Consider the following 72,089-nt stretch of genomic DNA (forward strand, 5'->3'; position numbering starts at 1 on the left):
AAGAGAGACTGATAGGTATTCCGCCTGAAAAGATGTTGTTTTTCATCAGATTATTACCAATTCAGATTAATCAGAAGATCAATGTGTGGTATGTTTGTGTATGTATATGTATGTGTGTGTGTATGTGTGTGTGTATATATATATATGTGTATATATATATATATATATATACACATATATATATATATTCCTGCACTAAGTACATACAATCATGTATGCCATTATTTTGGAAATCTGACACTTTCCAAATTGAGAAATATGAAAATGTTTATTTCCTAAATCCATTCAGTCTCTAATATGAAGCTTCTCTCTTAGTCTTCACATGCTACAGTCTTAAATTTTTTAATATGACAGTGTATATTTTAAATAATGGTTTTTGTAATTGGCCAAAATTTGTCTTGGGCATTTGAAGAGTCTCCACACTGACCTGGATTAGAAAGAGCAGATGGCCATTTTCCAAAGTTTCTCTTGTAATTTTAAAATGTTTGGCTCTAGTTACCAAAGGGAAAAGTTTTTGTCTGGCTAGGCAGATAAGGTGGATATTAGAACTGTGTATTAAGGAAAGCAGTGCCCACCCCAGCCCTCTCATAGTTGCAGACATGCAGGTTTTGTGACCTGATTTGACTGAGATCTTAACCATCTGAGTTGATCAGACTCGGTGGATAAATGCTTAGATTTGTGCTTTCCTGTGCTTTCAGACAGGCCAAGTGAGAGGATAAAAATAGAACGTGAAGGGCCTCTCCCTTAGGATTTGCCTACGTACCCTCTTAGGTAGCTTATTTTTTCTGAGCTTTTTAAAAGAAATTTCCTGCTTTTGAAGTACTTTTTTTTTTTTTTTTTTTTTTCATTTAAAGAGCCATGTTAAAAGGCCAGTTGGAAATTCAGGCATTGTCCCTAGACATGTGATACCTTAGTGGGACTGGTGGTCCTCGGAGACTGGATTTTCAGCTTTGCAAAGGTAGAAACTCAATCCCATCATTAAACGCAGTCTTGATATGACTCAGGGGAACTGACTCATGCTAATGAAACTCATAAGAGACTCATGATAAGCCAGAAGGCTAGTTCATTAATTCATAATTAGAAATAGATCTGCCAAGAGGAAGGAAATACAGCTGGTCAGCACATTCTATCCTAGAAAGAAAACTTACATGCAAATGCAAAAAGGTAGCTTGGTGGATACAAAACCAGTGTAAAGAGAGCTGGGTAGCATTAGTGGACAGTTTGATCTGCTTCTGCTACCTTCATATTCCTTTTTCCTTACAGGCTTCTGCTTGGAAGGGGAACCTTGATTCTCCTTTCCACAGGGCAGCAGCCCTGGGAGCTGAAGAGATACTGGCCTGAACTTGCACTGTCCATCATCTTTAAGTCAGTTAGGTTACAATGTAAATGAATGACTCATTTCTTTACATTAATATGTTAGTTCATAGCATCTTGTAACTTCTAACTTGGTCTCTTTGTTGAAGACTAAGAGAAACTTCATTTCAGCCAGCAACAATATCTTTACAAACCATTTCTAAGGATGAGTTACCACGAGAGTGGTAGTTTCTCATTTTAGAGTGATTTTCAATCTTGGAGAGTGGCCTCCCAAACTTAGGTCCCCGTGTCCTATAAGATGTCTTTATACCTTATTCTGTGTCAATAGTCTGTATCAGTAATCAGCCCCATTTGAAGACAAGTGAAATATCACCGTATGTTCTCTGGGATACTTTAAGGTATTGCAAAGAAGTGCCCTCATTAATTTAGGTGCTATAGATATCTTCAGACCATTTGTGATATCCTTTCTACAGCATCCATGTGACATGATGAGAAAAGAAGAAAAGTGGCCAATGTGGACAGTTTAACTTTCTTTTCCTAAAGAGTTTGAACACCCACTCCATGTGTGTTCAAAGAACACTATTAGTGAAACCATATTGATAAGGATAGAGAGGAATGCTGGTCTCAATTCCTACTTACAAGGAGCTGAGTGATATAATAATGCATTATTTTTTTTCTTTTTGAGAAAAAGACACATAGCACTAAAACTGGCCAGAATATAATTTTCTCTTCTTGAGTGACTTAGAAGGAATCTTAGGGCCAGTGTCATGAATATCCATGATCACTTTGGGCAGTAGCTATCTAATAGACCTTAGACAGTATGCTATGTTTAAACATGTACTATAGAGATATCAAGTAAGGAGAGAGAGGGAAAGCTAGTTATATTAGTAGATAACACATTCACAGGTGATTTATAGATTAGAATGGATTGTAAAACACTAATAAATCCCAAGACATTTAGTTCTGTCTCAGAGAAATGACTTTATATTTAAAAAAAAGAGAAAATTCTCATTTTTATAATCTAGTGTACTTAGAAAAGAATGACATGATTAAGATACATTTGATCCTAATTTTGACCAGAATTTCCTTGGTTGTGATAAAGGTTTGGTTAAAATTTTTATTTAATATTTTAGGGAATAGTATTTTGGGAATAATTTGCCAGAGTTTTTTTCTTAAAAGTGTCAAAATTCTAGTGTTGAGGCATTATTTAGCTATTTAAGGATAATACGTTTTACCACAGACAGTTGTAGTATATGAATGTAGGTTTTTCTTTAAACTGTATAGCTGAGAATTCTAGATGTTATTTTTATTTCTTATAAACTCTTATATATTCAGGGTTAAAAGGTGAATCCTGCATAATACTATGAAAATATATATTATATAGGTTCATTTGTCAGTTGCAAACAAGTAGATACTTCCCACAAGTAAATTGCCATCCATGTACCCTGCTTTTGTGAGGGGAGGTAGTGAAAACAGGGAAAGACCAAGGTTGTACCTGAGGGAGCACACTCCTGCAGCCCCCACCATGCTCTATCAGGGGTTTATTCACATACCCACCCCCTTAGCTCAGGTAGCAAGTGCCAATGTGAGGCCCTCTTCAGTGGGAGAAGTTCCAGGTGTTTGGGGGAAAAGTCTTGTAGATAATAAAAGTATTCTATTGGACATGTATTTTTAAAAAGACTATATCAGGAGTCTGTAATTGGTTTTTTAGTCTTCTGATTCACTGTAGAGTCAGCAAAAAAGTGCATGAGGAATCTCAAGACATGGTTCTGTTCTATTTTCTATTCCTTGTCTCTTTTACTTTCTGCTCTCCAAACTCTTAAGAATACTTTTGTATAAATTTTTTTTTTGTATTCAGATGAAATATTAAAAAAAAAATGCTGGTTAGTGGGAAGTGCTTTGGTTTAAAAGGAATCAATAATAATAGCAAGTAAACTAACCTTCTGGTAGGAAGCGTGTATAATTCTGTCACTAACGTTTTATTTGATCTAAATTTAAATTGAGTCCTCACATCACCATACACATTTTATCCAGGTCAAAGAGATGGTGACTTCTAAATAGAATAGTGTGTCTGTCTTTATTTTTAGTCCTTGTCTATATAATTCTTCCCAGGTTACATGTGTCAGCCAAAGCTAATGCTAATTAAATATTTTAGAAATCCACTTAAAGAATTACCATACAAACCTTCAGGTTTGGGTTTAGCCTGTAGTAAAGATTGTTTTATAAATTTACATACAACATAGTTACTAACTTTGGGTACAGGGACACTATTTTTTTCCCCAGTTACAATTGCAGTTTGACAAATTTTTTCCTAAATCTCATTTTTTATATTGTTTCTGATTGTGCAGAAAGACTAAGAATTGTTACTGATTAAAAAATTCTTTTAGTGCTCTTCCTCAAGCAAAAGGAAAAGTTCTTGTAACAGAATGGATTGTACCAGAAAATGATACCTTGTTACAATGATGAGGTTGCAAGTTGAGGAAGAGAGAGGAAAGGAAGAAACAAATGAGCTAGAAAGAAAATGGGGAGCTGTGAGACTTGCTGCCGGATGACTGACTGTTTGGGGGTGTGGACACACTCAGAATTTTATACCAGGCTGATAGACATACATTAGAACCTAACATACCTTGCTCTGCTTACCCACTGCTGCTTAACAAACTGCCTCAATGTCCAGTGGCTTAAAACAGCTGATAGGTTCTGTTATTTTTTTTCTTTAATTTTATTTGTTTATTTTGAGAGAGAGAGAGAGAGAGAGAGAGAGCGCAGAGGAGGGGCAGAGAGAGGGAGAGAGAGAATCCTAAGTAGGCTCCATGCTGTCAGCACAGACCCAGATGTGGGGCTCCGACCCACAAACTGTGAGATCATGACCTGAGCTGAGATCAGGAGTCGGATGCTTAACCAACTGAGCCATCCCAGTGCCCATGATAGGTTCTATCTTGAGATCGTTCATGCATGAGCAGTCCTTGCAGCTGGGCTGGACATGTAAGATGGCTTCTTATTCATACATCAGTTCCTCAGTGCTTCTTTCCAGCAGAGAAGTCTTCATTTTGAGATACAGTGTATGTATCACAAGAATCACCCATTATAGGGGCACCTGGGTGGCTCAGTCGGTGAAGTGTCCAACTCCTTTTTTTTTTTTTTTAATTTTTTTTTTCAACGTTTATTTATTTTTGGGACAGAGAGAGACAGAGCATGAACGGGGAAGGGGCAGAGAGAGAGGGAGACACAGAATCGGAAACAGGCTCCAGGCTCTGAGCCATCAGCCCAGAGCCCGATGCGGGGCTCGAACTCACGGACCGGGAGATCGTGACCTGGCTGAAGTCGGACGCTTAACCGACTGCGCCACCCAGGCGCCCCTGCAACTCTTGATTTTGATCAGGTCATGATCTCACGGTTCATGAGTTCGAGCCCCCCGTCGGGCTCTGTGCTGTGTGGAGCCTGCTTGGGATTCTCTCTCTTTCCCTCTCTCTCTGCCCTTCCCCTGCTTGCACACACATGTGTGGGCTCTCTCTCTCAAAAATAAACATTTTTTAAAAAGAGTCATCCATTATAAATATATAATTCAATGATTTTAGGCAAATTTTTAGAGTTGTACAAAAATCACCAGCATCCAGTTTTAAAACATTTTGATCATTTCCAAAACTTCCCTTGAACCTGTTTTCTTAAGGTGGAAAGTAAGGTTAATATGTGGAAACTTTCCTTTTTTTCTGATATAGGTGTTTCAAACTGTAAATTTCCCTGTAAACATCTCTTTAGCTGCATCCCATAAATTTTGATATGTTTTGCTTTTATTTTCATTCAGTTCAAAATATTTTACAATTTCTTTGCAATTTTTTTTTTTTTTTTTGCCATGGGTTATTTAGAAGTCTGCTCTTTCGTTGCCAAATATTTCTGATTTTCCACATTTTCTTTTGTGAGGCTTTAATTTAATCCTGTTGTGATCAGAAACTTGACTTGTATTATTTCAGTTTTTTGAAATTTATTGAATCTTATTTTGTAGCCCAATTATTGTCTATATGAAAGACTGTTTTGTATGTATCTGAAAATAATGTGTATTCTACAATCATTGGGTGGAGTGTCCTAAAACCTATGCTTATTTGGTTGATAGTGTTCAGGTCACATTTACTGATATTCTGTGCAGTTATTCTAACATGTACTGAGAATGGTAATTGTTGAAGTAAGAAATGTCTCTTCTTTCTATCCAGTCAGTCTTTGTTTCAGAGCTGTTTGTTTTCAGGCTTTCTGATATTTATAATCCGTATCTGGGATTCTTACATTGTGATTTAGGCTTCAAGAGGCACAACACAGAAACTGAAGATCAGGTTTTGAACTGGTGTGGCGGAAGTTCTGTTTTATTCAGTTGGTCAGACCAGTCCCAGGCCACTCGGATACAAACAAGTGTGGAAATAGAGCCAATTTTTAATGAGGGAGATTCTTGCACAGAGAGACAAAAAAAAAAAAAATGATGGAGGCTATCTTGGGATACAGGCTTATTTAATTCATTTATCCTAGGTTTGAAGTGTTGATTTTTTGTTTTTGTTTTTTTTCATTTATGACAGCTAGAATTTTAGTATGTGTGGTGACAAAGAAAAATAGCCAGAGACAGTTAAAATCACCTAGGACCTTAGATTTGAATGCACATTAGTATTAAAACAGCGCTGGTCCAGGACACCTCACAGGTTGGAAAAGATCATCGACTCATTGTTAAGAGAATGGACATACCACAGTTTTTGCAGTGATATTTACACCGTCTGCAACTAAGAAGTCTCATTTAATAACCTCTCTGTACAAAGCATAGTTCACTCATTCATTTATTACAAGTTTTATTCGGATGATTTCCACCCTAGGCTGTATATTTTAGTTCAAACCAACTCCACACCATGAATATGTAGAGTGATCATTACTACACCTGCCTTAACTTAAGCACTGGCTACTTCACTGTTTTAAAAGAATAAAGCTCGTTGAGAAATAGTGCAGGTATTGAGAGAATTAATCATGACAGGTTTCATGCCCTTTGTGGCCTTGCATGTGTATATATGACTGTCTCATTCAAATGGTTTCATTTTGGAAAGGTAGAAAAATGTGTTTGAGAAAAGTTAAGAACTGCAGCGACAGGCTGTGAAGAAGAGGGCTTCTCAGAATGAATCTGTATGTTTGACCAAAAGGTTAGATTTAGAGTGAAGAAATGAGACCGCCCCTTACGTAAACTGTGATCAGTACTGTCTAAACAGCACTTAACAACACCCAGTTGCATTCGTTTCCTTCATCTTGGCTCTTGAAGTATCATTTTTTAGACCACTTTTAAGAGTGTTGCTTAAATTCTGCTATTTTTTTTTAATTTTTTAACGTTTATTTATTTTTGAGACAGAGAGAGACAGAGCATGAACGGGGGAGGGCCAGAGAGAGAGGGAGACACAGAATCTGAAACAGGCTCCAGGCTCTGAGCTGTTAGCACAGAGCCTGACGCGGGGCTCGAACTCACGGACCGCGAGATCATGACCTGAGCTGAAGTCGGATGCTTAACCGACTGAGCCACCCAGGCACCCCTAAATTCTGCTATTTTAACAAATGATAATATTTTTATAAAAATCAAAAGATGGACGTATACTTACTTTTTTTTTTTTTCAGGTAAAACCCATCAGCAACAAGAGCACAAGCCTGGCTGTGTGGATGGCGTTTGCCTGACCACATTACTGCCTCACCTGATAGTAGCATTCTTTAATGTTAGGCCCTATGTTTTTGATAATTGGAGGTAAATATGACAGTTATAAAAGCATAGAATGTTACAGGAAAACTATTTAAACACTTTGCTGTAATCCTTGATTGGGTAATTTAGCACCTACCAAAGTGTTTCTCAGTATACCAGGAAGACCCTATACAGAAAAGTGTGATTTTCTAAAAGATATTAAATAGATCTATGGAGTAAGTAAGCAGCAGAGGCAGAGAAGCTTTCGGGGAGGAGCTCAGAAAGTAGATGCGGGGCCACAGAACAGCTCTGAAAAACTGTGTCGTGCTCAAATGTGACCTCTTTTAAAAGGCGGCATTCAGGTCTTTCTTAAGGCTGATGATCTGTCCAGCAGGTAAAACTGTGAACCAGGTGGTGTCCCGTAATTTTCTACTGGGATCATCATTTGGAAAGAACTTTCCTGATACTTTCTGTTGTTGGTCTTACCATAGCAAGTCTATTGTCTTATACTGACAGTGTGTCCAAAATTCTGTACTGGAAAGTTCATTGTCATTCAGAGCAATCCTGTAGCAGTAAAGATCTCTGAGATGAACCAGATGACAAGAATTGCCCTATCCTGGAAGGAGGTTGGCATTTACTCTCGTACTCATCTAACACACCTGCTCAAACCCAGTAGCATCTGCTTTCGAATGCATATTGTAATGGCAGCATTAAAAGGTTAATTAGTTGTAGCTAGTCAAATCTTTGAATTTCTGAGCACTTTCTACAGAATCCTACTTTTTCAAAGTCTGAATACTTTTTTTTTTTTTAAAGGAAAATGCTCATTGGGTCTGCGTCTACCTTTATTTATGTCCACGTATTTTTTACTTGAGCCCAGTTAATTATCCAATTATATTTTAAACACAGAATAGCTCTGATTACATAACTGATAGTTATGTAATACCTGCAATCACTGATATAAATTGTAGTGAGTTGAGATTTTCAAGCAATCCTTTACTTCTCTCTTAGACTATAGAAGAAATATGTGTTTTTAGTGGTCATCATAAGGAGAAATTGTATAATTTTATTAGTTGTAGTTTGCATGTCAAAATAGTTTTTAATTTGTAGTGGTTTTTCTGTTTGTCATATAGATGTTCTTTATGGTTCTTTACAGACTAAAATTTATTTCCTGCTGGATAAAATGTTTACCTAGTATTAAAACCTACTCTTAACTGAATCTTCAGTGCAGATTGTTTTCTGTGTTTCTGTTGTCACACATAATACGCTTATTTTCTATTTTCTGATTTCTTGGAATTTCCCAAGTCCTCAGGGCTTTAAGGTTAATTTTAAAAAAGTAGACATAGTTTATTAGAGCAGTTTTAGGTCACAACAAAATTAAATGGCAAGTACAGAAAGTCCCGACATACTCCCTGATCCCATACAGACATGGCCTTCCCTTAGTAGCAACACCCCCCACCAGAGTGGTACATTTGTTACAGTTGATGAACTTATGTCAACACATCTTTTTTTTTTTTTAATGTTTTTCTTTATTTTTGAGACAGAGAGAGAGCATGAGCAGGGGAAGGGCAGAGAGAGAGGGAGACACAGAATCTGAAGTAGGCTCCAGGCTCTGAGCTGTCAGCACAGAGCCTGACACGGGGCTCAAATTCACAGACTGTGAGATCATGACCTGAGCTAAATAAAGTCAGATGCTTAACCGACTGAGCCACCCAGGCGCCCCTACATCAACACATCTTTATCACCTGAAGTCCATAGTTTATATTATGGTTCACACTTGGTGTTGTATATTACATGGGTTTTGACAAATGTATAATGACATGCATCTACCATTAGAGTGTCATGCAGTCATTCCACTTTCCTAAAACTTCCTTGTGTTCTGCCTATTCATCCCTCCCTCCCTCCTCCCCTCCTGCCAACTCCTGGCACCCATCCATCTGGTTACAATCTCTACAGTTTTGCCTTCTCCAGAATGTTATATAGTTGGAGTAATACATTATGTTGTCTTTTCAGATTGGCTTTTTTCGCTTAGTACTATACATGAAAGTTTCCTCCATGTCTTTTCATGACTTGATGGCTCATTTCTTTTTTGTGGTAAATAATATTCCAGTGTCTGGATGTACCACAGCTTATCCATTCCCCTACTTAAAGACTTCTTGGTTGCGTCAAGTTTTGGAAATCATGTACAAAGGTGCTATTAAAAAAAGACCTTTGTGCAGGTTTTTGTGTTGACATAAGTTTTCAACTTATTTGTGTAAATACCAAGGAGTGTGAGCACTGTATCTTATAAGAGTATATTTAATTTTGTAAGAAATGGCCAAAATGTTTTCCAAAGTAGTTGAGGCATTTTGCGTTGCATTTTGTAATGCATGAGACTCCTTGTCATTCCGCATCCTCACCAGCAGTTGATATTGTCAGTGTTCTGGATTTTTGCCTTTCAAATGGGTGTGCAGTGTTATCTCATTGTTTTATTTTGTAATTTTTATTTTTATTTATTTATTTATTTATTTATTTTTATTTTGTAATTTTTAAATGGCATATGATGTTGAACATCTTTTCATATGCTTATTTACATCTACATATCTTCTTTTGTGAGTTGTCTGGTCAGGTCTTTAAAATCATCATTTTTGGGGCACCTGGGTGGCTTAGTCAGTTGAGTGTCTGACTTTGGCTCAGGTCATGATCTCATGGATTGTGAACTCGAGCCCTGCATCAGGCTCTGTGCTGACAGCTCAGAGCCTGGAGCCTGCTTTGGATTCTGTGTCTTCCTCTCTCTCTGTCCCTCCCCCACACGTACTCTGTCTCTCTCTGCCTCTCAAAAATAAAGAAAACTAATAAAAAAAAATTTTAAATCACTATTTTTTAAACAGGTGGTTCATTTTCTTATTGCTGAGTTTTAAGAGTTCTTTGTATATTTTGGATAACAGTCCTTTATCATTCTTTTATAAATATTTTCTCCCACTCTGTGGTTTGTCTTCTCATTCCAGTGACTGACTTTTTTTTTAACCTTTGAAATTGCTCATACTTAATTCTGTCTTTTTGTTACTTGACTGCTTGCTTGAATTGATGAATTATGTCTTTCGCCTAGATTTGTATGTCCAGCTTCAGCTTGTTCATTTGTTTCTGTTGGTGGGGCAGAGAACTCAGAGTTCTTATCATGCTTATCTGCCAGACAGCTTTCCCAGCCTTGTTGTGGCACTATCTCTTGTCCCCATGTACGCAGCCCAGGAGCTGATTTATTCATGGGGGGAGAAACAGTCAAGATAGTATGTGACCTCTTTCCAGTACTTATGCACACAATTAGCCTTCATTAACCTGGCCCCAACCCTCAGCAATGGATGGACATGACAGTATTTGCCTTCTGTGCTCCTTTCAAGGTTGATAATTTTTAATGCATATCAAAGAGTATATGGAACAGATATATAAATTATGAAGAATGAAATCAAACATCTGGGAATCCATCTTCCAACTTAAGATTGATTACATTGGCGATAACGTTAACACTACCCACGTGTTCTGCCAGCTTCCCTCAGGTAACCATAAACCTAAATTTTGTTTTATTTTTTTCTTCTGAAAATACTTTTCGAACAGATGCATAGCCCTAAATGATATATTATTTAGGTGTGATTGTTCTGAGTGTTTTAAAACTTGTAATATACCCTTCGTCTTTGGCAACTTGCTTTATTTTCCTCACCTTGTTTCCTAAGATTCATCAAAGTCCCATGTGGGTATTGAATAAGGCTTTGGATGTCCTGTCATAAGTTACTCCTCATTCCTGCCCAAACTTTTCTTCTTTCCATATTACATCCCAGAATCTCCATGCTGTTTCCCATTGAAATTATATTATTTTTTGCTAAAATTAATTTATGTAGGTATTTTTAAATTGTAGAGACTTAAGATGTACCACTTGATGTTTTTATATATTTATACATTGTGAAAAGAACTACAACCAAGCAAAATAACATCACTTCTACATAGTTGCCTCTGTGTGTGTATGTTGAGAAGATTTAAGATCTATCTTCTTAGCCAATTTCAGTTATACAATTCAGTACTATGAACTGTAGTCACGATGCCATACACCATACATTAGTTTTCCAGAACCCATTCATCTTGCGTAACTGAAACTTTTTACCTTTTGACTAATATCTCCTCGTTCCAGCTGTTTCCCCCACCCCACCAACCACCATTCTTCTCCCTGAGTTCAACTAGTTTAGAATCCACATGTAAGTGAGATCATGAAGTGTTTACCTTTCTGTGTCTGGCTCAATTTCACTTGATGTCCTTCAAGTTCACCCATTTTGTGGCAAGTGGCAGGATTTCCTTCTTTTTAAAGGCTGAATAATATTCCATTATAAATATATATACACTAAATTTTCTTTTATCATTCATGGACATTTAGTTGTTTCCATATTTTGTTTTTTTTGAATAATGCCATAGTGAACATAAGAGTACATATATCTCTTTGAGATACGTATTTCATTTCCTTTGGATGTTTAACCAGAAACAGGATTCCTGGATCATGTGGTAGTTTTATTTTTAATTTTTTTGAGGAACCTCTGTACTGTGTCCCATAATGACTGCGTCAATTTACATTCCCACCAACTGTGTAAAAGTGTTCCCGTTCTCCATATCCTCGCCAACACTTGTTGTCTTCTGAGTTTTTGATAATAGCCATCCTAATCTGAAAGGATATTTACCTGATAATTTCTCAAAGTAGGACTCTTTCAAAGTGGGCTTTAATTCTAATGGTATCAAAATTCTGAGCTGAAGGATTATAAACTCCTATCCAGGAAGTAGACGTACCAAAAAACATGGAGAGATTGATTTGGGGAAGTGGCAGTTTTCCCAGCAGTCTTGAAATTGCAGCAAGAAAGCAGTTTTATATTTATCACTTAAGTTCAGTGTTTCATTACAATAAGGAAATTATTTCAAAAATGTCAACTTTTGACATGCTAATGTAGTTTGCTCACTGGCTAGCTGGGAACTAAACAGAAGTGAAAAGAATTTTTGTGACAGATTGAATGACACATAAATCACCTAGTTAGATGTACAATGCAGAAATATATACTCTGAATTAAAGTCAATTAAGTTTATTTCTATACCATTTTATATTAGACTGTCTTAGTTGAACTAAGAAATGCATTTTATATTATATATTCTCAGTTTTTCTAGAGGCATTGAAACTGTTGGATAATAGAGTTCCGTGAATATTAACTTGTTTGAATTGAATAATCTTTGGAATTTCAGCAACAAATGTTATTTGTTTTCGATTTCTGTTGCATTTATGATTGTTACCTTAAAATATTTCTCTTCTCTTCTCTTCAACACACTAACATTCAAAGTGAACATATGCCTTTGTAAGTAAACATAAATCCAGTTCTCCAAAAATGTCTCAGTTAAAGCTAAATATAAGCCTGCTTTTCCACCATCAGATGTTTGACATCTGCACTGATTTTACACTAACAAACTGAATATTTTTTGAAAAATTTCCACCTAAGAAGGTGCTATATTTGAGGATATTTAAAATTTCTAATGTTTAGCAAGAAAAACTCAGCTTAACATATGGCAGTTTTCTGATTTTGACATTCATTCTGTTTTTTCAGCAGTTTTTGAGATGCATTATTCTCGCTCTCAATATGAGTACTCTGGTCCACTTTGATAATTATATCACTTTTTATTTCAATCTCACTTCTATAATGGGTAGTACTTTTTCAGTAATCAGTTTTGACAACCCAAGAAATTAGCTAACTAATTAGTATATAAAACAAGTAAACAGTGGCGTCAGCACTCCTTTGGAATTTTCCAATTCCAAATTTACTACCTCTAATTTCCATCGGGGATTACTCTTAGCTATGAAGCATATTATCAAATAAAAAAAAAGAGGAGCAATATATTTATTCTGAAAGTTTCCTTCAATGCCCTTTGAATAAGATACGTTGCCTTCTATACTTTTTTTTTTTTTCCTCTTTACTGGACTTACCTACTCTTTCAGCTCAACTAGTAAATTCTACCATCTTTCATGGGCTACAGTTCAAGCCTTATTTCTTCTTTTTTTTTCCCCTGAATACTCGCAGTGCTTCTCAAACTTTAGAGTGAACATGTATTTTTAAATATAGGAAGTGTATGTTTTGGACATTTTAATATTTTCTGACATCTAAAATATGCTGTACAATTGGTTGGAATATTTAATTTGGTAGATTTTGTTATCCCCCCCAAAACTAGACATTGTATTATTTTATTTACTGAGAATCTTTAACTTCCTCTTTGAGTGGCCTTTTTCTCTTTTGGAACCCACTTCATAGGATGACATTTTACATGTCCCTCCACTTATGTGAGGGTGTCGTTTTTTTGTTTGCTTCTCTAATCTGGCTCAAATCAGGTTAGGCCCTTCATGTAAGTCAGTCCAATTTGGTCCTAAATTTCCTTTTCTAACAATAGGTGAAGCTGAGAGGAGAGAGAGGGAGAAGCTGACTGTCGGTGGCACTTGAGTTCTGTTTTCTTTGTTTATTGAAATATATTTGACACATATATACAGTATGTTAATTTAAGGTGTCCATTACGTTGATTTGATACACTTATATGTTGTTATAGGATTGTCATTATAGCTATAGTTAGGTGTTCTATCAGATGTTGTTTAAGGGTACAAACTTACAAATGGTAGTGAATAAATCTCAGAGATAGAATCCACAGTATAACAAATATAGACACTATTATATATATATGTGTGTGTGTATATATATATATATGTATATATATATATATATATATATATATATACATATATATATACACACCTAAGAGACTTTATCTTAATTATTCCAACTACAAAAAAGCAATGACAATTGTGCTGTTTTTTGTTTTCCCTAAATCTTCAGTGCACTTCCCCTCTGCAATTCCCATGGTTTGATGGTTCAGCATTCACTTTGATTATATAAGATAGCACAGTGCACCTCTGATAAATTCCTCCTTTTACATAGGAAATATGTAAAGAGTCCTATTAATATAAGCTATTATCAGATGATGTGTTTTATAACCAGTGTTGTTAAATTGGAGAAATCTGCATTTTTTTTTGGTTTTTACTCCTTTATTCATGGTCTGGGGAAGTCTTTGCAGCAGCATTGACTGGTCAACTGAATTTGGAAATCACCATTCTGTGTCAGAGCAGAATTTTTTTGCATGCTATTTAATCCTGTTTCATCCCTGTTAATCTAGTCTCCTCATCTGAGGTGTAACTTCTTTCGTTTAGGAACCATAAAAAAGTATTTGGTATCTCCAACATTATAAATTATTTATTTATGCCTCAGAGTTTAGGAAGTTTCCATTGATAAGTGGTATGAGTGATGAGAATGTGGAATGATTATAATTGATTAAATTATTTTTGAAAGCAAGAGTAGATTTCCTGTATCGAGTTCATTAATTTCCAACCTGTCCAATGGTGGTCAGTCGAGATCCTATTACAGCATGGCCACTGGCTGCTTAATTGGCAATAAAGTGAACCACAGTTACCAAACAACTCTCTTTAGTTAGATGCTCACTGTCTTGACAGTAATACTCTCAGATCTTGCCTTGGAATAGAATAAAATTAACTAATACTGATTTGGCTCTTATTGCTTAAAGCTATTTTGGCTTTCAAAATCTACTAGAGGTTGAACTTTTCCCTTTAGTGTTTTATATTTACCACATCAGAACTGGTACAATTAGAAAGTCTTCTGTCATTTAATCTTAGACTGTCTTTTGCAGCAGAAAAGTTATTTTCATTAGTCTTTTTCTTATTCCTGAGGAGCTGAAACTATATTTGAGATAGATGGAATCTTAATTCTTGGAATCCTCACCCAGCTGCTTAAAGCTGCCTGAGTGTCACAGAGGAGAGATGTGAATAGAGCACAAAGCCAGGGACGTTACTTGAAATCTCTGTGTGGCAAACCGATTTCTCTTTTCATTCTAAGTCTTAATCCTACCTGAAATACAGGATCAGGGCTCCATAGTTCTTTTCTTTATACTCAGACCCTAACCTCACACTTGATAATAACCATCAGAAGAGACAAATAGAAATGCAGCCAAGAAATAATGTACTGAGAGAAATGGAAATCAATTCATACCTAAGGTCTAGTGAGGAGCTGGTCTAATCTGTCACTCCTATCTTCTCATGAGCACAGAGTGCGGTAGTGCACGGAATAGGAGAGTTACCTCAAATATTCTTTTACCAAAGGTCAATATTTTTCACCCTCTCACTTCTTCGGGTTGTAGGATTCCATGAAAGGATGGATAAAACAGCCCCGGCCAAACCAAACACCACTGCTACCACCCACAGTGAGAAGCACAGCAACAACACACAGCATCTCTTCTGTGACTTTAACTTTTTTTCTTTAAGTGAAAGTCACTTCGAGTACTTCCGTGGTGCAGTAAGTATGTGCTTGATTTGGCTGTGAGCTCTACTGTCCCCTCCCTTCAGGGACAAAATGAGTGAGTAGATGTGATAGTGTCGGGGAATTAGAAGGAACAGGATTGTTCTTTAAAAGTTTTGGCTTTTTTGGGGCGCCTGGGTGGCGCAGTCGGTTAAGCGTCCGACTTCAGCCAGGTCACGATCTCGCGGTCCGTGAGTTCGAGCCCCGCGTCGGGCTCTGGGCTGATGGCTCGGAGCCTGGAGCCTGTTTCCGATTCTGTGGCTCCCTCTCTCTCTGCCCCTCCCCCGTTCATGCTCTGTCTCTCTCTGTCCCAAAAATAAATAAACGTTGAAAAAAAAAATTAAAAAGTTTTGGCTTTTCTGAGGACCAGTAGGCAGAACTACATGGAGATTTCCAAGATTGAAAAATATGGACCTTCTACAATGGGTACATTAGCAATTTTGCTTTTCTTCTAACAGACTTGTTCACTGTGATTAGCGTTACTGATTTTCCACCTGTAGGCAATCGTAAATGCTTCTACTGTGATGTTCTTAATCGACACGCTACACTTTAAAATGTAGTTCTTGGGGCGCCTGGGTGGCGCAGTCGGTTAAGCGTCCGGCTTCAGCCAGGTCACGATCTCGCGGTCCGTGAGTTCGAGCCCCGCGTCAGGCTCTGGGCTGATGGCTCAGAGCCTGGAGCCTGTTTCTGATTCTGTGTCTCCCTCTCTCTCTGCCCCTCCCCGTTCATGCTCTGTCTCTCTCTGTCCCAAAAATGAATAAACGTTGAAAAAAAAAATTATAAAATGTAGTTCTTTGTGGTGCTTGAGTGGCTCAGTCGTTTAAGCGTCCAACTCTTGATTTCAGCTCAGGTCATGATAGTTTGCGGGATCAAGGCCTATGTTGGGCTCTGTGCTGACAGTGCAGAGACTGCTTGGGATTCTCTCTCTCCTTCTCTCTCTCTTGCTTTGCCTCTCTCTCTCTCTCAAAATAAATCAATAAACTTTAAAAAGTGTAAGTTAAAAAAAGACTACTCAGCCATCCTGACAAAACAGATGTTAGAAATAAAAACAATAAACTGTCTTTACTTTTTTTATTTTTTATATTTAAATTTGTTTAAGTTTATTTATTTTTAGAGAGAGAGAGAGAGAGAGAGAGAGAGAGAGAGGGCAAGAGAGGGGCAGAGGGAGATGAAGAGAGAGAGAATCCCAGGGAGGCTCCACACTGTCAGTGCAGAACCCAACATGGGGCTCGAACTCACAAATTGTGAGAAACCCAAGAGTCGGATGCTTAACTGACTGAGCCACCCAGGTGCCCCCAAAACACACTCAGTTAACTATTTTATAAATAATGGTTTATGCACACTTGCACTCCTATTTTCCCTTGGAGGAGACTTCAGTATGTTAGCCAGGAAATCTTCCACCCTCCTCAGACCCCACCAAACACTATTACGTTGGTTGAGTTGGCAGTTTGCTACAGAGTTTGTCGACTTGCACAAATTAAGATGAGTTTATTTTCGGCATCTTCCTTTTATGCTTTTATACGTGTGGGGCTGATACAGGTGTGCTGTATTCTTTTAACACCATGGTTGTTTTGAACAGCGGGACTCACGTTTCTTCTTTCAGTTTCTTCGTCACTTGCGATGAAATGCAACATGAGCGCAGTGATAGTGTTACATGTACTCTGCCACTTGTCCCCAGCTACACTGTACCATGGCCTTAAACTTGTTTTGAAGCCAGAGAGAGTACTATTACTGATATTGAGTAAGAATTGCTTTTTTTCCCCCCCTCTATAATTCATATAATAATTGCATGTGGGAGCAGATATTTTTGTAAAACAAACTTTTAAGTAGAATCCTTATTTTGTTTAAAATTACCCATCTCTATCTCTCTCTCTCTCTTTTTTAAAGTGGGCTTCACACCCAGAACAGAGCCCAACTTGGGGCTTGAACTCATGACGCTGAGATCAAGACTTGAGCTGAGATCAAGAGTTCGCTGGTTAACTGACTGAGCCACCCAGGTGTTCCCCAAAATTATCAATCTCTTTAACCTGTTACCTATTCAGAGTTGTTCCACTGAGAAATGGGGACTTGAAAGTGTATGCCTATAGATTATTTTAACTAAGTTTACTTTCATTCTTTCAGGAAAAGCATTATAACGGATTTTTTTTCTACCAAAAATACCCTTGAAGGGTGCCTGACTGGCTCAATCAGAAGAGCATGAGACTCTTGATCTCAGGGTTGTAACTTGGAGCCCCGTGTTGGGTGTAGAGGTTACTAAAAATAAATAAACTTAAAAAAATTCTTGAAAGAACATTACATAATGGATGGTGCACAGGTACTATTTTTTTTTTTAAAGATTCTATATGCTGTACTTATTTTTAATTATAACTATTTCATTCTGTTTTTATAAAAGTTTTTTGGATGACATAATTATGTCTAATAGAGTACTCAATTATAAATATGTGATAAAAGAATTATTTGTCTAAATTTTGTTTATTTATTTATTTTTTGAATTTAAATCCAAGTTAGTTAACATATAGTGTAATAATGATTTCAGGAAAAGAATTTAGTGATTCATCACTTACATATAACACCCAGTGCTTGTCCCAACAAGTGCCCTCCTTTATGCCCATCACCCATTCAGCTCATCACCCTATCCAACACCCCACCAGCAACCCTCAGTTTGTTCTCTGTATTTAAGAGTCTCTTATGGTTTGTCTCCCTCTGTGTTTTTAATCTTATTTTTTTCCCCTTCCCTTATGTTCATCTGTTTTGTTTCTTAGATTCCAGATACGAATAAAATCATATATTTGTCTTTTTCTGACTGGCTTATTTTGCTTAGCATAATATACTCTAGTTCCATCCATTTAATTATTTTAATGTTTATTTATTTTTGAGAGAGAGAGAGAGAGAGCACAAGCAGGCAGTGGCAGAAAGAGAGGGAGACAGAGAATTCCAAGCAGGCTCCTCACTGTCAGCACAGAGCCCGATATGGGCTCGAACTCACAAACCATGAGATCATGACTGGAGCCAAGTCGATGCTTAACCAACTGAGCCACCCAGGTGCCCCAAGTGTTTTTAAAACTATGCTTATGTTGAAAACATTTAGCTGAAATTATTTATTATAGGCTAGTTTACTTTTATGATACTAGTAGGTCAGCCACTCACCAAGATTTTTCCTAGTAGACTCTATCTCTTTCTGTTTCTCTTTGTCTCTCTCTCTAGCTCAGGTAGATCTGTACTCTGTGTTATAAAATTTTTTTTTCAACGTTTATTTATTTTTTTTTTGGGACAGAGAGAGACAGAGCATGAACGGGGGAGGGGCAGAGAGAGAGGGAGACACAGAATCGGAAACAGGCTCCAGGCTCTGAGCCATCAGCCCAGAGCCCGACGCGGGGCTCGAACTCACGGGCCGGGAGATCGTGACCTGGCTGAAGTCGGACGCTTAACCGACTGCGCCACCCAGGCGCCCCTGTACTCTGTGTTATAAATAAAAAAATCTGAATGAAAAAAAGAACATCATCATGACTAAATCTCTATCTGATAACTTTCTGGTTATCCTAACCTTGTCCTATATCGATAGACAGAAAATAGTTTCTGAAGTGAAGTGGTCTGAGCTTGTTGCAAAATAGCTGGAAAATAGAAGATGAATTTGTTTTACAAACATGTAAACATCTTTTAGACTCCCCTATACAAGCTAGAATATTTTGTAGTCCTTAGTATTTATTTTTATGTTAATATACACGAATCACTGTTTTATGATATTTAATCCTGATAAAAATATATTGATATGGATTGAACAAATGACAAACATATATTAGAATATATGTTAAAAAAGAGTAGGTTTTGGGAGACAGTAGAACATCAATTAATCCTGTTGAGTTTAGTAAGGAAACTATAGTCTATACAACTAATGAGAGTATCTTTCCTTGACTTCCACAGCATCCCTCAGACAGCACTAAAGACTGATGATAGAATTGTTTCAGTTCTTACACCCTCCTTTCCTGCACCTTCCCCGTAAAAGGAGAGTTTAGTATGGAATTCTGATGTAGTGGCATATTTCCCCCACTACATCACATACTAAGCATTCATATTTTTAACTGCTTGGAAATTTTATAAACAAGGAGGAAGGGTGACTACTGTTTCAACATCTCCCACACATTTTAGCCAATATTAATAACCAAAGAAAATAGGATTTATATAAATGAATGGGAAAAAATAAACATTGTTGTACGTAGCACATAAAATGATGGCTTTCTTAGAAAATCTTAGAGTACTAATTAAAAGAACTGTCAGCACTATTAAAAGAGGTTAGAGTGGGAGAGAGCCAAAGCATAAGAGACTGTTAAAAACTGACAACAAACTGAGGGTTGATGGGGGGTGGGAGGGAGGAGAGGGTGGGTGATGGGTATTGAGGAGGGCACCTTTTGGGATGAGCACTGGGTGTTGTATGGAAACCAATTTGACAATAAATTTCATATATTAAAAAAAAAAAAGTACCTAGAGATTGACTACATATAAGACGAACAAAAAAATTCAGTGAATCCTTTAACGTAAGAAATAAGCCATTTAAAGATATAATGAGCACAATATCCTATTTACTCTAAAAACCTAATCAAATATCAAATATATCAGTAATTGAACACTTCAGTACTTCCCAATAACTTATAGAACAACTAGATAGAAGATCAGCAAGGATATTGAAGAACTCACAACATCATCAACCAATAGGATATTATCAACATTTATAGAATAGTCTACACAACCACAGCAGATTTCCAACAGAAAATATATCAAGATAAACCATAGCCAGCCTGGGCTGTAAAATAAACCTTAACAAATATAGAAAAAAATTGAAATTGTATAGTCTCTAGCCACAGTAGAATCAAACTAGAAATCAGCAGAGATAACAGGAAATTCTTAAAACACTGAGAAACTAAAGAGTACAATTTTGGGGCACCTGGGTGGCTCATTGATTGATCATCCAACTTTGGCTCAGATCATGATCTCACAGTTTGTGAGTTCAAGCCCCACGTTGGACTCCGTGCTAACAGCTCAGAGCCTGGAGCCTGCTTCGGATTCTGTGTCTCCCTCTCTCTCTCTCTACCCCTTCCCTGCTCATGCTCTGTCTCTCTCTGCCTCTCTCAAAAACAAACATTGAAAAAATTAAAAACATTTATTAAAAAAGAATACAATTTAAAATAATCCATGGATCAAAGAAGAAGCTCAGGGGAATCAAATATATTGAACTGAATGAAAATGAAAATACAATGTATCAAAAATTGTGGTAAGCAGCCAAGGTAAAGCTGAGAGGGAAACTTATAGCACTAACTGTTTATATTTGAAAGAAGGAAGTTTCAAATCAGTGGTCTAAGTTCTCACATCAAGAAATTAGCAAAAAAAGAGCAAATTTAAGCAAACAGAAGGTAGGAAATAATATAGACCAGGAATCAATGAAAATGAAAAAGCAAGCATAATAGAGACAATAAATAAAACAAAAGCTTGTTCTTTGAAAAGATTAATAAAACTGACTAACTTATGGTAAGACGGACAAAGAGAAAAACAAAAGACACAAGTGACTAATATCAGGAATGAAATGGGAAATGTCAAATAGATCTTGGAGACATCGAGAGGGTAATAAACACTGAAGCACTTTGCACACATATATTCAACAACTTAGATGAAATAAATCAATTTTTTGAAGAGCATGAACTATATAATAACTCATTTAATATGAAATAGATAACTTGAATAGTCATACAGCTATTCAAGAAATAAAATTTGTAATTTAAACCTCTCAAAAAATAAATCTCCAGACCTTGATAATTTCCCTACAGAATTCTACCAAACATTTAAAGTAAAATTAACACCTATCCTATCCAGTCTTTTCAGAAAAATAAAGAAGGAGTTCTTTTCAGTTCATTTTATGAAGCCAGTAGTATCCTGATACCAAGTCTAAATATAGCACCACAAAAATAAAATTACAGTTCAATATTCTCCAAAAATATAGATGTGAAACTTTTAACAAATAGAATTCAGAAGCACGTAAAGAGAATTAAGCACCATGACCAAGTGAATTTCATTTCACAGATACAAATATGATTCAATACGTGAAAATCAATCAGTGTAATCCATATTAACAGGCTAAAGCAGAAGCATCACGTGATCATATGAGTTGATACTTAAAAGCATTTGACAGTATTCATCACCCATTCAGACAAGAAGTCTCAGCAGAGTAAGAGAGGAGAACTTTCTTGATAAAAACATGAAGAAAGTTAAAACTAATATTTATACTTAATGGTGAAAGACTCAGTGCTTTCCCCTTAGACTGGGAACAAGGCAAGGACATGTGCTTTCAACACCTGCTGTTCCACATATTATTGGAAGTTCTAGCCATGACAGTAAAGCAAGAAAAGGCAATAAAAGGCATACAGGTGAAAAAAGGAACAAATACGACTTTTCCTATTTGTAGACGATGTGATTTTCAACATAGAAAATTCAGAGGATTTTATAAAAAAAAACTCTTAGAACTGATAAGTAAATTTGAGGTCACAGGATACAACATAAATACACAACAATCAATTGCATTTTTATATTCTAATGAGCATTTTTGTATTCTAATGAACATGTGGAAACTGAAATTATAAATCCAGTATCATTTATAATTGCCTCCAAAAATGAAATGAGTAGTAAACATGACTTACATACTGAAAACTATCAAATGCGATGATAAAAAAAAAATCAAAGAGGATCTAGGTAAATGAAGAGCTATGCTATGTTCATGGATCAGAGTACTCAGCATAGTAAAGATCTCAAGATCTCCCAAATTGATATACCAGTTTAACATAATTCCTACAAAAATCAATAATATTCATTGCAGATGTAGAAAAAGTTATTCTAAAATTTATATGGAAAGACAAAGAAACTAGGATAGCTAAAATAAGTTTGAAAGAGGTCAAAATTGGAGTTATCACTCTACCAGATCTATTATACAGAGGCAGTAATCAAAACTGTGTTGTATTGGTGGAGGGACAGACACATAGATCTTTGGAATAGAATGGAAAACCCAGACATAGCATTGCCTGCTAATTGTTGAGGAAGGTGTAACAGCAGTGAAATGGAAGAAGGCTAGCATTTTCAACAAGTGGAGTTGAAATAATTGGATGTCTGTAGGAAAAAAAAAAAAGAACCTTAATCTAAATCTCACACCTTTTTACCAAAGAACAGATCCTAAATATAAATGCAAAAACGAAAAGTGTAAGACTTTTAGAAGGTAGCATATGAAAACATCTGTGAACCTAAGGCATGGGGAAGAGTTTTTAAGCATTGCACCGAAAGCACAATCTGTTAAAAAAAAGGAAATTGTACTATATTAAAATTATGAACTTGAGCTCTGAGAGACTTTATTAAGAGGATGAGAAGAAAAACTACTCATTGGTATTAATATTTATACACCACGAAGTCTGACAAAGGACTCAAATCTACAATTAACTCAAAACTATAAAGACAGATGATACACTTAGAAAATGGGCAAAAACCATGATTCATTTCACGGAAGAGGATATACAGATGGCAAATGTGATGTTTGAACTCTAGCCAATAGGAAAAAGGCAAATTAAGACTATGGGATGTCACCATACACTTACTACAAATATTGAAATAGAAACAGTGACAAGGGGGCACCAGGGTGGCTCAGTTGGTTAAGCGGTTGACTCTTGGTCTCGGCTCAGGTCATGATCTCACAGTTCAGGAGTTTGAGTACCGAGTTGGGCTCTGCACTGGCAGCACAGAGCCTGCTTGGGATTCTGTCTGTCCTTCTGTCTGCTCCCCCCCCCCCCCCCCCAGCTCACTCTCTCTAAAAACAAAACAAACAAAACAGAGCAGAACAAAAAAAATCTGAGAAGGAAGTAGTGACAAGGACCAAATACCAGGGAGAATGTGGAGGAACTGGATCACTGATGCATTGCTAGCGGGAGTGTATAATGTTGCAGCCACTTGGGAAAACAGTTTGGAAGTTAAAAAAAAAAAAAACAAAACGTACGTGTACTTACCACACAAGCCAGCAATTGCACTACTAGTCATTTACGCCAAAGAAAAGGGAACTTATGTCTATATAAAGATGAACACAGATGTTCATAGCAGCTTTATTTGTAATAATCAGAAACTGGAGACAACCAAAAAGTCCTTCAGTAGGTGACTCACTAAATAGATTGCGGTACATCCGCCTCGTGGGTACTGCCCAGAAATAAAAAGCAATCAACTACTGATACATGTGACAACTTGGATGAATCCGAAGAGTATGATGTTGAGTGCAAAAAGCCAGGCCCAGCAATCACATAGTAGTTGATTTCATTGCATAGCTTTTTTGAAATGACGATATTATAAAGATGCCAAACAGATTAGCAATTGCCAGGGGCTGGCGATGGTAGAATGGAGCTGGGGGAATGGGATTAAAAAGGAGTAGGGTGACTGGGACCAGCTCTTGCTGGCCCGCAGCGAGATCCTATTTGTGAGGAGCCAGGCCTCCAGGGAGGAGCTGACTGAGCTGGCCCAGAAGGCCAACCTGGAGGAGGTTGAGCTGGGTGAGGACCAGGCCCAGATGGACCTGGAGCCCAACAAGGTGCGGCTGGGGCAGCAGAGGGTGCCGGCCGCTGTGTTCCGAAGTCTGAAGGAGGGTTGACCCCACCCCTGCCCCTCATCCATCCTCCCCAAATCTAGCCTATGTTTGTAAAAAAATAAAGAAAGAAAAGGGAAGTGGCACAAGAGAAATCTTCGTGGTGATGGAAGAGTTCTGTATCTTGGTAATAGTTGTGGTTACGTGCGTTTACATGAATATGAACATGTGGCAAAATGCCCTACTATGCAGGTTTTGACATTGTACCACAATTATGTAAGAGGGAACCACTGGGGGAAACTGAGTGAAAGGTACAGCAGATTTCTCTACACTATCTTTTCAACTTCTTGTGAACTTCTAATTTTTCAGCATTAAAAATGAAAAAAATATATATATAAAGGAATCAGTACCTTATTTATAATAGCACTTGTATTAGTCAAGGTTCGTCAGGAAAAACCAATAGGATATCTATGTCTATATTTCCACATAAAGAGATTTATAATAAGAAGTTGACTCATGCAGTTATGGAGGCCGACAAGTCCAGAATCTGCACAGGCAATGTTCCAGTGCTAGCATGAAGGCTGGAAACAGGAAGCAGGATAGAGGTGAAAAGGAAATAGAAGCAGGAAGAGGTGATGTCCTAGTTTAGAGGTCACTGGGCAGGAAGAATTCTGTTACTGAGGGGGAGGGTCAGCAAATTATTCAGACCTTTAACTGATTCGATGAGGTTTACTCATGATGTAGAGGGCAATCTGCTTTCTCAGCCTCCTGATTCAAATATTAACCTCATCCAAAAACACCCTCACAGAGTCGCTCAAAATAATATTTGATGGATACCTAGACACTCCATAGCCCCGTCAAGCTGACACACAAAATTGACCTTCACTGCAACCTAGTTAAATATTGAGAAACTAAAAGAACAAAGTTTAAGTATAAAGGGATGTACTTGGTTTAATCCCCAATTTAGAGTTTGTCTCCTTTTGACATAGTAAGTTAAACAGAATATAACCAAACATTTTTTTATTTTGGTTTTTGAAATTACCATTTTACTGGTAGTATTTACTTTTGGCCATTCTGAGTGTAGCAGAGCTTACTCCACTGAAGATAGAGGTTATTTTTACAGTTAAAATTCACTCTAATTTTGCTTAATATGGTACTTTGGTAAGCTATGTAAAGTCATTTGTTCTAAAAGACAAATATACATTTAAACTAGTTAAACTTGTTTCCTTGTATAACAAATGCAGTTCTTCTAAGGCAAGACCCCCAAGCACAAGAGTATTTTGTGTAATAGCAAAATCAACAGAAAACATGTATGTTCTTCCACATGCACAGTATTAAAGAACAGAAACTTGTGATTTTTAAAAAAAATCTAAGTACTTATTTATTCCTAGGTTAAAAATAAGACTCATTGTATTAGAAGACAGATAATATAATATTATTTACAGCCTTGTAAATGATCCTTAATACAAGTCCAACTCATCATATTATGGAGAAAACTGAGAGTTAGAGAAGTTTTAAGCTTCTTGTCCAAGGTCACATGACTGATACCTGGCAGAAGCTACACATGAAAAATTTCAGGTGACTGAGATTCTTCTCAGTCATAAACTTGGAATATCATATTAAGAAGTACACTCTCTTTTTCTGTGTACTGTTAAAAAATGTTTTCACTGTATCTTATAAATAGAAGTTAGATTCCAGGTTTTATGTAGTAGAATGTTTTGAGGAAGTGAATACAAAGAGGAGCTGTTTTTAACCGTGCTGCTCTCATTAAAGGAAAACAATTTTTATCTTAGCTCCTTTCACTGAAGTAAAAATTAAGTAGTATTTTATCACATTTTTCTTCTTTTCAAAAGAAAAACTGGCATGCAAAATTGAATGGTGTCCTCTGGTGTTGTGGAAGCAGAATTTCTTTTTTTTTTTTTTATTTACTTTAAATTTTTTGAATTTACATCCAAGTTAGTTAGCATACAGTGCAACAATGATTTCAGGAGTAGATTTCTTAATGCCCCTTACCCATTTATCCCATCCCCCCTCCCACAACCCCTCCAGTAACCCTCTGTTTGTTCTCCATATTTATGAGTCTCTTCTGTTTTGTCGCCTTCCCTGTTTTTATATTATTTTTGCTTCCCTTCCCTTGTGTTCATCTGTTCTGTGTCTTAAAGTCCTCATATGAGTGAAGTCATATTTGTCTTTCTCTGACTGACTAATTTTGCTTAGCATAATACCCTCTGGTTCCGTCCATGTAGTTGCAAATGGCAAGATTTCATTCTTTTTGATAGCCGAGTAATACTCCATTGTATATATATGTATATGTATACTGCATCTTCTTTATCCATTCATCCATTGATGGACATTTGGGTGCTTTCCATACTTTGGCTATTGTTGATAGTGCTGCTATAAACACTGTGGTGCGTGTGCCCCTTTGAAACAGCACACCTGTATCCCGTGGGTAAATGCCTAGTAGTGCAATTGCTGGGTCGTAGGGTAGTTCTATTTTTAATTTTTTTGAGGAACCTCCATACTGTTTTCCAGAGTGGCTGCACCAGTTTGCATTCCCACCAACAATGCAAAAGAGATCCTCTTTCTCTGTATCCTCGGCAACATCTGTTGTTGCCTGAGTTGTTAATGTTAGCCATTCTGACAGGTGTAAGGTGGTATCTCATTGTGGTTTTGATTTGTATTTCCCTGATGATGAGTGATGTTGAGCATTTTTTCATGTGTAGTGTGGCCATCTGGATGTCTTCTTTGGAGAAGTGTCTATTCATGTCTTTTGCCCATTTCTTCACTGGATTATTTGTTTTTTGGGTGTTGAGTTTGATAAGTTCTTTATAGATTTTGGATACTAATCCTTTATCTGATATGTCATTTGCAAATACTTTTCCCATTCCATCGGTTGCCTTTTAGTTCTGCTGATTGTTTCCTTCACCGTGCAGAAGTGTTTTATTTTGATGAGGTCCCAATAGTTCATTTTTGCTTTTGTTTCCCTTGCCTCTGGAGACGTGTTGAGTAAGAAGTTGCTGTGGTCAAGGCCAAATAGGTTTTTGCCTGGAAGCAAAATTTCATATCATATTAAGTGATTATTTTTTTCTGTAACTTTTCATTGCTAATTTTTACTTTTCATTACTACACTTTATTATTTAAAAAAAAAAATTTAATGTTTATTTATTTTTTTGAGAGACAGGGAGTAAATGAAGAGGGGCAGAGAGACAGGGAGACACAGAATCCGAAGCAGACTCCAGGCTCTGAGCTGTCAGCACAGAGCCCAACCCGGGGCTTGAACTCACAATCTGTGAGATCATGACTTTAGCTGAAGTCGGATGCTTAACTGACTGAGCCACTCAGGCGCCCCATCTTTATTATTATTTTTTAAGGTTGGGGTAGTACATCCATGTACTAGGGCTAAAGTTATAAAAGAAAGTTAAATAGACATTCTAAGCAATTATTTGAAAATCCAAATAAAAATGTGTTACTCTGTTACAAGTAGCTAATCAAGGCCGTCACACATTTCTTTTTGCTTTTACCCTGAATTGATTAGAAAATAATACCCCTTTTTCATTTCACTTGTATACTTACTGAGTTTCCAATTGATCAAAGACGTTACTGAACACAGTGGTTTACATTAATGTGATTTAAAAAGGTTTTATCCCTTTCTAACAGTAAGGAAGGCAGAGCTTTCTCAGTAGGGAGAACTCTGCATCCATTTGTTGAATTTCCAGGCTTTTTTTGGGCAGAAGTAGCATAATTGATGACAGATGAACAAAGAATCCTAGAGAACTGGATTCACTTGGTTTGGAAAACATACAAGTGTGCAGGTGGAAGAGAAAGGGCTAGATTTGTAGACCATTTGTATTTTTCTGATATCCTCTTGTATCTTTTTACCATTTTCATGGTCCTGGACTCGCTGTGTGCTTTCACACCAGTCCTTAGGGCTCTGTGGGGAGTTGCTCTCAGGCTGATGGAAATTATTTTGTTTGTTCATGTGGACATGAATGCCTAGGAATTGGCGTGCTCCGCTGCTTAGCCCTTAAACCAGTGATGACACAGTCTAGTAAATAGTCCCGCTTTCTCACCCCAGATTAGCACTGCCTGCAGAGCTCTCTGTGGGATTGAGCCAGAGAGATCCCTCATGGAACTTTGCCCCAGATTGCACCCTTTCTTGGCCTCTGTCCCTTCCCAGAGCAATTCCCACACCTCCATATTGAGAGTTTTAAAAAAAGTGTTGAAGAAATCTAACTTACATTTAGTAATTATCCAGAGGATATGATATTATAACTGCAGTGTCAAATGTGATTGTTATGAGTTTTTTTGAAAAGAGTACATGGAAAGCAATGTCATTGTTATCTACTAATAAAACCTAAAAGAAGACATGCACAAATTAAAGGGGTTAGTAATTAGAGGGTTTGGTGATTTTTCTGTATACAAAATCAATTGTATAAGTAATAAACTGTTAAAAAAATGAATTAAAACTGGAACATTTAAAATGTATCAAATAATTAGGTGGACACAAGGAAATTACAAAATTTTACTGAAACACACCATATTCGTGTGTTCAAAGTTTCAGTATGGGGGCACCTGGATGGCTCAGTTGATTGAACATCTGACTTTGGCTCAGGTCATGACCTCCTGGTTCGTGAGTTCGAGCCCCACATCGGGCTCACTGCTGTCAGCCTGTCAGCACAAAGCCCGCTTTGGATCCTCTGTCCCCATCTCTCTGCCCCTTCCTCGCTTGTGCTCTCCCCAAAATACGTAAATATTAAACAAAAAGTCTCAGTATGAAAAATGTGAAAATTTTTTCTATGCAGTTCTATGATTCGATATAATTCCAATGAAAATACTTTGTTTTGGCAAGACAGTGATGCAGAAAAAAACATAAGAAAGAATTATATACAGTTCTTTCATTAAATTAAAAATCCTTCTATTATGTAGGATAAGTATGTATATGTAAAAATAAAAATAGATATTTACTCAATTCATTTATACCCTAAATATTCACACAATGAAAATGAGCAAAACTGTGTTTTTGGGGAAGTAGAGGATTACTTATATTTGTGACTGCCTTATATTTGGATATATACTGGGAAAAATAAGTTTTGTTTTTTTTTTTAATTTTTTTTTAACATTTATTTATTTTTGAGACAGGGAGAGACAGAGCATGAACGGGGGAGGGTCAGAGAGAGAGGGAGACACAGAATCTGAAACAGGCTCCAGGCTCCGAGCTGTCAGCACAGAGCCTGACGCGGGGCTCAAACTCACGGACCGTGAGATCATGACCTGAGCCGAAGTCGGACGCTTAACTGACTGAGCCACCCAGGCGCCCCAAGTTTTGTTTTTTTAAAGAGCAGTATAGTTCAAACATACCTTTTCTGGCTTTGTATTTTGTGGTTGAACTGCTTTAATTGATACTTTAGCTAGAATATGGGTTGCACTTCCCACCTCCTGACTTGATTTTCTCTGTCCTTCCCAGAGCACTGTGTTCTCTCTCTGCCAAGCCCTCCTCCAGACTGTCAGACCTACTGGGTGATGAGGAGCCAGTGCCTGGCTCCTCTGTACTGGGTGGGGTCTCTCCCATGGGACTGTCACAAACCTTTTCCTTTTGCCAACCCTTTTTGCGCATCATCTATATTTAGCTTCTTTTCTAATACTTCACCGTTCCTCTTCCCTCTCTCCTTAAAGGCCTTTTTCCTCTGTTACTTTATTTTTGCCTTGGGGTTACATAATCAATCTTGTTCTTTGCCGTTTGCATCTAAACCTGGATATCAGAATTCTATGTTAGGTATAGCAGGCTGGGGGACTTGGCTTCCCTCCCGGCTTTCTGGTAGCTTATTGGAGGGAGAGGTTTTCCCTCAAGCAAATCTGAGATGTATAGATATTCCAACAAAGGACTAATTCAATCCTTTGTCACTTTAGTTTCTTTCAAAATTTTATTTTGGAATTGTTGCTTCTTAATGTTGCTTACGTAGCATATCTGTATGTTTCTTTTGCTTTCTTTTATTATTATTTCCTACTTTCTCTAATCCGTTTCGCTATTAACTCTGGTGCTATTCTCTCATTGTATTGTAAACTTCTTAAGATAAGGACCTTTTTTTTTCTTCTAACTTTTTCTCTTAATTTCTCTATCTTTGCTAAAAGCCCAAGTGGAGTATGCAGAGTATTGCAAGCACTATATGAAAGTTGACTGCTTTGAGAAAGTAAATACCATTAATTTCAAAATTATTTCAATGGGCAAGAAATTTCATTTCAACGGAGACATTCTAAGTCTCAAATACCACATTTTCATTTTTTCTTTGAACAATTACAGTAGAAATTCATGATATGTGTAATAATAATCACAGATATTATTATTGAGTTATTCTAATTTTCTAGGTGCACAAATGCACTGTCATGCTTTTCTCAAGATAATGAGGAAAGATTTATTCCACAAAAGACAGAACTGAAGCACAGAAGAGCTAAGTTGACCAAAGCTGGACAGAAAGGGGTAAAGTTGTGAATTGAATCCAGGCATATTTGATGTTATCTTAATCCCTTCTGTAAGTAACAAAAAGTTTGTGAAGGCTTGCTATAGCACAATGTGGGAAGTTGTTCATCTCTTCTATTTCTCTGCCTAGAAATCTTTCCTATGTGTGATTTCTCATTCCATGTAGCAAAGTCAGCATCTCCTCCTATAATAAATACCTGCCCAAATGATTTTTCCTTAATGTGTAAAGATCCAAGTATAGTGTTCAGCATAAAGTCTCATTAAATGACAATTCTTATTAATCCCTGGGACTAGTGATGGTTCATTTTTTTTTTAATGTTTATTTATTCTTGAGACAGAGACAGAGCATGAACAGGGGAGGGGCAGAGAGAGAGGGAGACACAGAATCTGAAGCAGGCTCCAGGCTCCAAGGTGTCAGCACAGAGCCCGACACGGGGCTTGATCCCACGAACCGTGAGATCATGACCTGAGCCGAAGTCGGGTGCTCAACTGACTGAGCCACCCAGGCGCCCCAGTGATTGTTCATTTTAAATGTTCCTCATTAGGGTGTAGATTCGGGAATGTAGTGGATGATATGGTGACTAAAAGATTAAATATAATGATTTTCTAAGTTTTTTAAAAAAAATATTATGATCAGTTATGTTAGCACAGATTTCATTTCCAAAATTCTACCCATGGTGGGAAAAAAAATCTTTCAGATTTTGTTTTTAGTTGCACTGTCATGAACTTTTTCACAGGCTATAGAAGTGTGAAGTCTTCTATCAAATCTAGGTTTTCCCTTCATCTGTATTTTCTTGACATGGTTTCTGTAAAGATAATTTTGCTTATTTTCTCAAAATAATATCATTATTTTTCAAAATAATAATTATTTCTCAAAATAGTGCATGTTTCTATCCTAATCTTGTTTCATTTGTCAGTGTTCTACTTCCTTATGTTGTATTTGCATTTTATCCATTTTCTTTGACTTCACTATGTGTTTAAATGGAAATATTTTAATATTAATGAAAATACTGATAAATTAGACTACAGCAAAGTCTAGAATTATATTCATCAAAAGGCACCGTATAGGAGATGAAAACAAGCAAAAACCTCGGAGAAGGTGTCTGCAACATATATAATTGACAACAATTAGCAACGGTTTTCTGAAGCCATTTTATAATTCAATATGTAGGATTTTTTATTGCTATATATTTGATAACCTTGATGACAAAATAAAATGTGTTGTAGTAATTACAGAAAATATATTTGTAACTAAGCAAGAGACACATATATTGAAAATATAGGATGAAAGTAATAACCGATGGTAAAGCTTTTACCAAAGAGAGAGTTTTAAATAAAACAAAGATAGACAAAACTGCCTCCAAAGATTTAACTGGGAGACATGGGCGGTAGGGTTGCTTGTTGCTATTGTTTTTGTCATTGTTGCTCCTGGCATGGCATCATTGTCAAAATACTTGATGAAAATTTGACCTTCTTTCCATTGTAAGTCATTAATAAGTCACTAAAATATGCCTTGGTGACAGTTTTTTCTAGGGATCATTATCTCAGAAACCAATGTGCTCCTTTCAGATGTGGTTTAAATCTTTTTTTTTTTTTTTTTTTTTTTTTTAAATTTCTGATTTGGAGCTATGTATGGAAAGAGCACAGCATTCATCTGAGACGAAACTCACTCTGGCCAGATTTTTTTTTTTTTCCAGAAATTCCTATTATCTGTATGTTGGATATTCTTTGCCTGCTTAATGTTTTATTTATTTATTTTCTTGAGTCATTTTAAACTCTTCACCTTTCATATTTTTTAAACTGTTTCTCTTTTTAATCTATTTTTCTTAAGGCATAATCTGTGATTTTTATTCTCTTCCATTCCTTGTAAAACTAAAGGCAGTTTAGTTTTCATTTCTAAAATAACTTTTTTTAAAAAAAAAGATAAATTAATAAGCTAACTTATTATTTGTGTATTTCTATTTCTAATGTATGTTGTTTTTTCATGGCTTGAGTTATTTTAGTAATAGATTATAGTTTATTTTAATATAAAATATTACTGATTTAATTTCTTCTATAAGATGTCTATCTGGCATTTGACAGGTGTCATTCTGCACCTTTTCCTACTTTTTCTTTGTGGGAGATTTGACCTCAGTAATTTTCTTCTGCTTATTTTAATGTGAAATTCATTTTCCTTTCCTTTTTGAAGAAGTTGTGGTTCCAAATAGCTTTTCTAAGTTCATAACTCCCTCTTCTGTGTTTTTATTGTTGTGTTAAAATTAGAATGTTGACTCTTGAGATCTGGACTTTTTTGTCTACCTCTGCTTTCTTCTGGCCCTTCTTTTTTCTTCATCTCTATTGTGCCTATCCTATTCCACTGGGAAAGGTTTTCTCCTTGACGTGAGGTCATATGCTAGCAGGGGATCTTGTCAGGTCAGTTTAGCGAGTCTGTGGGCCTAGGCTGCACCTGCCACTGCAGTCCTCGTGCAGACCCCTGGAGCTGACCTGCCATCGGAATGGGCCAAACCCCTGGGTGTTAGCTACTTTTCTCCCATTAGCTGGCCTGACATGCTTGCCAAAGAATATCTTTGCCTGTTCAGGGGCTTTTTCTGTTCTCAGATTTATAGATGTCCTATTTCTTCCCTCTGCTTCATCCCATAGGGACGTTGATGTCATGCAGTTCTTGTGACTGTTTGTGTCACCCAAATCTCTCTTTTTATTTTGACTTTAATGGATATTCCAAGTTTCATCGTAAGTCTTGTCCATGAGCTTGCGTTTTTGGCTGTCTCATTGATATACCCATTTTTATGTTGAGATTTGGAGAGATTCATGAACTATGACACCATTGCCATTATTTCCCCAGGATCTTGATATCCTTTTGAACTACATGTTTAGCTGCCATTTATTTTATATTTTCTGTACTTTATAGACTTTGAGTGATTTATGGTATATTTATTGACGTTTCTTTAATGCCCCTACACTTAGGAAATATTTATTGTTTGTTGAAGCCGGTTTTTTAGGTCAGTTTGAGACTCCTCCAGACAACATTCTGGTAGAAGAATTGAAACTGTAATTTAACCATGTGTTCTTAAAATTTACTTTTTCCATAGCTGTGGAATGTACTGTCTTAATCCACAGGTCCAAAATCTATTAATGCACTCTGAATATGCCTTTTTGAAAGTAAACCCTAGACAATTTTGGTACATCCTATTTTGTTTTTAATTTTCTAAGGCAAGATACAAAAATAAGATTTAAAAAGAGTACAAATATCCCAATAGTAAATGAGAATCTTAGAATATAGGACAAATTAGAATTGTATCAATTATATAAGAAATCTGGGAGAATCAGGATCAGATAAAAATAAATTGTAATTTAAGATATATGCATTTTAAGTGCACAATTTCCTGGACTCACCATGCCCTCCATACAGAAAATTATATACTACTATCCATACTTTAATATGTCTCCATTTTTCACGTTTTACACTAAGATGATAATTTTCTTCACAGTTTCCCTTTACAAAGTCTTTATTAGTAGTAAACTGCTTAACTGCAGAAATTTAAATATCATTTACATTTTTGTAGCTTATTATACAGGTGGACTTTTGTGGAGAGGCATATTTATAGTTTTGGAGGATGGTTCTTGATAGAATTCTACCATTATTTTCTCTATTTCTTATAAGCAAGAACTATACCTTTATCAGTTCGACAGTAGGTAGGTCTGACTATATCAAACACTGGGTATAATATTGAGGGATCCACCAATGACAAAAATATAAAGTATCTCTACCCTGAAGAAATATACATTCAACAAACAAAACACGAAGTAAATATATTATTCAGGCTGTGGTAAGTGCTCTGAAGGAAATGAATAGGATGATGTAAGAGAGAGTACCTGAGTGGGAGAAAGGTCCCTGAAGAGCAGACAAATGAGCTGAAGTTTTTGAGATGAAAACGAGCTATTTTTTTTTCAGTGAGTTGGGAAAAGGATACCAGGTGGATTTGGCAGCAGGTGCACCTGGCCAGAAAATGCTTAAATGTGCAAAGAACAGAAGAATGAGAAGCAGGACTGCAGCTTAGGGCAAGAAGCCTAATCAGATGTAATTTGAGAGAGAGAGAGGCAAGAGCTAGATCATGCACAGTGCTAAAGGCATAGCAAGAAATTTTAATTCTGAAAGTGATAGGAAGCCATGAGAGAGGTAGAATTGAACACTGGTTGAGAATATGGTTCAAATCCCAGCTTTTCCAAGTATGAATTCTGTAACTTTGGGCTACTTAATATCACCTTTTTGGTTTCCTCATCTTTAAAATAGAGATAATAATAATACTTTCTGTTCTTATCTTTGTTGAGAAAATTGACTTTAAAAATTCATATAAAACATTTTCAAGTTTGCCTGGCATGAATAAGACATCAATAAGTGATAGCTATCACCATTGTCAGACGGTGCTAAAGAAGAAATTGATATTCAAAATAAAGGTGACTCTGGCTGCTTTACTGAGAATAGACTGAATGAGTAGGAAGCTAGTGTGGGGGAAAGGAAGCTTGTTAAATGTGTACTGCAGTATTTCAGGATGGGGGCTGAAAAAATAGAGCAAAATGAAGCAAGAGGTCTATTTTTTTAATGTCTACTTTTGAGAGGGAGAGAGAGAGAGAGAGAGAGAGAGGCGCCAAGAGAGAGACACAGAATCCGAAGCAGGCTCTGGGCTCTGAGCTGTCAGCACAGAGCCTGACGCTGGGCTCAAACCCATGAGCCAAGATCATGACCTGAACTGAAGTTGGACGCTTAACTGAATGAGCCACCCATGTACCCCAAGAGGTCTGTTTTGAATGGAATAAATTTGAGAGACATTGAGGGAATTATTTCATGTGAAGACGTCAAATGAACCAATAGACATGTCTGAAACTCAGGAAAGACATATGGCTGGAGATTATACATTTGGAAGCCAGTGAACGCAGTGGAATTGGATATGTTTACCTATAGTAAGTTTAGACAGGAAAGAAGGCTGGGACCTATGGTGTAGGATCTATAATTATTTTTTGTTGTTTTTGCTAGAAAAACCAGTAAAGACACAAGTGTTAATTTCTTTGAGGAGACAACAGGTTGGGGTTTATACTGGGCCAAACCTTGTGCATCTTCACAGATTTCATTCAGCGCCTCCCTTTTTCTCTCATGGTCTTACCCCTCTATCCATACTGGGCCATGACTCCACTATTAGACTTGAGGTCACGTCTCCTTCCTAAGAGCCCTGTTAAAGGCTAGGTAGTACAACCAGATGTGGGGAGGAGTTAGAGTTTCCCATGGAGTGAACGTTGGCCAGTTGGAGCCAGAGATAAAAAGGAGCTCTAGAGGTAGATTACTTCCTTTTATCTCTCCAGTGGACCACTGCAAGGGGCAATTTCTTCTCAAATCCTCTTTACAAAGTCCCCCGTATCTGGCAAACAGAAATTTTGCGTGACTTGCTGTCTGTACTTATGGCTTCTGATGAGGTGATGACCAGTACTGTCCATTTTTGCAACAAAGTACTTCACATATTTTCTTAACCTGCTTCCATTTTTCCTCATTCTCACTAGTCTGGGCTTAAATGTAACAAATAAAATACTGCTTTTAAACTTGCCTCACACTCTGAGTTATGTAGGACCCAGATGAAAACAGAATCCCTGGGGAATGAAGATGCTGCCAACACGTAAGGATGGATGTGTCTATGATGGTTATTACCTCCCTATGCCCTTGTAGTTTGGATGATTAGCTTTTCCTCTCTTTGGTCGTTATTCCAATATTGTTTTCCATATTTTCCTTCACATTTGATTTTGTTGTAGTTTCTCATGGATATATTATAGGTAGTTGTATTTTCTTTATTGGGAGGTAAAAATGGGAAAGTGATACTTTACTTTTTAAAAGTGATATTAGCAGCCATTAATTTTTCAGTGCCTAGTTCTAGTAATTCAGTACGTGTTGCAAAATTTTTTCATTCTTTGCAGGAATAGTCTATCAAGCGAAATTTCACCTTATCACCCTTTGTTTACCCAGTGGTCACAGATTACATACGAAAGGGTAGGAAAGTGTTTGTCTACCTTTATTTATCAGTTCTCAAAATAAATAGTTCCCCTAACATAATCCAGAGTTGACCAATTAGATGTTTACTTTTGGAATTATTGTGAAATCAAGGATCTAAGCATATTTGATGTGTTTTGTTGTTCTGCCATTAGTATCCATAGTAATTCTCAAGTATTCTGTCTTTAGCCACTGAAAATTCCTTTCAGTTGGCTCTTCTGTTCTTTTGACATGCCCTAACGTAGTTGTACATTTGTACATTTTTCTGGTTAGGTTTGTTTTTGTTTTTGTTTTTGTTTTTGTTTTTGTTTTAGAATTCATGGGAGTCTGCTTTTAGCCTTTCCATGCACATTTTTTATTGATCTGCTATGGTATTCTGAAAATCCCTCTCAGTTTTAGCTGTTCTCAGATGGCTTTGTTGAGCTACCAGTAAAAAGTGTGTTGTTTATTTTGGAGTTTTCAGGCTTATAAAACAAGCAAACATTTCCTCTCCTTTCTATTCTAGCATGTTTTTCTGGGGCCTGTAGGTGCCAGAGAGTTTGGGTTTCTCCATGGGGAGAAAGAAGGAGTACAGGGTAAGGGAAAAACTTGGCTGATAGTTAAAAATTACCTTTTTCTACTTAAAATATTTCAGATATTTTTCGTGTTGCTCTTCTATATTATATGTAATTCAAATATCAACCTTGCAAAAAGTATTAGAGATTGTATTTGACCATGAGTAACTAAAAACTAAAATAAGCAGTGGATTAAACAAATTAACTTTCTCAGGTAAGAAAACTGAAGTAGGTGGTCAGTGTTGTTATAGACCCTCCATTGGGCTTCGTCTAGCTTTCTTTTGAGCCATTCTTAGCAAATAACTTTGCTCTATGCTTTTCTCTCCATGATGACGAGATACCTGCCCCAACTCTTGCATCATGTCTGTGATCCAGGCAAGCAAAGGGGGTAGGAGAAATGGTGAAGGCAAAGGCTCAAACCAGCTGGGTCTGTTCTCCTCCAAAGAACCTTTGTCGTAAATCAACCCTAGGATTTCACTGATCACTGTTGGGCCACTTATTTCTTATTGGTGACTCGCTAAAAGGCTGATAAGGTGGGTTTGTTCATTTGTTTGTTTCTCTTTAGCTGGGGATATCCCACCATACCAAATTAAAAGGGGTTTATTAATAAGGATGAAGGGACTGTTTACTAGCCAACTTACAGTCCTGCGACCTTATTTAATATATAAGAAAATGCATCAAAGAAAATTGAAGTAACTTTGCAGAGGTTCACAAATCCGGGAAACAGGAAAGCTGGAAATTAGTCCTACTGGCTAAAATGTTGGTTCTCATTTCTATACCAGGATGAATAGGCAGGGTTTAATTTTGATGGTCTTTTTTTCCTTCTGCCTGGAAGTGTGCAGTTTTCCCATCTGCCTGGAACCCTATTGCTTTAAGGTTACTCTTCTTATTCAAGTTTTATTTTAAAAGATTAAACTTTTAGTACTTAAAGTTTTAAAATTATTTTGCATGTTCTGATTTGTTTCTTGTGTTAACTTGTGCATTAGAGAGGTCAAAAGGGGCTATTCCCATGGTTTAGGTTAAGAAATTAGGATCATGATTTTAAATGACTTGTCCAAGGTCATGCAAGTAGGTAATGGTGAATTCAGGGCTCAAATTCAGACCCTCTGATTCCGGTTTAAATTACTATTTGATACACTACATGGTCTTGAGACAGTCTTTTAGCCTATGGCAGTTGTACCCAAAATTTAATAGTGAAGAGTTCTTTATATTTTCAAAAATTATGAGTGTTCTATAGGAGAGTAGTTGTATTTTTAGTACAAACTGATTTTTAACATTTGAAATAAACTAATTAAAATGCACTCTATCTCCTGTAATATAAATATTGAAAAATATTTTCACAGTGGAACCTGTATTCCAGTGAATAAAATTTTTAATAATATTATCACTTTTGTGTACTTTTTGTGGGTCAGACATTGCTCTTTATCTTTATTATGTATTAAATCTGACAAAAATTCATTTCAAAGGTTCAAATGTCTAAGTTGCAATCCAAGTAATATTGGAATTGGAATTCAAGTCCAAGTTTATTTGACTGCATAACCTGTTAACCTCATGTGCTCAAGTATGTGTGAGATACCATATTTACTGAGTATATATGAAGTATGCATAGATTGCTTAGCTCATAAATTTTGGACCTTCTTGCTCTGTACTGACAGCATCTCTGGTAGGTCACAAATTGAGTGTCACGGATAAGTGGCTTAATGCCTTGGTATTATTCATATTATTAATATTAATTTATTAATATTAATAAAATCTTTCCATGAAAGATTTACATTCCTTCCATGAAATGATGCTTCACATAAAGGTATGGGGGTTTATTCATCAAAGGAATACACTAAGGTTAGGTAGATCTTTCTCAAAATGCTTTGAAGGTCCTAAATAAAGACAAGTGATTTTATTTTTACCAATTTTGCTGTAAAAAGGAATGCCTTACAAGAATCCGTCAAAAACTTACGAGCCCAAGGAAACATCTCTCCAGGAGAAACCTAGGTTTAGAAAGGCAAGCTAAGGAACTGAGATGAAGAATAGACCATGACTTGCATTATTAAGTTAGAGGAATGTACTTTCCAAGGTCTAGTTGTCTTTAATTTTAGGATTAACATACGTGGTATAAGTCTTAGGTAATGTGGTTGAGTTCCAAAGACACATAGGAAAATCAGTGTCATTACTTTAAAATTACACCTCATTTCGCCAAGCAGCAACTGAATGGCTTGAAGTTGTTAATTATGTTACCATTCGAGAAAAATGTGTCTTTGTGAAACGTATCTTCACTCCCTCAAACGTTTTTTGTTTTCTGAAACTATTAGGGAAACTGCTTAGAATCATTGTCTTTTATGAACTAGCATGTAAATAATTAACTCAAAAAGCCATATCAGTGTACCTGTACAGGGTCAGAATTTGAGAATGGAATGAGATTAGGTGAATAGTTGTTGTTATACAAGGAAATAGAGACATATCAGTTAACAAGGACATTGTTATTTACATAAAATTTGAACCTTTGCACACTTCAATTTGAGCACGGTTTAACCATGAGACATTCAAGCTGAAAAGACCAGTCAGGTAAGCAGATGATCAAAGTAGACACACAGAAGAAATGAACTCATTAAATTATACATGGATACATGTCTGCTTAGTCACTGGTATATCAATACCAATTCACTTCTTGATTGAAAATGCAACCTGTGTATAAAACCAAGACAATGAAATCATAATGCCAACAATAGTATAGTAAGAGCTTTGTGTTTATTTTTATAAAGTTACATTTAACTCTGAATGATTGGAAAGTTGAACTTAATTTGACTTTAGAAGAGGTCTGTAAGGGAAGGAAGCTATTCAAAATTTTTTCCCTGATCTGACTCATCCAGAAAGATCCCAGGGATATTGTCTCATGGAAAATATATGTTAATAGGGAGAGAAGACTAAAAGTGCACATTTGTGAACTACATATATTGCTTGTGTGTTTAAAACACTTGTCACCCTATTCTTTTGTTAGTTTCATGGCACCTTCAATGGGCAGTACTTTTCAGATGTTCTCCATTTTCTGGGCATAACAGACATGTCTTGTACTCAGGCATTACTTTCTAAAACTATGTTATGCTTAAAAAAAAAAAAAAAACAGGGGCGCCTGGGTGGCGCAGTCGGTTAAGTGTTGACTTCAGCTCAGATCATGATCTTGTGGTTGGTGGGTTTCAGCCCCGCATGGGGCTCTGTGCTGACAGCTGAGAGCCTGGAGCCTGCTTGGGATTCTGTGTTTCCCTCGCTCTCTCTGCCCCTCACCCCCCCCCCCCCCCCCGCTGCCGCTCACACTCTGTCTCTCTCTCAAAAAAAAATAAACATTAAAAAAATTTTAAATAGGGGCGCCTGGGTGGCTAAGTCGGTTAAGCGTCGACTTTGGCTCAGGTCATGATCTCACAGTGTGTGGGTTTGAGCCATGCGTCAGGCTCTGTGCTAACAACTCAGAGCCTGGAGCCTACTTGGGATTCTGTGTCTCCCTCTCCCTCTGCCCCTCCCCTGCTCACGCTCTGTCTCTGTCTCTCTCTCAAAGATGAATAAACATTAACAAAATTTAATAAAAGTATGCCGTGCAAACTACATTCTGTCAAAAGTATGTATCACTAGTTCAAATCATATAATGAATTGCTTATTTCAAACAGGCCTCTTAGGAATGGGTGGTGGACTTGCAGAACGTAAACTGTAAAAGATAAAACTCTTTGTAGCTTAAGAATAATCACTGTGGCTCACTGTCACTCTGTGTGTCCTTAAGATGGACAGCATGTGATTTATATACACTCATCCCACCTTCTAACGCCTGTACATACTTCTTTTTCAAACCACATCAGGAAAAGTTTGCTTCATTAAAAATTATTCTGAAAGGAAATGGCCCGACAGCTGTCTAATTTTCCAGAGACTTAGGCCTGCTTTCTTCCATATTGAATGTTTGTCATAATAATTACCTTCTCTTATTAGTTTAGTTTCTTTGCAGCTCAGTTATTAAAAATAAAATCCCCAAACAATTTGCTCTTCCAGGATTTGCTTTTGAAAATGAACAATCTTCTAGGATAACTGTAGAAGTAAAAATATTTTATTCCATTAATATGTATATTTTCACTATATAATTCTAAGGAAAATTATTTTTATGGTCAGAAATACTGCATAATAGTTAGTTACATTGGTAATGCTACTTACAGAATTGAAGAAAATTAGGGAAATTTTCAGTCTTTGAGGAATACATTAGATTTATGTAAAAAGTAATGATTTTGGAGTAACAAACCTTGATGATCCAAGAATTTGACAATTACTATGTTTCAGTGGTTCTTTTTTTTTTTTTTTTTTTTCAACGTTTATTTATTTTTGGGACAGAGAGAGACAGAGCATGAACGGGGGAGGGGCAGAGAGAGAGGGAGACACAGAATCGGAAACAGGCTCCAGGCTCTGAGCCATCAGCCCAGAGCCCGACGCGGGGCTCGAACTCACTGACCGCGAGATCATGACCTGGCTGAAGTCGGACGCTTAACCGAGTGCGCCACCCAGGCGCCCCACTCAGTGGTTCTTATATAGAGATGATTCTGTCCCTTTCCCCCAGTGGGCATTTAGTGATGTCTGGAAATTTGGATTGTCAGATTTGGAGAAACATTCCTGGGATCTCCAGGGCAGAGGCCAAGAATGCTTTTCAACGTCTTGCAATGCCCAGGACAGCCATGCCCAACACCCATGTAGTTACCAAGGTCAGTGTCAATAGTGCCAACACCGAGAAACTTTCCATCTGATTTGCTTTTTTAGTGCAACTGTATGCTCAGTGGTTACAATATTTAGGATCTTGTACTTCGGAGTTCTAGAGAGAGATCCTTTCTCTAAATATGACTGATTAATTTTTCCACAGATTGATCTTGGATGATAGTTTTACTGTACATGTGTGGTCCTTAATTATATGAAGGATAAAAAGAAAAACCAGAATTTTAGGTGTAGGTGTAAATGTAAGGATCAGTTAAAACTAGTTTAGCTTCTCATGTAATATGTAAGATAATAGAGATTTATAGAGTTTATTTGACTTACTCATAGTCATATATTTACTGACACAGCTGGGCTTCCCAGTCTGTTACCCTTCAGACTAAACAGATAAAAATTTTACCCGTAATTTATAACATAATTTAACAATAAGTCCTTTTGAAATAAATATGATGCCAAGTAATCAGTTGAGAAAGAAGTATTGGTTTCGGAATGGTTAAATTATTTCCAACATGTATAAATGATTTATATAAAAAGGTGCCCTTTGAATAAGCCTTCAGTTCAGGAATATCCAGTAAGTGTTTGTTCCCCTAAAGGATCTGAACTGAACCTGAAATGTTAATATCACAAGAGTTGAAATGCTGTTTCTATTTGAGAAAAAGCAATTACGGACACTCATAGACATTCTCACTCTTTTGGTATCAACTTATAATTATTTAGGGTTTGATTATCTTCTGTGTGAAATGTGAAAGTCCTTACTCTCCTGATGTTCTGCTTTTTCTTATTTTGTTACTCATTAGCACCTGTCCTAGAGAGAGAGAAAGAGCAAGGAAAGGAGCTGAAGCTCCAGGCAGTCAGTGTTTTTACTTGTTAATAATAATCATAAAGACAGAAGAAGAAAGGTAGAAATAAAATTTTATCATCCTCAATGCATTTAGATGTGACTCACTGCAAAGGACATAGAAAACAAGGAATAATGTTTCACAAATCCTTTACTTAGGATACCATGCAATTGTTAAATAAAGCAGTCCATTATCTCTTAAGCTCATTAATCATAAATAACAACACGTATTTTTCTTTGTTTTGCAAGTTACAGTTAACTTCTGCTTTTCATCATTTACAAGGTTGTCACAATGTCCATTTAAGGTTATCAGGTATTAATATCTCCTTTTGTACAGATAAAATGGCTAAAGTTTAGAGAGAGGATTTTTTTCAAGGTCACATGCTTGGAAAATCATCAAACTAAGGGTCTTATGACTCCTTAACTAAACTTGGACTATTTGTAATGTTCTATTCAATCCATTCACTTAAAACAGGTAGTTTAGGTGGGATATGAATCATTTATGTTTTTGTGGAGCAAATTTTTATAAAGATTATTATAGTAACTACAATAAAGTTATTTGTGTATGCCTAATTTAATGCATTCTTGGAGAGCAAAAAGATATTTTGGGAACTGTTTGTTCTGGCTTATTAGTGTGCATGTTTAATGCTTTATTAAAAGTAGATTTGTGATGAATATTGCTTTTGGGACCTTCCATGGATAGTTAAGCCACTTTCATTCAAACATCTGTCTCCGAATTGTAAGGTTTTAGAGAAATGTCTAAATAGTGTTGTATTCTCTAGAGCATTTAGCAAATTGTGTGGCACATAGTAGATTTGCAATATATATCAGAAGGAAATACATTAAAGAATGAACAAGTAGATTGCTTGGGAATCTTGAAAAAGTAAAAGTAATTATTACTTTGGGTACCATAAGGGAGGACTGAAGTTTTGAATGAGGAAGAATCACTGTCTTGAACTGTCTTTAGGATTTGGTTGATTATCCTGGGGATGAATATAAATGCAAAATTAATTCCAAATGATTTTAAGATGTGTCTTTAAATGAGGATCTGCCACTCCTCTTTATTACAGTGCTCAGAGTCAAAATACAATTGAGATCTAGACAACTAGGCCAAGTAAACATTGAAAAAAAAAATATATATATATATAACCATTTTACTTTGCAGCAATCACTTTTCCTGGGCCACTTTCTCCATAGAAGCCTAGGTAAATTCAGAGAAACAAAATGTGTCTCCCAAATATACTTTTTATTAAAAGTTGGATTCAATTCATGAAAATAACTGAATGAATTCATGGCATACATTCACGGCAACTGAGAAAATTATTATGGTCACTTTCAGACTGAGAGGAACTTGAGTTGTTTCTTGAACGTTAAGGATAAAAGCTAGAGTTTGAATAACCTCAGATAATGACACTTGGATGAAGGATTTTATTGTTAGTGTTTCAGGGAACAGAGCCAGACAGCAGAAGAAGCTTGATCTTGGTCTTGAGGGCAAGCCACAACTAAAATCCAGCCTTAGCAAAATAAGAGAGATGACAGAACCAGTAGCTCACTTTCTTCAGGTGGGAATTCATCAGCAAGAGAAAAATGGGTATGTTCTTCATAAGAATATGTGAAAAGCCTTTTGTCTCTACAGTAATTTTTCACAAAGAATAAAGGGCCAACAATCTTACTAATGCAAATAATAGCACCTTCCTACTAAACTGGTAAAAATCCACTAACCAACCAATAAGCTGAAAGTTTTTGTTTTTTGTTATTATTGTATCTGTGTTCTGATTTTTGACTAAATAGCTATGTTAGCTCTTCTCTAACTTTTAGCGGTGCTTTCTTTTCCTTCTTTCTACATCGGATACTGTTACCCACTTTGTAATTCACTTTTTAGATTTGTGTATTCTGTCAGGATTTTACCCATCTTTGCATTTCTCACCTCATTCCACAAAGCCAACAGAATTGGTATCAAATATATTGTTTGCTGAATAAAGAATGACTGAAAGGAGCAGAATGCGTAAGACAGAGCTAGGGGAATGATTAAGTAATATTTAAGACAATGTTTGAATACGATTTTTGCACTTTCAGAGATCAAATAAGATCAGAAAATTTGAGCTTAAAGAGAGTACAGAAATCATTTGGTTCAACCTTATCACTATAGCTGTAAATGCAGGAATGTCAGGGTATTTGATCTAATTTATTTATTTATTTATTATTTTTTTTTTTAAATTTTTTTTTTCAACGTTTATTTATTTTTGGGACAGAGAGAGACAGAGCATGAACGGGGGAGGGTCAGAGAGAGAGGGAAACACAGAATCGGAAACAGGCTCCAGGCTCTGAGCCATCCGCCCAGAGCCTGACGCGGGGCTCGAACTCACGGACCGCGAGATCGTGACCTGGCTGAAGTCGGACGCTTAACCGACTGCGCCACCCAGGCGCCCCTATTTGATCTAATTTAAAAGAACAAGTTAGTGGGAAAAATATTCCAATACTGGGCTCTTTTTTCCCCAGCGATTTACCCTTTTCATTTAATCAAATCTATAGATTAGACAGAGTATCACATTTTTCTTCACGTTGAAGCAGAGAATATTAAGTTTGTGTACATAATGAGATTCTCACACTTAAGGTGCATTCAGATAACCAGGAGGCTTGTTGAAACACATACTGCTGGGACCCACCTTCATAGTCTGATTTAGGGCAGATCCACAAATCTGCATTTCTGTCATGTTCTCGGACCTTGCAGATGCATCCAGGAGTAATACCTTGAGGAACAACCTAGAGTATGATTTTCTGTTGGGAATGGGGAGAGGGAGAGTGTCACCTTCTAGATGGAAAAAAGAACTGTGTGACATTTCTTGTTTCTCTCTTTTTATTCCCTTAAGCCCCTCTGGGAGGTGGAGTGACTTATGTAAGGGGGTAAATGTGGGAAGGTGGGTTCGGCAGGACTCTTCCTCTCAGGGTGGTTGAGTTACAGGCTAAAGGTTATTCCAGTGTTCTTGTAGGAGCTCACCCCTTCTAGGGAACATTTGCTAGGATTGACAGGCTGAATGGGAAAGTCAGCTCTGTTCACATATTAATGAGCCGTATTGGCTAAAGTGAGTAGAATACACTCTACTCTTTGACCTCTCAGGAAGAAGGATAATGTTTTGATCTCTAGATTGACTCTTGGTTTTATTTCTTAATAAAACAGAATTAAAAGAAGGCAAAGGAAATTTAATTTATTTGGGGCCTCCTCAGGAGATCCCTTCCCTCTGATGCAGAGAAATTTGTTATAAATAGCTCAAGTATGTCAGGCTATTACATTCACTTATATATTCTCTTAAAAAGTTTTATGTAGGGGCGCCTGGGTGGCGCAGTCGGTTAAGCGTCCGACTTCAGCCAGGTCACGGTCTCGCGGTCAGTGAGTTCGAGCCCCGCATCAGGCTCTGGGCTGATGGCTCGGAGCCTGGAGCCTGTTTCCGATTCTGTGTCTCCCTCTCTCTCTGCCCCTCCCCGGTTCATGCTCTGTCTCTCTCTGTCCCAAAAATAAATAAACGTTGAAAAAAAAAATTAAAAAAAAAAAAAAGTTTTATGTAGCTCGATGAACATCTTAACAGCATCTTCTAGATATTTAAGCATCCCCCATCAATCCTAGACTTTCAGTTTCATATTCTATTAAAGAAAGAGTCTGAGGCCTTACAGTCTAGAAGTACTTGAGCTCTCTCTCTTTGGAGTGAATCAGTATAATCTGTAGTCCAACTTTTACTTGCCAAATATAAAAAAAGTTGTGGATATCATATTACATTATTTGCAATAAGTCAAACCTGGAGTACAATACTTCTTTTTTTATATCCTGTAATGCAAATAACCTGCATAGATTTATATTTAGAAATTTTTCCATGTTTAAATTTTATTAATATTTAAAAACAAATGAAACAAAAGTACATGAGTTCCTTCTTACTATGCAAAAAAAAAAAAAATAACAAAAAAAGAAAAAAACACTTTCAAAGAAAGTGTTACTCTTTATGGATCCATTCTCCTTCCCAGAGGCAAAAACTATTATAAGTTTGCTGGGAATCTTTCCAAATGTGTTATATGTTTAAATGTATAATTTTTTTGTCTGTTCTTATTTATGTGATGATGATGCATATATTGTTTTGTTTCTGGATTTTAAAACTTTATTTGATATAATATTGAATACATAAATATGTAATACCAAATAATGTATTTAAATATTTGAATAAGTTATGAAGTATAATAATAAAATACTTATCAAAGACTCACATCTAAAGAATTAGAATACGATTAGTACCAGTGAAGCTACTTGTATATAACACTCTCCTCTTACTAGTTACCGCCTAGTTAGCTACTATCCTGAATTTTGTGTTTTTTCTCCTGGGGTTGAAGATTATTTTCACCACATATGCACATATTCCTAACAATAAGCTGTTTGGTTCTGAAGTTTGTAAAAGTGGTGTCATAGCATAAAAAGCCTTCTGCAAACTTACCCTTGATACTCAGCATTCTGTGATTTGTTCATACCGTGGCACATAGTTATGTTTTATTCATTTTTACTGCTCTATCTACCGAAAGTTATATCCTGTTGAATAATATATAGGTTGTTAATAGTCTCGATTTATAATGAACCATACCACCATGAATATTCATGTATGTTTCTGGTTCACCTGTGAATGAGTACATTGAGGATACAAAATAGGAGTGCAGTTTCTGAGCTGTGGGGAATATATATCTTCAGCTTTACAAAACAATGCTGAGCTGTTTTCTAAAGCAGCTATACCAATTTATAGTCTTATGAACATTGGATAAAAGTTCCCGGTGCGCCACATCCTCGTTAATGCTTGATCCTTCAGTAACCATCCTGTTGTAAATCAAGTTCCTGGGATCACTATTCTGTTTTGTTCCCCTAATCATTTCTCCACTGTAAACCCCAGCTGTCTCTCCTAGTGGCTATAGCTTGATAGTAAGCCTTGATGTATGGTAGAGCAACTTCACTTGCCTTGATTTTCTTCTTCAAGGCATCTTGATTACGTCTGTGTTTTTGCTCTTTTACATACAATTTAGAATCAGCTTGTAAAATTCCTCAAATATCCTTTATGGATACTTTTGGATTTTTTGAATCTAAAGATCAGTTAGGGGAGAACTGATATCTTTAGATACTTGGACTTTCCATGTATGAACATGCTATAATGTTCTCTCTGATTCTCCTTCCCCAAACTAGATTTCAAGATGCAGTGTACAAATTTGTATGCAAACAAATAGCATTGTCTTACTACTTGATTCAAAAAATTCTTATTCTTTTGCTATGAGTGACTAACCCAGTGATTATTACAAACATAATGACCAGCTAACACCTGAATGGGGATCAGTGTCATATTATCCATGGAATAGAAAACAACTTGTCTTTGCAAATAAGTTATTTACAAATAAGCTATTTGCAGATAAGCAGTAGTGGAGAGAAGGTGGCCAGCTACGAAAAGAAAGAACAAGCCTTAGAAAGAACCATAGTTTTCTGCTTGTCCTCAGCCCAGAGAAATAAGAATGAGAGAGCAAAATGTCTGAAGTAATGACAAAATCTGACTTAAGACAGGAGCAACATAGTTGTGAGAAGATGGAACCTTGTATCTTGGAGCCGAGGAGAACTACTTATTGTTACTTTCAATATGAAAATTGAGAGTTTAAAGAAGTCAGAATGATGCAGGCGATTCGATTACATCAACATCACACTTTAAGATCCTGACATATGCCTTGGCTAACTACCAGCATATGCTTGTCCTAAAAGTACAGATATTAGCTTCAGGTGAGCCAGTGGATAAAATGTCAGTGACTGTCAATGTGATTTCTCTCTGCCCTTCATTTTCTAACCTACTTTATACATTTTACGTAACTTTGAAATTTTTTTATCCAGTTAAGAATACAAAGAAAGTAAAATGTCTGTGCTAAATTGTTACAATGATTTCTTTTCAGTTTTAGAGACTCAGAAACAGAAGCCTTTCTATTCTCTTACCAAATCTCACACAAGGTTATTGATCATTCTGCTCCCAATGAGTACCACTCAGCAAGACCATTTCTGCATTACTTACACTACTGGCTCCTGGATCTTATGATTTCCCTCTGAAGACTTATTTTTTTATGTGCATAAAATGTGACTATACACAAACACACACACATACACACACACACACACACACACACACAACCACCCAATATGGCACTGGCCGTTCATCATATATTGACTGTATGACTAGCATGTATTTTACTGATGATTCCAGTATGATCTTTTATCACTTTATTTTTCTGTTTCGTGACTCAATGTTTGGCCTGGTGGTTTTGTGTAAGGGTAGTCAAGCCATGCCAGATTTTCTACTATTGAAGTTCTGGAAAGCGTAAATAGTCCATTGTCTTTGGTTTGAAATAGAAGTTACAGGGCAGAGAAAATAGCCTGTTTTGGCTCTAGGAACACAGTACAAAAAAGCACTGAAGTGTTGTTTCAAAAAAATATATCTGCAACGTAAAGCAAACCTTGTCTTCAGTGTGCTTACCAGTGGCAGTAATGTCTCCAGTGTGTTTACTGGGAACAATACCTGATACCTTAGCAATATTAACAATAGCAGTGCTAGAAGCAGCGTAAGTTTATTTTTGCACATACCATTTCCCCATGATGAAACGCAGCAAAGAAAGACATTCTTCTTTCTAATTTCTTACAAAAATGTAAAATGTTAAGCAAGCAAGAAGAAAAGTCACCCACTGTGCACTACTAGCTGTCTTCTTCCCATAAACATATAGTTATAAATAAGCTTCTGAGATCATGTAACATATGCTATTTGGCTTGACTTATAAGCATCATTTTTTAAAAGTTTATATATATTTCAGAGACACAGAGAGACAGAGCATGGGCAGGGGAGGGGCAGAGAGAGAGAGGGAGACACAGAATCTGAAGCAGGCTCCGGGCTCTGAGCTGTCAGCACAGAGCCCGACGCGGGGCTCGAACTCACGGACTGCGAGATCATGACCTGAGCCGAAGTTGGTCGCTTAACTGACTGAGCCACCCAGACACACTGATAATCTCTTATTCTACTTTGTCTTCCTGGATGATCTCCCAGGAAATGTACATCTAAACCCAAACTCCCATAATAGAGTTTGGATTTTGATTCTGCTTGCTGCTGAACTTCTCCACTTAGGTGGAAATTAACTCAAGTGCAGCATATACAGTCTCAACTTGTTATCCCTCGCCACCAACTGGTTTGTTCTCCTAATTCTCCATCTTCATTTGTGTCACTACCAACTCAACCCCAAAACATTGGCTATCTGAATTCCGTCTTCCCTTGCCTTCTCATCCAGTCAATGAGCAGGTCTTCCCTATTTTACTTCCTTCTTTTTAAGTTTATTTTTATTTATTTTGAGAGAGAGAGAGAGAGAGAGAGAGAGAGAGAGAGAGAGAGAAAGCAGGGGAGGGGCAGAAAGAGAGGGAGACAGAATCCCAAGCTGTCAGCACAGAGCCCAATGTAGAGCTCGAACTCGTGAACTGCAAGATCATGACCTGAGCCGAAGTCGGATGTCCAACCGACTGAGCCATCCAGGTGCCCTTTAGGGGCATCATTTTTTTTTTTTTTTTTTTTTATTTTTATTTTTTTAATTTTTTTTTCAACGTTTATTTATTTTTGGGACAGAGAGAGACAGAGCATGAACGGGGGAGGGGCAGAGAGAGAGGGAGACACAGAATCGGAAACAGGCTCCAGGCTCTGAGCCATCAGCCCAGAGCCTGACGTGGGGCTCGAACTCACGGACCGCGAGATCGTGACCTGGCTGAAGTCGGACGCTTAACCGACTGTGCCACCCAGGCGCCCCTAGGGGCATCATTTTTAAAAGAGTTAATTTGGCAAGAATTCTTCAGAGATATACCATTAGGATGGGTTAGTGATAGTTGTTTTGAGCAAATTGAGGAAAAATTAAGACTTCTTGATCTTTATTTTACTCTGTTAATGAATAGATGATCTAACATTGGCGAGAAGCAGAATTGAACTAATTATTTTAAAAATGTTGAATATGTGTTGGGGTTATGCTGGATAGTATTAAAAACAGACAAAGAAATATGCTGTTATGTCAGATGTGGCAGACATATAGTTATTTTGACAGTTCAAAGAGTGGGGAGCCTGAGGGATCTACAGAGTCTTAAAGGAAGGAGGAGTAATGAGAGGGTTGCTGAAAGGGAGGTAGATAAGTGATGTGTGGAGAGAAGGAAGTCTGGGCAGAAGAGTATAAAAATATAAAAAATCATCATGTTACCTCTGAAAAATATGGAAACATCAGTTACGCTGGAGCACTGGGTCATGTTGAGGAGCAATTAGAGCAGACAGATGTTTTAAGGATAGGTTCCAGAAGGAAACCCTGATATCCAGGCTCTGAAATCTGAGTGTTTCAGTCAGCCAAAAGACAAGAATGGCTTGTTTTATTTACTTGTTTTTCTTTTTAGAGTTTCTGATCTACACAAGGGAAAACTAATCAACAACATTTACTACTCGGTCTTCTGCTTTTCCTTTCCAGCTCACTGGCTCTCTGTAAAGTTTCCCGGGTGGACACTTTTCGGACCTGGAGCACCTTACTAAGATTATTCCTGGCTTTTGGAAGACTTCCTTTGACTGACTAGGTTTGAGGCACTGACCTCTCCAGATAACCTTTTTTCTAACCTTTATTTTTATCCCTTTCTGCCTGGTTAGCATATGCCCACATTCTGCATCTGAAGTCCGTCAATAAACCTTTCATACAAGCCTAAGAAACATTTGCTATAGACAACTAAAGGGAAAGGGGGTGGAGAGAAAATTCTATAGGTATTATCTAGACATGAAGCTTTTTCTACCCTTAGAATTATTTCCTTGCCTTTGCATTTCTTAAGAGTAGGTTTATAAATTGAAGGCATTGGTTTGTTTCAGTTTGTTGTTGGATCATATCACACACTTTATTTAGTTCCTTTAGGATATTCCTATTTTATTAGCATGCTGTTACCCCTTGAGGATTTAAGTTAGTACGAACTTGGTACAAGCATATTGGATTGGTTAATTGAAATGTTTCTCATCTTATCACTTGTCAGTAATTATGATCTGCCCTACAGTATTTCTTTCGTCACATAGCACAAACGTTATTTGGAAATGCAAGAGCTTACTAAGAAGGCCTTATAAGAAAGCACTAATAGGCCAAAAATTCTAATTTTTGAGTGGATGTCACTAATTACAGATTGTCAATCACAAATGCCCATTCACACAAATACAGACATACATACTTCTGTTAAGGTACATTCTAGTTATTATTGGGGGCCCCAGTGGCTATCTTGAGTTATATAGCCATGTGAGAACATTGCAAGAAGTAAGTGAGAAAAGAGAAAGCAGGAGGGAAACAAAGGCAGTAGTAAGAGAAGACAGGAGAGATTGATACAATATTAACCAGGGAAAACAACAAGGTATTTGAGAAACCAAAGAGACAGAGGGAGAGAGGGGTATAAAGACGGTGGGTATGTGGATGTGGGTGGAAAAGATGGGCATGGCATATCTGGGCAGGAGTAACTCATAGATTCTGAAATAAGTGCTTTCTTCTGTGAGGCATGCCGATCTTTATGGTTTGTTGCTTGGCTTCGTGCATTTTTCTAAATTTTGTTGTTGGAACCACTTACTGTCTACCTGCGGTGTGAACCCCAGTTTGTATCCTGAGATTCTTATTCTGGCTTCATGAAAACTACTCAGTTGATGACTTAATAGTAATAGCTGGAGATCTGTTATCATTCTGCCATTTTTAACAGAATAAAATTAATATGAAATGCATTTTATACTAATTGGTTTAAAAAAATCTGCATTTGAATCTGGTTCTCTAATTTTTAAAGCTTGTAGATCATAAGAAATTATTTATGTAAAGTGTATGTTTTAACTGATTTTTTTTACCTTAATATTCAGGACTATAGAATCGTAGACCAGCCACTGAAGTCAAGTATTCACATAAGTGACATAATTTGTTGATAGATTCTCAGTTTGAATTCTGGAATCAGATTACCTGTGTGCAAATCTGGGTTTTAATATTTTCCAGCCATGAGATCTTCATGAATGATTTAGCCTCTCTGATCCTCACTTTCCTCATGTATTGAGAGGGAATCCTAACAGTACCTACTTCAGAGAGTTGAGATATTGAATGCATAAGCCCCAAGGTGAACCTCAGCTTGTTCCCTCTTGAAACATTTGTGTATGTGGTTCCTTCTGCCTGGTACTAGTCCCCCCAGGTCTTCTCATGGCTCCACCCTTTATTTCCTTCGGGTTTCTTGTCACTGACCATTTGTTCTGGAAGAGTATCCATCCTTTTCCCTCATAGTGTCTTGCTTTGTTCTTTTATTTTCCTATTACACCCAAATTATAATAACATATAATATACCTGTCTGCTTCTTCCACTGTAGAGAATTTGTCTGACTTGTTACCACTATACTCTTGACACGTAGAATGTTCCAATAAATATTTATTAAATGACTGAATGAATTTATATAAAATACTTACCAAAGGAAACTACCATTAATTTTAACCATTAAAGTTAAGCGCTAATATAATAAATATTAATATTTGCACTCTGTTTGTGTTAAAATATATATTAAGCAAATTTCAGTTTGACCCTGAGATGATAAAGTTACAAAGCATTTTTTTTTTTTTTTTGGTAAATCATCATCAATGCAATTCTTAAATTGTACTTTAGATATTTAATCAGCTTTTTGGGATTTGAGGGCATTAAGCAACATGAATGGTTTTTCTGCGGTTTTATAATTATAGAATGTATATTTTTGTTAAGAAATAAACAACTAAAAACTCTTCATCTGTGAAATATATATATAAGGAAATGATATGAAAACATTAATTCCCAATTAAATTTTTTTTTTAATGTTTATTTATTCTTGAGAGACAGCGTGTGAGCAGGAGAGGCGCAGAGAGAGAGAGAGAGAGACACAGAATCTGAAGCTGGCTCCAGGCTCTGAGCGGTCAGCACAGAGCCTGATGCAGACTCGAACTCATGAACCGCGAGATCATGACGTGAGCAAAAGTCGGATGCTTAACTGACTGAGGCACCCAGGCACCCCCTAACTTCCAGTCTTTGAAGACTGTGATTAAAAACAAGAATTAGAAACTGGGGCACATGGGTGGCTCAGTCAGTTAAGTGTCCAACTTTGGCTCATGTTGTGATCTTGCAGCTCGTGAGTTCCAGCCCCGCATCGGCCTTTGTGCTGGCCGCTCAGAGCCTGGAGCCAGCTTCAGATTCTGTCTCTTAGTCTCTCTCTCTCTCTCTCTCTCTCTCTCTCTGCCCCTCCCCTGCTCACAGTCTCTCTGTGTGTCTCTCAAGAATAAGTAAATATTAAAAAAAAACCCAAGAACCAGAAAGAGTGAATAGTTTTTCTTTCCTATGTAGACACATATACAGAATATATTATCAAAATTATGAAAGAAATTCATCCACCCAAACCAGTAACTTAATAATGAACACAGGGGGCGCCTGGGTGGCGCAGTCGGTTAAGCGTCCAACTTCAGCCAGGTCACGATCTCGCGGTCAGTGAGTTCGAGCCCCGCGTCAGGCTCTGGGCTGATGGCTCAGAGCCTGGAGCCTGTTTCCGATTCTGTGTCTCCCTCTCTCTCTGCCCCTCCCCTGTTCATGCTCTGTCTCTCTCTGTCCCAAAAATAAATAAACGTTGGAAAAAAATTAAAAAAAAAATAATGAACACAGAATCTGGATTTTTCCCCTTTTTCCCAGAGGAGAGGTTCATTGTTATTATTAACATTTCATTGAATAACCACTAAGATCTGTATAAAGCATTAATTTATATATGCATGCCATTATAAAATATATTTGTTTAAAAATACAAACCATTTTAGAAAGAATGTATTGTTTATATAATACACCATAAAAATGACAGTGCATTAAATGAGCCACCCTATAAATAGAAAGGACTTTCACAAATGACCTAAACCAGTGGTATTTTGGAGAGGATGCTTCTTTCAAATAAGAACTTGGCTTCACCTACTGTTGTAATCTGTGAGTGACGTACAGCATCAATCACCATCTGATTCTTTTCCCATTCGTTTAACCTGCCTTGGCATGTGGTTGTGTGTGTTTTTGTGAGGAGTGAGGCTAGAGTGTGGTGGTTATACCTTCTGCCTAAGTTTCCTGTTTTCAGGATAGACAAATGTCAACAACTGATCTTTTCATTTTTGATATTTAATTTCAATACTTTTGTGTATAACAGTAAAAATGAAAACTAAAGAAATGAGATTAGTTCACTCTTCTAAAGTAATACAGACTTCTATGCAAAATCTAACATTTTATTATTAAAAAATAAGATTGATTTTCTGTTAAGTAACATTTTTTTCTGATTAAAAATCAATACAAGTTTATTATGGAAAAACTGGAAGCAAGTGAGAGTATGAAGAAAAAAACAGTAATGACCCATGATCCTTCGATCTACAGATAATATTTATTTAAAACTTCAATGAACATGTAAACATATGCATGGAAATATTAAATGAAGGCTTAAATCTTGGTTATTCTTTCTTTCTTTCAATTTCTGTAGTTTTTTTCCAGCTACCTGTTTTGTTAATGGTTTTGTGTTTGTTTTGTTCATATTGCCTCTTTCTTTGTCTCTACTTTGAACAATTCCTCTGTTTACCTGAAAAATAAACATAAAAAGTCAACAGCTGTAATCATTTTACTACATGACTGAGAAGATTTGAAATGAGTTTTTATTGCTGTTTGAACTAGAAAGTTACCTCCTTGTAAAGAATTGGAGAGAATTTTTGTCTTACCAAATTTAGTATATGTATATTTATAAAATTATAGGCTTTAGAAAATTTAAGCTTATGCTTTGATTATAAGAGTGAAATTTGAGTCATTACATGCATACAAAGTTAGAATAATTCCTCCAAATTTCTGTGATGGCACAATTATAACACAGTGGAAATATAAAATGTCCTTTGCTCATCAAGTAGAATTATGTACAAGATGTGTCATCCTTAGTTCCCATGTAAGGGAGGCGACTTTTATATTAAGTGCCAATGTTTTTTCAAAAGTGGATTTAGCCATCGTGAACCTCAAGAACATTATTATTTCTGGAGTCATCATGCACTTGATTTCCTTCAAAAATTCCATTATGAGCAAGGCTATATCACCCCCTAATCTGTAGTATTCAGTCATCCGTGAGGTTTCTCACAGTTTCGCAGGCAATAGCACTGACTTGAGACTAGCATTTTTGTGTCATGCTGTCAAAACAGTTAATTGATTTTTTAAAATAACACACTTTCACATTCATATTTGCGTGTACTGAGTGGAAAAGGCTGTCTATAAGAAATCTTAAGGCTGACAGTCAATAAGTAGTTTAATGATGGAATTGTAAATATAGGGTCATATTAGTGTGGTTTAGTTTTACTACTTTAAACTTGCCAAAAGTATTTCATTGGTGATGCTTGTTCTGACTTAATTAAGAAATAAAACAAAAGTGAATGGAATTTAGGGGAATTGATTAGATAAAGGTATAATGATTTGTACAATCCACTTCCACTTGTCTCATTTTGCTTTTCCCCTCTCTCTCATTTAGACTTCTTTCTTATAAATAATATGTCCTGATTTTTGATGGACATTGCTTCAGCTAGTTGTTATGTAGGAAGGGAAGCTATTAAAAAGAGAATCTAAAATGCTAAGATACTAACCTATGATAGCTGATAGTATTAAATCCTTCACCTCCTTTACCCTTAGCATTTATTACATATTCTTAGGCTATTAACCAATTTAATTCTAAAAAGTTTTGAGTGACTGAGAATGATCAAAGATCCTTTCTTAAAGGCAATATTAGGGAAAAATTAGGTTTTGAATGGAAGGGAGCAGATGTCTGATAAGGACAGTCAAAATTCTCATGGAAAAAGAAGGTCCACTAACATTCTAGAGATCCAAGATTCTCATGAAAAAAGAAGGAAGACATTCATATTTAGGAGATCTCATAACAAAACACCATAGTTTGTTTTCTGTGATTGGATGATATAACACAGATGCCTCTAAGGCATCGAAGCATCTAAGGCCACATTAGTAAAATGAATAATATGTCTTTGTCCCATCTCACAAAATGTTATTCCCATCCTGTCTTCAGTATTACCACAGATATTTGAAAGGTCTCTATATAATCATCATCATTGTCGTTGTCATCATCATCATCGTCATTTTAATTTATCATAAATGTCTTCATAGGTGATATTTAAATTTAATATTTCTTTTCAGCATTACACTTTATGGTATGCTGTATGTACATCTGCTTTCCTTCTCTTGAGTCACCAGTTTACCATATGCCATATATGTAGCAGACATTTACAAGATTTACTACAGGTTTGGCCAAAGTAGAGAGTAATTGCATCATACATAAGGAAACACCTTTATATTTAATATCAGATGCCATTCTTCTTAGAATTGCATTAGTTACTTCCTTATCAGGAGGGAGTCTAATGGCAGTGTCCCTCTGATGGTGCCTTGCTGTATGGATTCACTGCTTTCCATCAGTCATTTTTTTTTCCTTCTTCTTACAGTATCTCTTTCACTTCCAATGAACAACCTCTGAACACCAGTAACTTTTCAATTCAGAATATTGTGCATTTGTATTTGTTTTTCTATTTTTAGGCAATGGGTGAAGGAAGAATTTTGCCTTTTATATCCAGAGGGAATCACTTTGATAATTTACTAGGCTTTACCACACTAAACCTCTCCTGAATGCTGTTTCTTCTTTAGAAGGCATTTGTGGTTATGATTAATGTTTGTTTTGAAAATAATTGTTTCCCTCCAGCTATGTCAACTTTTCACATTAAGAGGTCACATAAATATTTGACTTTTTTTGGCTTTGAAATTTACCATTGAGCAAAGTGTTCCAAAGTAATTCTGCTTGCAAACTATGTATTTATGTGTTTCCTGCAAATTCATATGTTGAAGCCCAAACCTCTAGTCTCTCAAAATGTGACTGTATTTGGAGATAGGGTCTTTAAAGAGCTGATTAAGTTAAAATGAGGCTGTTAGGTTGGGCACTACTCCAATCTGACAAGTGTCTTTATAAGAAAGGGAAATTGGACATGGAAAGACAGCAGGGATGTGAGCACAAAGAAAAGGCAATTTGAGGACACAGAAAGAAGGGCTCATTTGGAAGACCAGGAGAGAGACCTCAGGAGAACCACAATCTGCCGACACCTTGATCTTGGACATCTAGCCTCCAGAGCTGTAGGAAAAGAAATTTCTGTTGGTTAAGGCACCCACTCTGTGGTATTTGTTATGGCAGCCCTAGAAAACTAATGTAATCTGATAGCTACTATTTTTGAAACCTTGCCAGAACAACTAAAAAGTAGTAATTATTCATTGAGAGAGACAGAGAGAGGCGGAGACAGAGACAGAGACGGAGAGACAGAGAGAGAATGCAATGTAAGTACCAAGTTACACAGGTTTCTTTGGAAGTGTTGAAGATGGTTTTCCAAATGACATTCATGTAAGGAATAGATAAAATGCCACCATTGGGATAATTATTGTCCCAATGTATATATTCAAGGGAAAAGAAGTACATGATAGTGAAGATAGAGGATGGTATGAAATATATCCTCTATGAAAGATAGAGGATGGTATAAAAATACCCAGATAGTCCCACACACCTGAATCTAAGATGGACTAATGTAAGTTTGCAGCATTATCTTTGGCTGTTTTGGTTATGAAATGTATTCTATTTTTGAAGTTTACATTTTAAACACATAGCTTTTTTTTTTCGTCTTGAATATGACAAGCAAAGAGTACAAATATATTAAATATATTTGGTATTAAATCTGTGAATAAGTGTTTTCTGATTTAATTACCAGTGAAGACTGTTCACATTCATAGGGGAAAACATGTTTAATTCAGCACTGCAGTTTCACCTGTGGTCTGCTTTAATATATCATCAATATTTATTTAAAAATTCAGAAGAAAATGGAATATTTCAAATATTTTCCTATAGTGTTCTTTGGATTCGTTTTCCTGTTTGGAAAACTAGAGCTTTTGAGAATAGATAGGATGAGGAAGAAATGATGCAGTGAACGTTAAAAGCTTCTTACATTATCCAACAACCTCATAAATAAATTATCTTAATGACTATGGGTAGTCATTGGTAGACTATGGGTAGACTATGGTAGTTGTTGACATTGAAAATCAAAGGCATATAAAATGATAAATAAGGTAAAAAGACAAACCATCTTACTTAATATTTGTTCTATTTAGAGCCACTGAAAGAGGTAGCTTTATCCTGATTTATTTTTCAATCTCTGAAGTGATCTTAGGAAAAAACTACATCATTATTTTCTTGACTTCATATATGATTCATTTTGGAAGGTTAGACATTCTGAACATGTCTTTTTTTTTTTTCAATGAGGAGAGTGGAGCAAATTTCACACACATATGCATTTGTAAAGTTTTAATAAAATGTGATTTTTGACTTTCAAATTCTGGCTGGTAATGGCAGTTTTTAAGAAATGAAGAAATTTAGATTGGGAAGTCTTCCCTTGAAGCAATAACTTATAAAACCTTAGAAATTGCATGGAAGGAACAAGTGAAGATTTCCTATGACCTCAGAGATGGTCTTAGAAACTACTTTCTGTTTTCTCTAGAATTCAGGCCACATAATCAGACAGTCACAGGCATGAAGAGCACTTATCAGAGGATTTGTCCCCATGTTTTCATGCTTACCTAGAATTTTCTTTCCTTCCCACATACTCAGGGCAAACAACATATTCCTCAGTCACCATGAGAATTTTATGATCTATAAAATCTGTAGTGCATTCCGCTCTGCTCTTTCCATGGCCGCCAGTTTACCCATTTCAGCGGGGCTCTGCTTCATGGCTTTGCTCAGGTTCTCTAATCCACCTCCCAAATGACCACCATTTTCCATTCAAGTTTTTGTTTTCTGACCTCTAAATAATTATATAGCCCTTGCAGTAGTTATAAAGAAGACTTGTTCTTTCATCTCTAGAAAGGAACTTAGAAGGTCAGAGGACACCAAAAGGATACTACCAAATGAGTATCCTTATTCCTTTAAGAGGACTAGTTGGTGTTGGTGTGTGTGTGTGTGTGTGTGTGTGTGTGTGTGTGTTTACATATATACTTCAATAAGAATTCTACAAGTTATATATTAGTACTTCATTCAGAGTTAACATGAAAAAAATGGGTCGCAGAGGAGTTAAGTAACCTGTTCAAACTTACAAAACCAGTACCTTGTAAAAGAAGATTCAAACCCCTAATTCTTTCATCCAAAAGCCCATGTTTTTTCCATGCTGCCATGCTGTGTCTTGAGCCAGTTATTTTTATTGACTTGGCTGACCAACCAACTTAAACAATGAAACTTTATGTTCCTATTCATATCTTTCCCTTCATTCCACTTGCAAGTTTAATAAATGCGATCTGCTAATTAGCATTTATTTTATAAGTGGAATGAAAGTTTTCATGGCCAACTTTCTTAACCATGGAGGGAAAAAAAAGGCCCTTTTTATGTGCAGCCCATGGCCTGGTGAGTAATCACAGCACACCTGTCAACATTATGAAAACACTCTTTTGAAAGTTGTGATGTTTTCAAAAGACAATCATAAAAAGAATCAGTCTTTTTAAACTTCATGTGGTGATGCCTCATTGCCATGACTCAGCAGGTATCCTTATCACTCCCCAGGCATAAGATAGTTTTGAAATGATTGCATCAGATCTTCAAATTCAGAATCTTCTAAAGAAATTATTTTAAAGGATTTTATTTATATTATTAAACAGATTTGAGAGGTCAGGTTTGGCCTGAAATAAAATCTTATGGTAGATGATATTTGTTTTGCCAATTCGATTATATTTTTACATGACCTTTTCTATAATTATCCTATGTTTTCATACCTTTCTGAGTTTCTCCTGTAACAGGCAAGTGAAGGATAGATTAGTTATATTAAGGTGAGCATAACAAACAAAATGGTAATCTCAAAAATTTATTTTTTTTAAAACCAGATAATGAATCTTCTCTGGTAAAAATATCAGTATTAGAGACTTTTATAACTCCCAGGGTGCCTTCCCGGCTCCCTCACCCTCATCCTGTGTAAATGATTATTTTTTTCCATATGTAGCAGTAAAGATGGGGTGGAAAGCTTTACCTGACGACACAGAGCCATTTCTTTCTCACTTACAGTCATTGCTACTCTAAAGACTCGAAGTTCAAATTTTCATATGCAACCTGGTTCATATTAACACTATTCTAGCCAAATGAAATTATCATTTATTGTAGAGTGCTGTTTATGAAACTCTATAAAAGTGATGTCTGATTGTTTTGTATCTTTTTAAAATTATATAAATTGTTGAAGGACACTAAATTAGTTTATTGCCTTATTCAAATTTTCCTGGTTCATATTTTACACTTATACTTTACCATTACTTAATTGCACATACTCTTACTGAAAGCCTTTGAGAACCACAAGTCTGTTGTGAAGTGACAAGGGGATATGGCCAAGAATTAATTTTTTTCCAAGGGTTAGATTCCATGCACAGGTAAAAGTAATACTAAAGTTGACATCTTCAGGCTCAAATACTATTAAAAGAAAACTGTTCAGTATCCAAGTAGGGCATGGGATTTTCTCTGCCTATTGTACCTTTGTTTGTCTCAGCCCAGTAGTAAAGATAGCCTTCTGTTACCTTTAATCTTCTCTGTGATTCCCATCATGTGAACTAGCCCTATTCATTTCTTCTCTGCTATCAAACACCTTTTATCCTATACTCTCAGGTTCTCAGCACATTAGGCTTGTCTCCCCATCTGCTTCATACTCTCCATGCTTTTAAATAATACATAGTTTTTATTATAAAATTAATATATGATTTGTGTGATTTCATGAAAAATAATATTCAACTATTTGGAAATTCCATAATTTATTTAAATATTTTATATCAACTTTTTATATTTTTTCCAAAATTATGAACACTCCAGGAAGGAAATTTTTGTCTATAAATTTTGAGCATGTATCTTAAAAGTTACTAAGGTTAATTTATTATAAGTGAAATTAATGGCTCAGAGAAGAAGACTATTTCTATGTTTAAAGGCTACTTTTATTTTATCCATGTATATATGTGCAGCACAGTTATTACAATGAACATTCCAACTCCTATGATATATATCACTGTCTTTCTTACTACATCATTATTTGTCAAATTTGTACCAGTTTGGCAAGTAAAATTGTTGTCAATTTGCATTGCTTTAGTTGTTACAGATGTTGAACAGTTTTTCAAGTAGTTATTGTCCTATTGATTGAGTTTTGGTAATTTGTTTTCTTTATTTTTATAGTTGAACTTATGTTTTTCTTAAACTTATATACATAAAGATTATCCACGTAAGTCTATATACTTATGCTATTTGCTGCAAATCTTTTCCATTTTTGCCTTTTAATATTGTTTGTGGCTTAATTTTTATACACTTAATTTATGAGGTAAGTATGAATTCTAGTATTTCTTTCATGACTAAAGAGATCAGTTTTAAAGCAAAGACTTTTATAAGCAAACCCTTACCAAGGCTTCATGTTTATACACTTGGGCCATTCTCCAAATCTCTGACAGTGGGAGAGAGGAAAAAGGAACTTTGAAGAGAAAGATTTTTCTTTGTAAGATTTAAGTAACAACAACAATAACAACAACAATAACAACAACAAGAAACAACACAGTACAGATCACACAGGCTAAAACGGTTAGTCACACACGGGGTGCTATTTATCATTTTTCTGTCTCATAACATTTAAGGAAACACTAATTTCTTTAACCAATGTGCAGGGTCTCAGTGTAGTAAAACAGCTACAGACACAGAGAAAAGCATGGTCTTGATTTCCTGTTAGTATCCAACTGAATATTTTTCTTCTTGTCCTCAGACTTTTTTTTCTGAGAACTTACTCATCATTGATCTAATTCTAAGGATTCTATCATAAAAAGTTGAAGTCCTCCAGTTGAAGACTTTCATATTATCTTTCTTTCTTTCTTTTTGTTTTAATCTGTGAGTCATTTCGAAAGCCTTTTGAGACCCCACTAATCAGAACGATTCTTCTATGTCGTTTAACCCTTGTGGGCAGATCTGTTTAAGACTCTTACCTACCATCAGGAACTGCTTTGCTAACCTCAACTTCAATTTAGTCATTCCAGTTATTGAATAGATTTTTTTAAAAGCAAGAGATGTTATCCAGTTTGGCTGTTTCTATAGAAAACCTCAAAAATGGCATTTATTGCCAGCTTATGTAATTATTTAATCCTAAATCCTATACTCTCATTGAATTTGCCTTACCTGTTCCTTCTATCCCTGAGCCTCTTTCTTTTCCTAAATATCACACTTTGGTCTGAATGATGAGGCCTAAGGAAGGTACCCAGGGCAAGGATATTATAAGAAATTAAAAAAATAATGGCAATGTTATATGTTAAGATGTTCCTAGGCCAACATTAAAATCAGCAAAACATCCTGTCTCCCTTAGTAAACTTACATGAAGTGAATAAATTCCTAGAAAGCCTTAAAATATTTTTTTATTAAAAATTTTTTTTAAGTTTTTATTTATTTTTGAGATAGAGAGAGACAGAGCATGAGCAGGGGAGGGGCAGAGAGAGAGGGAGACACAGAATCCGAAACAGGCTCCAGGCTCTGAGCTGTCAGCACAGAGCCCGACGATGGGCTCGAACTCACGGACTGTGAGATCATGACCTGAGCTGAAGTCGGACGCCTAACTGACTGAGCCACCCAGGCGCCCAAAAGCCTTAAATTATTAAAAATAACTCAAAAAGTAGAAAGTTGGAATAAGCCTATAACAATTAAAGGGATTGAAATAGGAATTAAAAAATCACCACACAAATAAAAATACAGGACCAGATACTTTTATGAATGCTATTAAAATTGTAAAAAATAAAACCAATACTTTGGGAACTCAGAAGTTAGAGGAGAGTGAATACTTAACTACTTAGTCTGTGAGACCAGTATTACCTTGATACCAAAGTTAGACAAAACACATCTCAAGAAAAGAAAATTCAAACAATATCCCTCATGAATATAGATGACAAAAATCCTCAACAAAATGTTATTAAACAGAATCCAGCAACATATAAAAGTAATTATATAATGAGATAGAAAAGATTTATCCCTGAGATGCAGGGTTGGTTTAACATCCCCAAATCAATTTCTGTATCCATTTACCGTATTAATGGAATAAAGGAGAAAAAAACACGATTATCTTAATAGGTACAGAAAAATACTTATGAAACCCAGCATTTATTCTTGATAAACATCCTCAACAAAATGAAATGTAAATAGAATGGAACTTTCTCAGTCTGATAAAGGGAGTCTACAGAGATCTACAGTTAACGTAAATAATGGTCAGAGATTTCAGTGTCTTTCTCCCAAGATCAGGAAAAAGATAGTGATGTCCACCGTTGTCATTTTTATTCAGTAATGTATAAGAGGTTCCTGCCAGTGCAGCCAGGCAAGGAAAAAGAAGTGGGAGGAGTCTAGATGATAAAGGAAGAAATAAAATAGTCTTATGTACAGATGCCATAATTCTATAGATAGAAAATCCTATGATTCACAGTAAAATCACAATATAATGAATAGACAATTTCAACAAGTTTTCAAGATAAAATAGCAATATAAAAATGAGTCTATACACACAATGGACAATCTAGAGATAAAATTAAGGAAGGAATTCCATTCAAAGTAGCATCAAAATGAACAAGATAATGAACAAATTTAATAAGAGAAGTGTAAAACCTGTGTACTGCAAACTAAAACATTGCTGATGGAATTAAAGCAGATCTAAATAAATGATATAAATTCCAGGTTTATTGTTTGAAAGACAATACTATTAGTATGGTATCTCTTCCCAAATTGATCTATAGATTCAGTGTAGTGAAAATCAAAATCTTAGTGGGGTATTTTGCTTGTTTTTGGTAGAAAATAAGCTCATTCTAAACTTGATGGGAAAATGCAGCGGCCCCAGAATAGCCAAAGCCATTTTGGAAAAAAATAAAGCAAAAATTGGGAGCATACACTTCCCTATTTTAAAACTCGCTATATATGTACATATATTAAAATAAACAGTGTGGTACTAGTGAAGAGATAGACATAGATAAATGGAACAGTATTGAGAGTCCAAAATAAACTCTTACATTTATTGTCCATTTACTTTCCAAAAAAGGAGGCAAGACAATTCGGTAGGAGAAAGGATAATCTTTTCAACAAATGGTGCTAAAATAACAGAATGTTGTCATGCACAAAAGATGAATTTGGACCCTTATCTCACATCAAACACACAATTTATTTCAAACTTGGGTAGAATACTAAATGTAAGAGCCTAAATTATAAAACTTTGAGAATAAAATATAGGGGAAAATCTTCATTACCTTGGGTTAGATTATTTTTCACTGTGACATCAAAAACACAACCCATAAAAAAAAAAGAAATGATAAATAAGGCTTCATGATAGTTTTTTTAAATTGTGCTTCCAAAGAAAACCGTTAAGAAAATGAAAAGCTTTAAATGGGAGAGATGTTTGCAAAACAAAGCTTTAGTCTGTATTATTGAAGATTTTAATAATATATCATAAACCTGTGTTTTATACAAGAATATGTAAAGACTCCTACAACTCAGTATTAAGAAACAACCTAATTTAAAAAGACAAAAGACTTTAATATATTTTTTAACAAGAAAGATATATGAAGAGTTAGTAAGCACATGACATGATATGCAACATTATTAGTCATTAAGGAGATGCAAATAAAAACTATATAAGATACCACTCTATACCCACTAGAATGATTATAATAAAAAATAGTCATATAGTAATAAGGGTCAGAATGTAGAGGAATTATTTTCCTCATAAATTAGTGATTGGAATATAAAATGTTAGAGCCATTTTGGAAAATATTTTTAAATCCTGTGCATAAATATACCATATAACACAGCAAAGCCATGATTATGTGTCTTTCCAAGAAAAATAAAAAGATGTGATCCCACATATATAAGGATAAACCTTAAAAATACCATATTAAGTGAAAGAAGCCAGGCCTGAAAGGCTATGTAGTATAATTCCATTCATAGGATATTGTTATAAAAGTCACATCTATAGAGATGGGAACTGGATTATTGGTCAGTAATACTGGGGATGGGAATGTGGATTGACTAAACTTTTTGGAATGATGGAAATATAATTAAAATGGGTTGTGGTGATGACTATACAATTTTAACTTTTCTAAAAATTACTGAACTGTACACTTACAGTGTTTCAATTCTGATACGTAAATTATATCTCAGTAAAGCATAAAATATGTCTAACTGTATATTTATGTTGATACAGCTGTTGTGCATATGAGTACAACATGAATTATAGTTTTTATTTTTTGTATTCTCATGAAGATTCCCAAATGCAGAGACACTTCTTTCTGTTTGATTCCACTCTAATTTCCTTATACATGTCATCATAATTGGCAGTTAATATCACAGCCAGTTTATTTACTCTTCACGGGAATTATGAGGCTTTAGTTCATTCTGTTTACTGGTTATCCTCTTTGGTTATTTTATGCTGGGATTTTTAATGAGCTATTTTATGTGTACTAACATTTAATTCTGATAATAATGCTATGGGAGATTATTTTCTCCATTAAAAAAATTTAAAAATGTGACGTACACAGGTTAAGCAACGTAGCACAAGTTGAGGGTGGTCAAGTTAGGATGTGGAGCCAGACAGTCTTTTCACTTAACTATCGTTATTATCCTGCTTCCCATCTGAATATTTCCTTATTTTTAGAATAAGGAAAGAAAGAACATAGGAAAGAGACTTTGAATGGAAGTAAAGTTTTTTATTTCATGCTTTGAGAATTTTTATGATTATCAGTGTTTTTAGAGATTATGTATATGGTCAGTTTAAAAAAAGAAATTTGCAAATGGGAAGAAAGAAACATATGATAATATAGATAATAAAAGCAATGTCCTCATTTCCAGGGATGGCCTTAATAGCACTTAAATTGGCAGTTTTTACCACAATGACCCTTCACTCATTTTTTACAAAATAAAACCAAAACCCCATTGCTTTCTGATCCTGACTGTTAACCCCTAAACACCAAACCTGTGATTTAGCAAATTAAAATAAATTTCTCTAGTCTAAAACAAATTTTTCCCTTATTAATTATAAATTTATAATTTAATCAAATGATCATAAGAACTTCTTACAAGACCACATTTTGAGTAAGTAACAGTCCATCTAATGCCAAGGGAATATGAAAGTGATGGGTCCTGGATCTTGGGGAGTGAAAAAGAAGGAAGAAGGAGAGAAATAAGAATGTGGATTCTTGAAGATAAAATTTACCTTTCTCAAATTTTATTTTACCAAGTCCAGTCTTATATATTAAAGATCTTAGTATTAGTGAATTTGTTAATTAACTTATTTATTAGCTTAGTCAATAAATGCCTGTCAAATACCAGTAGGCTTGGTACTATTCCAGGCCCTGGGTTCAAGCAGTGAACTGTCCAGGACTTCATGGAATCATATTCTACTAGGGGAGGCAGATAAAGCTTAAATAATCATACAGCTTCATACAAGCTTTACCAACACTCTGTAGGATTAGTATCAAATTCTAAGAAAGTATTTTACAAATGGACTTGATCAAATCTAGAGTTACTAAGTTGCTGAAAAAACTTTGAACTGAGAGCCACACAATGTGTAGGAATGGACTAGATTCAGTGGAACTGCATGGGTAAGAGGGCAGGACCAAGCCCATAGCTGTAGAAATAACCAGGACTTTTTCACCTCCATGGTTTATTTAAATTTTAGAACCTTTAAGAGTAAGCTTAGTCTGGGGCGCCTGGGTGGCTCAGTCAGTTGAGTGTCCAACTTCAGCTCAGGTCATGATCTTGCAGTTCATGGGTTTAAGACCCACATCACTCTCTGTGCTGACAGCTCAGAGCCTGGAGTCTGCTTCATATTCTGTGTCTCCCTCTCTCTCTGCCCCTCCCTCCACTCCTGCTTAGTCTCTCTCTGTCTCTTAAAAATGAATAAACATTAAAAAAAAAAAAAAAGAGTACGCTTGGCCTGCTTCGGTTTTTCCATTTTAAAATAATATTCTTTTATTAGGCCATTTGGATGTAACTGAAGAGAAATTGTAGTATATCTTCAACTCTGTGAGATAGGGATCTTTATCTATTTTTGTTTATTGCTGTACCCTCATACCTAGAACAATGTCTGGCAAAAGGAAAACACTGAAGACATATTTACTTATTGCTTGAATGAATGAGTCAATTAACCAAAAATACCTGACAAAAACACTTTGGATTTTCTGTTATTATTTCTCCATTAAATATTATGTACTACATAAGCATATACCAAAAAAATGCGTCCTTATCCTTGTCAGTTCTTTGCTTCAATTATCTTCTGAAAACATAATGTTTCAACACCCCCACAAAATGTGTGAAAGCTTTGAAAGCAGGTGGACATTGACAGTATATTCTCTTGTTGCATGATGATGTGATTCAATGTGCAAATGATGTGGTTAATCATGCCAGCGTAATTCTTAATGTTTGCCTTTTCTCTGATTTGCATATTGTCCTTTAAATAAGGCCTGTGAATGCACAGTAAAAGACTGATTGGTGTACTTATGGTGCTTTATATATTCACATTTTTACTATATGGTTGTGCTTGCCACTATTAGGATTCTTAAATACAAAATGTGTTCTATTGTAAATATTTTTGAATATATTAGAATTCATAATATCTTGCTAAGCATAAAAAAATCACATCTATTGTCAGTACTATGGATTATGTATTTCTCATAGCTCCAGATCTTTGTTTTGTGTAAGTTCATGTCTCTGAATTCTTGAATACCAATGTTTATTTAATTATCTTACTTAATTACCTTCTTAAGATATCTCTTAAGATAGAGAGATTCAATAGTATGCTGTTACCATGCAAATAAAAATTTAGTTAAGAATGTTTTCAATTCAGTTACCCAGGATGAACAAAGGCTCTTAGTCATCCATAGTCATAGGAAGAAATTACATTAATGGAATAGAAATAAATAGAAGAGTTGGAAGTGGCAGTTACCAATTTATTAATGATTTTCAAATAAAGACAAGACTTTGTGATACGGTTCTCTCTCCTGGTTACTAAAACTACCAAGGAATAAACATTAAAATATTAGCATATATATATATATACACACACACACACACACATACACACACACACACACAAGTTTATATGTATGAATACATCATTTATTAATTGGCTGATTATTTTTACATGGGTTGATAAACATGCATTGTGGCTATGCATTTCTGCAAATTGCCCCAGTATGGAGTCAATAACATTCAGTTGTCATTAATAATTCTAAAATATTTATAAAGGAGAAAGGGATTATATCATATATAATATTTATTAATTGCAACAGATGTTGTGGTGAGCTGCCCAGATCTCCCCTCTAGAACTGAGGCACTCATTCCCACTGCTGCTGCAAGATTTGATTGATGATGTGTCTGAACTGAGTCCATTTTTTGGAATTGTCCTCAGCCAAAGAGGATTGCCTTGCCAAAGTCATGACCCCTCCACAGGGGGCAGCCAGTAACCAGAGACTGGTAGATGCTGTTTGTAGAAGTCTGGTTCCCTCAGTTCACAGTGTATCACTATGAAACAACTGTTCTAATTTCTGTGCTCCCTGTGGGATCAACTAAGGATCAACTAAGTTCATTTCCTCCCTCAGGCCAATCCTACTTTCTTTATTCCCTCATACATGTTGATTCTCAAGGGTGCTCCTCAAATTTCTGTCTTGTATGAAAATTTCTATTTCAGAGTGATTTTTAGGAAATTTGATCTTAGATGGTGTCAGATGTGGCCCAAGGAATCTGACTCTAAAATGGATTTTGAAATGGGATCACTAGCCAGCTAACTGAATTTGGGAGCCTTGTCATAAGTGGGAGGTGCAGAAGTGATACTTTGGGCATGCATTCAAGGTACAGTGATGATATTCACTGGGATGAAATATCAGAAGAAGTGAATGAAGTTGTTAGCACAATATCTCAGGTTATTGAGATATTCTGAGTATGCAGTAATTATTAGGACAAGGAAATAGAATGGCTCTTGCTGAGTGCCATGCATACACTGGAAAAAAAAACCACAAACACACAATGAAAATTTCAAGCAAAGTGTGAACATGGAAGAACTTCTTCAATAACGTAAAAAGCAGCTGTGATTTCCTATAGCTGGAGGGCAGGAAAGTTCAGAATCATGCCTATCATCTAATAATAAAGGTAACTAACTCACAGAGAATGTTGACTGTTCAACCCTATCAAGTCCACAACATGAAGGTCAGTTCCCAGATTGGCAGGAGGACAACCTTGAGAATGAGTTTCTCCTTAACATTTGTGTCCTAGGTTTGCATTTACCTCACTTTAGACTTGGCCTTGCCTCTGAGGAGAATCCAGCTGGCTAGTGCCGATGATGGGGAGATGATGAAGCTAGTCTTACAAGTGTTAAAAACAATGCAAAATGAATGGAACTACTGTTAGAGTAAGGAACTGCCATTGCCAGAGTGAAAAATCATGACTTGAATGTTGCACCCCCCCAAAAAAATTGGCAGATGGGAATCCCACAATAATGAATAGGAAGAAGTCATTTCTTCTGCCTCTAGACTTTCAGTTTCTCCCTAGTGACACATATTGGCAGATTTTATAGGGAGTCATCAGGCAAAGAAAAATGTAGCTTGCAAAGTCCCAGTACCAACATACAAAGTTGAATTTACAAACTTGAATACAGATGCATGAATCTGAGAGACAATCATTTAGTAACTGCTCTGGTATATTGACAAAAGGAAACGCCTGTAGAAGAACCGGGCACTGAGATAGTGAGCATATGAAAATCTTCAAGTTTCTCTTAAGTGACATATAAAAATAGGTCATTAGTTAGAGGAGCATGAGAAATCGAGAAAAACATTAAAAAATAGACTAAACATTTTTTCTTTTTTTCCTTTTTTAAAAAGTTTTAATTTAAATCCTAGTTAGTTAACATGTATTGTAATATTGGTTTTAGGAATAGCATTTAGTGATTCATCACTTACACATAACACCCAGGGCTCATCACAAGTGCCCTCCCTGATACCCATCACCCATTTAGCTCGTCCTCCCCTCCACCTCCAGCAACCCTCAGTTTGTTCTCTATAGTTAAGAGTCCCTTATAGTTTGCCTCCTTCTTTTATTCCCTTCCCCTATGTTCATATGTTTTGTTTCTTAAATTCTACATATGAGTGAAATCATACAGTATTTGTCTTTCTCTGACTAACATTTTACTTAATTTTAATTATCCATTCATCCGTGGACATTTGGCTTCTTTCCATAATTTGGCTATTGTTGATAATGCACAAGGACTGGGCAAAAAATAAATTGAGCTACTTGTTCCAAGAAATATTTCCTTCTGAAAGATAAGAACAACTAACTAACTTTGGTTGGTGAGTTCTTTTTTTTTTTTTTTTTAATTTTTTTTTTCAACGTTTATTTATTTTTGGGACAGAGAGAGACAGAGCATGAACGGGGGAGGGGCAGAGAGAGAGGGAGACAAAGAATCGGAAACAGGCTCCAGGCTCTGAGCCATCAGCCCAGAGCCTGACGCGGGGCTCGAACTCACGAACCGTGAGATCGTGACCTGGCTGAAGTCGGACGCCTAACCGACTGCGCCACCCAGGCGCCCTGGTTGGTGAGTTCTAAAATGACCTTCAGTGACCTGTGTCATTGCATAATTCCCTTACCTTGGTGTGGGCGATATTTATAAGTTGCTTCTAAGCAATAGAATATGACAAAGGTGATGGCATTTCACTGCTGTAATTATGTTATGTTATATGGCAAAAAGTGAAGGCATTTTGCAAATATAATGAAGGTCCTGTATCAGTTAACTTTGAGACAATTAAGAGGCTATCCTGGGTGGACTTGTTTTAATCAGGTGACTCACTGGGTCAAAGAGATTTGAAACAGTAAGCTGCCTTTGAAACAGTAAGCTCCCATTCCCAGAGACAGGCTGTATGAGAGCAATATGGCAGGAGACCGTGAAGGCCTCTAGAAGCTGAGAGTAGTCCTAACTAATAGGCAGCAGGAAAGCAGGGAACTTAGTCCTACAACCACAAGGAACTGAGTTCTGCCAGCAACCTTGTGTGATTGTAAGAGAGTGCCCAGCTCAAAAAAGGAATACAGTCTGGCTGACATCTCAATTGTAGATTTATGAGATTTTGGACAGAGAACCCAGGCAAGTTATGCCCTGACTTAAGAAGATTGTGAGATAATAAATGTTTTCAATCTCCAAGGTTGTGGTAAATTGTTATGCCACAATAGAAAACCAATAGGCTAAATTAAATACCAGCATATTTATCAAATGCTGTATTTTCCTCATTCATATTGCATTGAGATTCCTGCCTCACAATTG

The sequence above is a fragment of the Leopardus geoffroyi genome, chromosome A1 (assembly GCF_018350155.1).
Source record: "Leopardus geoffroyi isolate Oge1 chromosome A1, O.geoffroyi_Oge1_pat1.0, whole genome shotgun sequence".
NCBI lineage: Eukaryota > Metazoa > Chordata > Mammalia > Carnivora > Felidae > Leopardus > Leopardus geoffroyi.